We start from the raw sequence: 70,991 nt of genomic DNA on the forward strand, positions 1-70,991 counted from the left end.
ATGCGAATTGCCCACAGCTAGTAAGGCAGAGCCAGGTCTCATACTCAGACCATCTCCCGACTCCTGAATTGAAGGGGCTGACTGAGAAAATACTTTTCAAAACCACAGGAAGTACGTTTTACGTCAGGTCTGGGAGGGTGGGGGTCATTTGTGAGATGTGGGGTGTTGCAAACAAGTGCCTATGACAGCAGGGCAAGGAGAAATGCTAATATCTATGGAGCACTTCCACGTGCTGAACTTTGGGTCCCATCAAACAGTCCCTGCAGCTCTGCAAGGGGAGTGCACTTAGCCCCATCTGCAGATGGGAAACTGAGGCATGGAGGTCACGTAACAGGCCCAAGGTCACATAGCTGGTAGGTGTCAGGCCTGGTCTCTGAGCCCCGATCCATTAAATCACAACCCAAGCCATTGTGCTTTAACACCCACCTGCAGCTTCAGTGGAGGGAGGGAGGTGAGGAGGCAGGTGGCCAGTGAGACATGGGTCCCCTATGAAAAAAGAGCACCACAGCAGAATGAGAAACAGCAGCTGACGCTGAGGGCTGGGATGCCCTGGAGACATCAGGCCCCAAAGAGCAGCTGCTACTCACATCAGCTGATTAAAGGGATGCCAGAAGTCAGATTTTTAAATGCTGGTTCCATTTTTTTTTAAACATACTACAGCAGACTAAAACAGGCGTATGGACTGTTCTGCCCTTGGCTTCCCAGCTGGTGCAGGGATGGCCCGGTTTTAGGTGGATTTGTGCTGCTATCTGGTGGTGGAGTGTGGCAGGTGGCAGTGCAGCGCCAAAGGATTTCCAGCTCAATTGGGAATGTCATGCACTGCCCTCGGCCTCCGTGCTCACTTCTTAAAGGGCTCTGGGCAGGGCACCTTCCCCAACTCTAACGCCCCCTCTCCCCGTTTTGATAAACCTACAATTTCAAGTTCCCTTTTAAACATTATTTTGCAATAATAATGCATGCGTAAGGTAAAGAATTAGAATCAAACAATACAAAAGGGTCTAGAGCAGAGGTCAGCTAACTGCAGCCAGGAGGCCAAATCAGGCCAACCCGTGTTTCCATGGTCCCATGAGCATTTTTTAAAAATGTTTGGGGGAAAAGATATTTCCTAACACATGAAGTACAAATTTTAGTCTCGATTGTAAAGCTTTATTGGCACACACCCACACCCACTCATTTGCATATTGTCTATGGCTGCTTGTTCAATACAGCAGCAGAGTAGAGGGACCAAACGGCCTGCAAAGCCTAAAATATTTACTATTTATCGTCCTTTACAGAAAAAAAAACAACTCCTGGTCTAGACTGAAGAGTAAACTGCTCCCCACTCATGTTCCCCCAAGCCCTCAGTTCCCCTCCCCAGAGGCCATCGTTTCCACAAGACCCTTGCAAGTCCCTTACACAGGCATAGAAGCATGTCTGCCATCCTTTTCACAAAACAGGGAGGATATGTGCACAGTTCTGCACCGTGCCTTTTTTCACTCAATGTATTTTGGAGACATTGTTATATCAATGCTGCTTCATTCTGTGTAGCATTCCAAGTTCAAGATGGGCCTTCCTTTTCTTAACTTATCTCTCATCGAATATTGGGTCATTTTCAGTCTTGGGCAATACAGACCGCTGCTGTGCATCAGAGAACTGAAGGAAGTCTTTGCTCATAAGGGTGAACAGACCTGAGGGGTCAATCTCAAGGAATGGTTGGGTTTGTTGCATTTTGATGGCTCCTCCCACACTGCCTTCCACCAAGGCAGTGCGCATTTAAACTCTCCCAACTTTTAAGAGTACCAGTTTCCCCACACCCTTGCCAACACGGTGAGTTATCAAGTGTTTTGCTCTTTGCCAATCTGATAGGTGGTTTTAATTTGCATTTCTCTTACTGTATTTCATTGAATCTAAGATATCATTGTAAGATGCATCCTGATTTCACAGATGCTTGAATGTGAAGATACGCATTTTAGAATCATTGAAATACAATACGTTGAATGAGATTGGGTGTTTTATCCCATTTCCTTAGTGCATTTCCTTACTCTGTACATGTCCTTTTCCTATTTTTCTTGGGAGGCAGGATAATAGTGATTAAGAGCATTGGGTTCAAAATCCCAGTCTGCCACTTACAAGCTTGTGACTTTGGGTAAATTACTTAACCTTTCTGTGTCTCAGTTTCCTAATCTGTAAGGTGGAATAATAATGGTATCTACCTCATAGGGTAACTGTGAAAATTAAATGAATATAAGTAAAATACTACGTTCCTGGAACATACTAAATACTCCATAAATGTTTGCTATTGATTATCATCTTTCTCTGTAGTTATCTTTTTTTCTTAATGAGTCGCAAGGGCTCTTTATAAATTAAGGAAACTCATTCTTTTTGTTTTCCTCCAACTCCAGACTCCAGTTTTTATTCCTTTTTCCCTGACCACAAAAGTTAACAGATAATATAAAATTCTGACGTTACTAATAGAAATAAATTGTATAGGAAGAAGCCAATGGAAACAACTCAGATGTCCATCAGTAGAAGAGTGAGTGAATGAATCGTACCAGAACCCCCCTACCCACCCACTGCCATCCCTTTCTGGTTGTATATTTTAGCAACAATACCAAACATTCAATGCTATACTTCAGACACACCTAGGGAACAGAACTCCATGTATGTGCCATGAGATGCCACTAGCAAATGTGTCACACACACCCTCAACCACAGATACCTCCCAAGGAATTATACGCTCTGTGACACTTCCTATCAACAGTTCATCAGTTTTACTTTCTGTAGTTTGTATTATAAAAGCTATAGCATGGAGGTTGGGGTTTTTCCTTAACTCTAAATGGGAAATATAAACAAAATTATATAATGTTATCCACAACCTTGCTACTCAAAGTGTAGTCTGTGGGTCAGCATTGGTATCCCTTGGAGCTCGGTAGAAATGCGGAATCTCAGCGATCCTCACCCCCATGGAACCAGAATCTGCATTTTAAAAAGATTCCTAGTGATTTGTGTCACGCAGTAGAGTTTGAGAAGTGTGTATTGCTCCAAAACATAATAGTGTAGATTTTGTAAAGTATATTGCAGTTTTTACATTTGGAATATACTATTGCAAACTATTCATGCCTTTCACATCCAGAGATTCCAACCCTGCCCAGATGTTTCCCCATCTTTTGAGAACAGTGTTTTTCAATGAACACTGTGGAACCGTCCACATCTATATATCTCTTGATTGGAGCAGTGTGCCAGCTTCCTGTATCTACTATGTATACTCTAGGCTGTAGACAACATACACTTACCTTTAAGAGCAGCTTAAGCAATAAAGACAATCATTCGATCCTGTCTTAAGAAGCCTGTAGGTAGGCAATCCCTGGATTCATCCAGCAGATCAACTACATCAGCCAGGGCCCAGCTCTTGCTGTCTTTCTGTGCTGGCCTCTTCGGTGAGTCGGTAGGCTGTTTGGTCTCAGGCTTGTGTCTCATGGTTTCATTATGATTGCCACTGCTCCATCCATCACAATCTCATCTCTAGGAAGGAGGAAAGGGGACAAAAAAAGGTTTTCTCTTCGGCTGTTATGAAGGGACAAAAACGTTCCAAACATGCCCCCTCCACAACTCATTGGCCAGAAAGAACAAGGTCACAGGCACGCCACTGGATCAATCACTGGCAAAAGGAAATGGCAGTGCCCATGACTGGCTTGGATTCACACCTAAACACTGGATCTTCTGGCGCCGAGGCCCATGGAGACTGGACGGAGAGTCAGTAGTGTCCAATGCACTTCCTCTCTGGACGCCACACCTCCAGTCTTGCGACCGCCCAATTCAATCTCCTCAAGGCAGCCAGGTTGCGTTTGTAAAAACGCTCACATTTTGTTTCAAACCTCCCAGGCTCCACCTTCCTCACCACAGAGGAAACAGCAGGTGCCCCAGGGTTACGAGAACCCAATTCCAAAACTGGATTTTACTCCTTCGTGTTGTATGACCCTGGGAAAGCCATCTAACTCCTTCGAGCCTCAGTTCCTTCATCTGACAAGAAAAGATGATAATAGCTACTTTGCTAGGGTCAATGAGGATTAAATAATAACAATAATAATAATACTGGTAGCTAATACTTATATAGCACTCGCTCTGTGCCAAACCCTTTTTTAAATTCTTTAGTTCTGTTAACCATTTTAATCGTCCCAACAATCTCATAAAACAGAGCTCTCTTATCTGCATCAGCTGAAGCTACCGGCTCAAGCAGAGAGGGGACCGGGCCCAAACACGCCAGAGAAATCCCTCACTGGAGACTGGCTGTGACCTCTGGGGAGGGGGCGGAGTTTCTCCGAGAGCGTGTGAGCAAGGGGAGGACTACAACTCCCAGAAGGCTCTGCGACACCGCTGGACTATAATAACCAGCATGCCCGGAGACTTCCTACTTAACCTATTCCTCCTGCTAGGTATTTTGTATAGGAATTTGCTTTATTGTCGATAAATATTTTTCGCTTGCCACAAATTCCCTATGAGTACCAAGGAATCTACGCAAGTAAATATTTATGATCATCGTGGATAAGAGGCTTGTGTTTCAATCCGCATTGTTAGCTGAAAAAGTCAGTTTTCTCATCTCTAAAATGGGGATATACCTAGATGCCGCATTGAGTTGTGAGGATTAGAACCTGGGTGTCTTGGTAAATGTCATTTCTTCTAGTGACCCTCCTCCCTCTGTGCCCAACGGTTTTATCAAAGCATTTTATTTCCACAACAACCCTATAGGTTGATATTATACATTTTTCAGAAGGGGAAACTAATGCCAGGAGGGGTTCAAGTCTCTTGCCTGAAGGTACACAGCAAAGTGAGTGGTGGAGGATTCAAACCCAGAAAATTTCACTCTAGAGGTGAGTCCACCTTAGGAGCCCAAATGCTTCCCACCGGCTACCTGATGCTTTACGGTGACCCAAAGATCACGGCAAACATTTTCCTTTGTCTTCAAGGTAAACTGGAATGATGCGATACATGGGATGTCAAGATGCTTGCCTGTGGCCAGTGCTGGGAAAGGGACACACTTGACACTTTGCAAATCGATGACGGCTGAATTTGATCTGGATGGCGAAATCAGGAAAAGCTTCCCTTAGAGGGCGATGCTGGAGGTGAGCACAGAAGAGCAGAAACCGTCCAGTCCAAGGCCCTGAGGAGGGAGAGGACTTGTGTTCCAGAGGCCTTGAAAAGGGCCAGTGTAACTGGAGAGGTGCAGCAAGTCGGAGGTGCAGGTAGTGCCACGGAGGGGTGAAAGTTGAGGGTATACCTTTTAGGGAGGCACAGGGTGAAAGCCTCCTTAAATTTGGTTCCTTAGACTCCTCACTGGCCCCATCCCAATCCTAGCCCTAGGTGCAGGGCCTTGTGGTAGGGTGGCCATCCGTCCTGGTTTGCCCTGGAAGAGTCCTCGTTTCTGCTTGCTGCCCCGACAAGATTATACTAGGCCCACTTTCAGTCTGACAAGTGTCCTTGTTGCATGATCATTCTATGGTCACGCAGTTTGTAGTCTGTATTCTTATCCCAAGGTAGTGGGAAGCTACTGAAAAGTTTTTCCTGGTGGGTTTCGGAGCAGACTCTGGCTGCCATGGGGAGCGTGGATCATGGGGTCAAGAATGAAGGCTGCTGGGGTCATCCAGTGGGAGGAGACAGGGGCAGCCTGTCCTAAGGAAGAACAGTGGATGGAGTTGAGAAATGCTCAGGAAGCATGGCTGTCAGAACAAGGTGATGACGTAAATGTGCTGAGGAAGGGCTTCCGGCTTTCTTGTCCCTCGGTATTGAAGTTCTGGTCCTTCCTCTGCCAGTGTTTAGCTGTGTGACCTTGAGGCAGTTCCTTTACGTCTCGCAGCCTGCTTCCACATCCATATAAGGGCTTCTCAGACCATCTGTGGTAAAGGGGGAGTTGCTTCTTGCATTGAACATGTACCTGCCAATATATGTCCCCAGGACCCGTAAACAGTTTCCTCTACCTCCTTCACATCCTTCGGGTCTCCATTAAAATGTGACCACCTTAGGAGTCCCTCCCTGACCACCCCCTGCTGCACCTTCCCTGGTTTACTCTCTATCCTATCATAAATATGTTCTTTCCTATTAGTTTACTTGCTCTCTGTCTCCGGCTAGAATGTAAGCCCGTAGGAGGAGGGACTTGCTTCTTCAGGGATGTATGTCCATCCCCAGCACCTAGTACAGCACCTGGCCCATAGTAGATGCTTAGTTAAGTGTTTGGACGAACAAATCGATCGAGGTGTAAATGAGTGAATGCTTTTCCTGCCACTCTAATGCCCCACATTATTTAGTTGCCCGGTGACAAGCCTCCCCCGGCCCAGGAGCATCAACCCTGGAAGCATGACGATCGGGCCTGGGTTCAGATTCGGCCTTAGCCACTTAACAGCTGAATTTTGATAAATGGCTTAACCCGGCTCAGCTTCGTTTTTCATATTAATCTCGACCTGGTAGGGATGTGGTGAGGATCCAACTAGACAGGAAAATGCTCGAAACGAAATAGGCGCTTTTTTACAACTGTCCTTTCTTGTGTTTCTCTCACAATCTCGCCCTCCCAAGTCTGATCACCCCTGCCCTTCTCACCAAGCATCTCAATACCTCCTTCGCACCCAAGCCCGGAGGGACTCGCAGATAGCCGGGCCCTCGCGCAAGCAAATATTTCCTCTCTTTATACAGGCAGAAAAAAACCCTTCCCAGCATCGGATCGCGTGGTCCGCGGCAGGCGTCAGCGATGACGTCTGCGCCTGCGCGCACGCTTGCGCAGAAGGGCCCAAGGACGGGTGGGGGGTGAAGAAGGGGCCGGCCTTCGAGCGACAGCGACGCAAGATGGCAGCCACCACGGGCTCGGGTGAGCGGGGGCGCCGGGCCCTGCCGGCCGAAGGAACGCGGGCTCGGGCCGGGGGTCGGGGACCCGCAAAGGCCCTTGCAGCGGGACTAGGGCCTCTGCGCTGCCTCTGTCCGCCGGGCTCCGCGGCGGCTACCCGGCGGGCCCGAGTGGGAGGAGGAGCAGGCGGCGGCCGGAAGCACGGGCGGGGGCCTGAGGGGCCTGTGGGCGGCGCGGCGAGGCCCAGAAGCTCCCCCGGGCGGCGTGAGGGCCCCGCAGGGAGGAAGGGACGGGCCCCGCGGCGCTGCTGAGCGGCGGGAGCGGGCGAGGGGAGCGCCCAGAGGCACTCGTGAGGAGATCGGGGCTGGCGGCTCCCTGGTGGAGATCGGGGGGTTCCGTAGAGGAGGAGGAGGCGCCCTGAGGCTTCTGGAAACCCTTTCCTGGAGGCTGTTCGTCCGGGTGGCGGGGGGAAGCCTTGGGATGTGGGTTTGGCGGGGACTTCGGGGAGGCCCGTCAGGATGGGTGGGAGGAGGAAACGGCCTCCTGCGGAATGACTGAGAGCATCCCCCGTTGGCCGAGGGCACGGCTGCTGCCTTCGTTTCGGGGGAATCGCTGTGTTGATTAGAAAAGGGGAGCCTTGCGTGGCGACGTTCGCGGGGAGCGGGGCATCTCCACACGATAAGTGAGACGGGTGCAAGGCGCTCTCAGGTTCCCGAGGGTGCAGGTGGGGGCAGCCGGTGGCGAAGTGCTGCCATCGTTACCGGCCCCGGTTTGAGGACCCAGATGTTCGGCTTTGGGAGGCCGGCCCCGGTGGTGCAGTGGGTGGGAACTTGCGATGTTGGGTGAAGAACAGGTGCATGGGGAGCCCTGGAGGTGTTCGGTGGGGGAGAGGGGAGCCAGCTGGGGGAAGCCCCACGCATGGATGAGCGTGGGGAAAGGCCGGGTTTCAGAGCGGTTTCCTTTAAAGAAGAAAAACCTCCTTCAGTGGGTGAGGGGAGCAGCCCCTGGAAGCGTCTGTGTCATGGAAACTGGCACTGCCGTCCCGTCCTGTGGGTATTGTTAATACGACATGTGGCTTCAGCTCAGAAGTTGCCCGTGGGCCGGATGGGCGCGGGGCGAGGAGCGAGTGCAGTGGGAATTCTTGGGTGACTGCTCGGGGCAGGAGAGCTGAGGAAAGCCCCACTCCTCCAGGACGGGCAAGAGGGAATGGAGGAGCTGCAGGGCGTCCGTCCAGTCCCTGGTAGGTGAAGGGAAGCAGCCCTTCTTTGAGACTGGATTCCCTGCTCTGTACGCGTAAGATGGGCCTGAGGATCAAATCCTGAAAGGTCTGTTTCAGACTTGTCCTGCAGCTGCACGTGGGGGGACAGGCTCGGGTGGCCTTCTTGAGGAGCAGGGGGAGGTGGTCTGGGGAAGGTCCTCCAGAGGGGCTGAAGAGGCGGGAGAGGCAGATTCTGGACGTGCAGCATGTGGGGGTGACACTCGCCCCTTTGGTGACGAACCTTTACCCTGAGGCCTTTGGCAGTAAAGTTGGCCAGAAAGGTCCTCCCAGATGGGGTGGTAATGGGTGAGCGCTGGTGGAGGAAGCACAGGGCTACTAGCCTGGGTACTGAAGTCCAAGGCTGCTGACGTAAAGTGAACGGGGTGAGAAAATCCGTATCTTTCCAGGATGTGGCTCCTCCAGTATCCCAGGGAGCCCTTCTTGCCTGATAATTGGGTGGGAATAGAAGGAAATGGACGTAGGGGATCTGACGGAAGTGACCTGCCACTACCTGCCACCACCGCTGCCTTTTACACTGAAAGCAGCAGGATCTTCCTGCAGGATAGAGGAGACCACACATGCTTTTCCTAGACTTTGGTTTCGGTTGGAACAGTGCCGAGTCGATTCTTTTACCAAGATACTGGCCGTAGACGCTCAGAAGAGAGAGGCTGAGTCAGGCCGGACTGCTGTGGGAAATTTCTCACCGCAGTAACACCTCTGCCAGGTTGCTGGGGGCTGGGGGGACCCCAGTGTACCCAGAGCAGCCAGCGTTAAGGTGGTATTGCAACTGAGCCCTGCTGTCAGTCACTTGAGATTGGCTACCTACCATCCGGTTTAACTGCTACTGAATTCTAACTTCCTGAGGCCCTGCCAACTGAAGAGTGCTCCGTAAATGCCATGGTGGTCAGATAAAGCAACGTCAGCTCCTGGCCGTGGGCTACAAGAGCACTTGGCATGGTTTAGATAACATGGGACAGGCTTTGAGGTGCCCTAAAATGGGCTTCCCCAAGCTGCTTTGTTTATTCAACAGATATTTGTTGAGAGCCTGCTAGGTCCCACGGTGACTAGCGAGCAAGATGGACAAAGCCCTGTCCTTGAGCTTCTAGTTAGGGAGAAGCCCGTGAAAGGAGTAAATAAGAGAATTTCAGGTAGCAGTAAATGCTATGAAGGAAACTGTGATGTGATAAGTGATCTGGAGAGGTGGTCAGGGAAGCCTTCTCTGACATGGGGCTTTGAACTGACGGAAGGAGCCGAGCCTGTGTCACAGGCAGGACAGGGGGAGACAGTGAATGCAAAGGCACTGGCAGGGCCAAGCTTAGCATATTGAATGAACAAAATAAAGGCCTTAGTGTGCAAGGGAGGCCGCTAAGGATGATGAGTTGGAGAAAGGGCTTTGGATTTTATTCAATGGAAGGGGAAACCATTAAGCAAATGTCTGGCGTGAAGTAAGCATTCAGTAAATATTTGTTGAATGAATGAATGAATGAATGGTCTTAAAAAGAGGGGAATGACAAGATCTGGCCTGTACCCCCAGGCAGTGCAAAGAGTGTAGAGTGCTAAGAGTGGAAGCAGAAAGATCTTAATTGGGTTCAACTGAAATGAGTGTACAGGCCCCTGCTTTCTACCCCCGAGAAGTCTGAGATGTGGTCAGGGGCCCCAAGGCCTTTCTTAGTCAGGTTTAGAACAAGCCTCTCGATTAATCTGCCCCTGGTTGCCAGGAAACAGCTGTGAAGCCTTGGATTTCCTATAAAGGCTGAACTTAGTTTTTTATGGTCACTGCTTTCACACTTGGCTTCAGCACCTTTCTACCTCTCTTGGTTCTGCAAGGTGTGATTTCTGCATAGATCCGAGAGGGTTGAAATGGGAAGAGCCCACTAGAATCCCCCCAGATGCCCGTGCTGTGACAGTTGCCTTTCTTTCTCCTGCCTTGTCCAGGATTGTAGGACCTCACACGATTGCTCTTGGCTGCCAGGTCCTTCTTCTCACCCAGCATCCCACAGATTTCCCTAACAGATAACCAGAAACCGAGTGCCAGCAGGGTAAGCCCTTGTTGGGCATGATTTTAAATTTGCATGCATTGGAGTGGCCTTAGACACACACTCAGCTTAGGAAAATTTAACCATACGGGCAGTGCAGGTTACGTAGTCTTCCATTCCACTCGAGGGTGTTCCCCAGAGAGAGGTGGAGATGGGAGATGAGAACCTGTAGTCTCGTACTTGGTCTTATTCCCGCGTGTGTCACTGTGTGGGTATCTTGTTGTGCCGGTTGTAGCTGAGTGCCTTTTGTACGACATGAGCCTTGCATTCGGGAGTACTGCTCCAGACAGTGCTCAGCTGACGAAATAGCCACCTGCCCAGTGATGGAGGCGAAGTGCTGTGTGGGGCCCCTACAGCCTATTGCTCTCTGTAGGGATTCCAGGGTTAATTTTGGTGATCATGATTTGCCCCTTCACGATAATTTTAAAACCACCGTCTTCCCCCCACCACATTCTCTTTCTTCCTCCCTCTCTCTTTCACCTGAAATGTAGCTCTACGGGAATTCGATAAAAGTGGAATACAGAATGGAATCCTGTTTAATTCTGAAAGACCCCAGTGCAGTACGTTGGTGAAGTAAATATTTTAACACTATTACTTTATTATATATAGTGCTTTATACCATATCATTGACTTACCTGTTAACGTCATCTCATCCACCTTTCCACAACCCAGTGAGCTAACCACAGGAAGGATTGGCCCCACGGGATGACTGTGGCTGGCTGAGAAGTGGGGGCACTCAGACTAGAGCCCGGGGGTTTGGACTCCAGTTCCCTCCCCAACCTGCACTAGTACCTTAGGTACCTTAGGAAGCGAATGGAAAGGCATGGCTTTTGGCATATGCTCGTCCTAGGCCTTGGAGCAGTTTTTCTTTCTTCTTTTTTTAAGTTTGTAATTTCGCTTTTTTTAAAAAATTTTATTGGGGAATATTGGGGAACAGTATGTTTCTCCAGGGCCCATCAGCTCCAAGTCCAGTCGCCGTTTTTTCAATCTTTAGTTGCGGGGGGCGGGGGGGGGGGGTGCAGCCAGCCATCCCATGTGGGAATTGAACCGGCAACCTTGTTGTTGAGAGCTCGCGCTCTAACCAGCTGAGCCATCCAGCCGCCCAAGAAGCAGTTTATTCTTGATGAGAGAAAGGGCTTTAATGAGAAACATCTGCCTCCTCTGGCAGGAACCCTGTTTCTAGTGTCCCTGGCCCCTTTGTATCCCCTTCCGAGTGATGTGAAGTCCATTTTTAAGAAAGCTCTTGCTTGTTTCTACCTTACACTCAGTAACTCATACTCATTGGGCTTGGGACCCCCTCATATCATGTACAGAGTAGGTCCTTGTCTTCATTTACACACAAGCCCTTTAGACTTCTTTTTAAGCTGCACTTCCTATGGCTTACTATGTGCTAGCCGCTGTAGTAAATGCATTATCTCATTTCTCAGAGCAACCCTTTGAAGCAAGCAGGTACCTATTATGAAGGTGAGGAAACTGAGGCCCGAGAGAAGAAATGACTCGCCTGAGGCCCAGAGCCAGGACTCAGAACCGGGACCCTTCTGCTCCGGGACGCACGCGCTTGGCCGTACTATCATTCTTCCAGCCCCCGCTGCCTGATCTTCAGCTCGGCAGCTGAGGTTCCTTCAGCCACTGGCAGGTCTTGTCTGCCTCGGCTGATTAGTTCTTTCATGGTGAGGATTCTCTCCTCATCCTCACATTCACCCCATCCCGAGTCCAGTAGGTGTAACTGCAAAACAGGCAAAAGCTCCCCTTCTCCATCTCCATTATGTCAATCTGGTCCAACCAGAGCCATCTTTCTCTCGTCTAGAAGACTGCAAAAGCCTCCTCCTTCCAGTCTTGCCCTTTTCCAATCCCTTCTCCATAGAGAAGGCAGAATGGTCTTTCACAGACATAACACAGACACCGCCACGCCCGGGAAAGCCCTTCCCATTGTACTTAGAATAAAATCAGTCTCTTTTCCGTGGCCCCCTGGGCCTTCTGTTGTCTTGGTCTGGCCTGTTCCCTGCCCTCAAGTGACATCACACACAACCTCTGCTCTGGCTCCCCTTTTCTGGGAAGTGAGTGCTCTGCCCCCGTATCTTCACATGACTTTCTGCTTCTTGTGCTTCAGGTCTCAGTTCTCCAGGAAGGCCTAGCCTGACCCACCATTCAATTGTCCTTCTCAGTCATTATCACAACTGTTCTGTTCTCCTCTAAAGCGCTCAACCTCATCTGAAGTGTTGTTTGTTTTCTTGCATGTTTCCTGTGCCTTTCCTCTGGGGCAGGGTTCGGCCTTGTTCTCTGCTGTGTCCCTGACCCCCAGCATCGCCCCCAACATGTAGTAGGTGCTCAATAAATAATTGAAGTTGCAGTGAATGACTCCATGTCTCACCTTGATGTAGCCAAATATATAAATTTGACATATTTCGGAGAATAAAAGTGGCTGTTCAGCCTTTCAAAAAAGGAAAGCTGTTGTCCTGATGAGTAGGTATTTATAAAGGGACATTGGCATAGAATGAACTCTGGGCTTTCCGTCCCTGACTATCCTGACACACTTCCCACATGTTGTTCTTTGTCTCCACCCGTCAGAGAAAAATCTGTCCTTTGGCCCTGATCTCCCTAGCAGCAGAGAAACACAGTCTTGCATTTTGTCACCAGCTGTTTGTTGTCACGTTGTCTGCACTGTACAGAATGATAGATCACCACTGTTTCTTCTCCTAGGTCAGGGGTTCTCAAACTAGTGCGTCTCAGAGTCACCTGGAAAGTGTCAGCTTGCTGGGCCCCACCCTCAGAGGTGCAGATTCAGTAGTTCCTTGGTGCGTGAACTGAGAATTTGCATTTCTAGCAATTCCCCAGGTGCTGTGTAGACTGCAGGTCTGGGGACCGTCCTTGGAGAACCGTGCTTTTCAAGAAGGAGAGAAAAAATGTGCTCCTGGGTGGGCATTAACTAGGCCGCCAGACTGCACTTGCCAGTTGCTCAGAAATAAGCTGCCTTCTCCTGACTTTATATCCACTCTTCAGAAACACTGAATCCAGGTACATCACCTTCCAGGCCTCCTTACTTTCCAACCAGACCATCCTAGCTCAATTCACTTTCTTCCCTGAATGGGCAACCAGACCAGTTTTAAGTAGCGGCTTTTCAGGAGAAACATGTGAGGCTCTGCCATTTTCAGTCAAAACCCAGGCCAGGCTAGGGTTTTCCAAAGATGGACATACTGTAATAGTTGCTGCTTTGTGGTCATGATTGTCCCAAAAGATGTTTTAAAGGGCTTCAGAATTCTTTTTGTACCACAAATATCTTAATATGTTGCTGTGTTTAAGATGACTGCATTAAATGTTTTACTATGACCTGGTATAAAACCCTATCAAATATTTGTACTTTTTCAGCCTACTTGTCATATTTTCTTTGTAATATCCTGCAGCTGCTGGCTTTTCAGTTTATATTTAGCTAAGAGAATAACTGGTTGACTTTTGATACTGACATAGATCCAGGAAAAATCTTTCTGGAAAGAATTCTAAAGTAACAGGAACAAATGTTTTCTTTTGGGGAAAAAAAAATCTTGGATTATGGTGATATTTTAACACCTTGGTGAAGTTATCTTAATATTTTCATAGTTAACTTTTTAGTAGTTTTAGTCTATTAAGATCAATCAGAGTCCATTTTTAGAGCCTCAGTATTGTCACTTGAAGCTGTTTCTCCAGCTGCCTTTTAGGAGTCAGATTCGCACAGGAATATTAGGAACCTTAAAACTTAGGTTGATTCAGTGGATCAAAGCGATGTAGGAAGAAAAATATGTTAGAGTATTCTTGAGTGGTTTCTTGTTTTATTTCATCTGCTATGCTTCTGTATTTGGAGCATATATGCATTTAATTTTTTAATATATTCACTGACATCTTTTGTTAAGCTAATATATCATAACTAAGCTTATATTCTCTATTTGGGATGGGATGAAGTCCTCAGTTTTGACATAACACTCAAGGTCTACAGGATCTCTGAACTCCACCAATATTTGGATTTCTGTCCCTTGGAGTAGCCCCTAAAGTTCTAGAACTAGAACGTGGTTGGGTGTTTAGAAAATATTGAGGTATTCACTGTGTATGCAGTTTCTAAATGGTTTGGAATATCAGTAGCATGCTTTCGTATGTATTTTATGAAACTAAGTTCCTTTTGTAGTGAAAATCGTTTGACTTGTATGGTTTGGGTGAAAACCCATTTTTCCCTCATTAAAAAAAAAAAAAACTTACCCTAAAAGTCTCAGTCACACTTCATTTAAAAATAAAAATAAACCAGCTATCAAATTGTAGTTATCTCAAAATAGAAAGCCTTCGGTATCTCGATTACATGATATCAGTGTCCAACCTTTTGGCCACAGTAGACCGTATTAGAGTTTACAGTAGGAACGGAAGAGATTCTGTTCAATCAGGAAACAGTAATTGAGTATTGAGTACCATTATATGCCAGGCAACATACCAGATTCTGGGCTTACAGGATTGAATGAGTCATAGCTCGAACTTGAGAAGCTCAGAGAGTGAGTCAAACAATGAAAAGGGAAGAAAATAAAATTTAAAGAAAAAAGTGCAGTACAGACATTGTGTGAGGGGAAAGGTATATGGGGGCGGGAGGGCTCTGAGAGAACTTCTGCAGACTGCCTGGCTTCTAGTTTAAGATTTCTGCTGTTTCTTAGGATCATTATATTCAAAATTTCATGTATAGCTTTTCTTGGGCTATGTAAAGCCTATTCTAAGCCCCTTTGATGATCTTTATAATATCAGACTTCATTTTAATAGTACTATGAATGGTTCCCTGCTATATTTTCAGAAATAAACGAGAGTTTAGAATTTTATGACATTGCGCAATATTCATTCTGAAATAATATCCCCAGCTAACACCCAGCCACCCATTCATTCATTCAGCAAGCATTTGAATGCTTGCTCTGGCAGTGCACTCTTTGAGATGCTAAAAATTCAGCAGTGAACGAAAGAAAAGTTTTACCCTTATGGAGTTTATGGTCAGATGGGAGAGACAGAAGAGGAAAAACTAATGAAGTGAAAATAAATATATTTAAAATGTCAAGTGGTGATGAGTATTGTGAAGAAAAGTAAATCAAGATAAGGGAGCCAGCCAGCTATTTGCAGCTCTGGGACAGAATTCTGGTGTGAGGGAACCGCAAGCACGAAGGCCAAAAGTCAGGTTACCTACTCAGAAACTTAAAGAAGGATGCTATGAAAGAGGGTGAGGGAGCAAGGGAAAGGGTGGCAGGAAATGTTCCAGAAGCAGGTGTGTCTCTGTAGGCAAGGGAAAAGGTTTGGATATACGCTCATTGCCAGGGGAGGCCAGTGGTGAGGCTTTAAACAGGAGTGATGGATCTAACTGATCTCTAAAAGGCTCACTGTGGAGAACAGACTGTAGATAGAGACCGGGTAGGCCAAGAAACTAGGTAGGACGCTGGGGTGGCATAGACTACAGTGATCACAGTGGAGATGGTGAAAAGGACCATATTTGGGCTGTATTTGGAAATGGTTTGGATATGGGATGGAGGGGAAAGATTTCTTATTATGACTCCAAGATGTTTGACCAGAGCAATCTGGTAAATGTGCCCTATACCGAGATTGAGGAGGGAGTGGGTGAATGTCAGCTGGAGAGTCATCAGCTTCCTGGGTCTGGGTAAAAGCACTTGGGGAATAGAGTAGACAGAGAACATCAGAGGCCGCTGGGCTGTGCCCTTAGGAGCAGCAGCCAGTGTCGGGAGGCCAGGGAGGTGAGGCCCAGAAGAGAACCTGAGGCCGAGGGAAGAAAGAGTTAAAGGAGGGAGTAAAGCAGGTGCTGCTGAGAGTTCCAGGCACTTGGGGTGAGGGCTGATAATTGACCCCAGGATTTGGCTAGAGGGTGCTGCTTGGTGCCCTGACAACAGTTTTGTTGAGTGACTAGGTGGAAACTGCTCATTGGAGTAGGGGCAGGTAAGGTGAATTGCAGACAGGGAGTCTAGACAGCCCTTTTGAGGTTTTTTGCTAAGAAGGAACAAAGAAACGAGGTGGTAGCTAGAGAGGACGTGGGTCAAGTGAGGGTGTGTTTGTTCTTATTCTGTGATGGATAATATTATACAATGTGCTGATGAAGGCGATTCAGTACTCTGGGCCAGGCAATTACACAAGGCGCTTGACGGGTTTTACCTCATTCATTCTTCCCGCCACCTGCAGAGGCAGGGAGTCAAGGGACCCCTGCTTTGCTGAGGCTCAAGGTAACTTGCACAGCCCACAACTAGATTGCTAGAAAGTTGTGGAGCTGGGACTTGATGCCAAGTCTGCTCTTAACCCTGTGCTGAGAGAGTAAAGAATTTCCTCTAAAGTATACTATACTCTGATTCTTATTTGTGGACGATAACTTAGCCATTACCCTGACCAGCCTTTTTAAAATGGAGTGGTAGACCAGCTATCTTCTTCGTGATCATATCATAAAAGGTATCTAAATATCATTTATGTGAGCATACACATACACAGAAGCATGGGTTGACTTTGTATAAAAGATTCCATCTTTTATAAAATAGAGTGTGCATACCTTTTTATCCTTTGCTCAGTTTTGTTTTATTTTTCAGCAAATATTTATCTGAAGCCTGCCTTGTGAAAGCCAGGTATTTTTATGTCACATTGTAAAAATGGCAGCTGCCACCACAGTCATTCAAATTAATACATGCTGCCTTAAATCCCTTAACATTCCTTCTGTTTCCTACCTGTCCAGGCCTATAAGAAGTTTGGTCACCTGTTCTGTCACAGTATTTGCTCTAAGCAAATGCCTCTGGCTTTGTAGCCTGCGGTGTTACCGTGTTTCCCCGAAAATAAGACCTAGCTGGACAATCAGCTCTAATGCGTCTTTTGTAGCAAAACTTAATATAAGATCCGGTCTTAGAGTCTATTATATAAGACCCGGTCTTATATTCTAGTAAAATAAGACCGGATCTTATATTAATGTTTGCTCCAAAAGACGCATTAGAGCCAATTGTCCGGCTAGGTCTTATTTTCGGGGAAACACGGTAGTAGTGGCCCTCTCATTGTTCTCACCTGGTCATTACTCCATGCAAGTGTGCGTCCCTGTTGTCTCTGGGCGTATAAACTTCCACTTCTTGTGAAAACATCAGTCAAATTGGATAGGGGCCCATCCTAACGGCCTCCCTAACTTAATCACCCCTCTAAAGGAACTGTTTCCATATACTGGGGTCCTGGGAGTTAGGGCTTCAACAGGAATTTGAGGGGACACTGCAGCCCATTATACCATCTATGAACAAGTACCCCAGATATTTATCATTCTTCCTATCAGTATGATTCGGTGCTCTTCATTTTTATTAGTTTAGGTTTATAAATTAACCAATAGTAATAGCAATAGAAATGCAGTGATATTTTCCCCCCTAAGCCAAGTTCATTCAGATTATTAAAGATTTAGATTTAACTTTTTCTGAACAAAAGATGTATTGTCTGGCCTTTTGCTTATAATGTCACAGACATCCTTCACTTTTGTGTTTGCTGGAGGAGGCTTAATCCAGGATAGGTGAATACTCCAGTTGGCTGTTCTATGGATGAAAAATGTCAGTGTTTCCCGAACAAGCCATTCAAGTACGCTTTCTGGTTTTTCACTGTGCTGTTTGATGTTTTTCTTCAATCAACTGACTCTCTTGCTTACTATTTATTTTAAAAGGAAAATTTTAACATCATCATAACTGGGAAGTTAGTACCTTTACTTCCCTTAAATAAGTTATTCCTAAAAGTAAATATGTGACTGTAAAATCAGCATTCACTCATGGACCAGCTAAAATCACCTAACGCATCACTAGCAACTCCGTCCTTCTGGCTGCTTAAACCAAAAGCCTGGGAGCCATAATTGACTCTTCTTTCTCTCACGCTTCTTAGGCAACCTGACAGCAAATCTTACTAGGTCAGATCTCTAAATATCTGGAATTGTGCTACTTCTCACCACCCTCACTGCCATCACCCTGGTCGAAGCCAGTATTGTCTTTTGCTAGGATTATTGCAGTAGCCTCCTAACTATTTCTGCCCTGGCATCCCTCCACTGCAGGCAGAGGGATCCTGTTAAAGGCAAGTTAGATCCTGTCGGTCCTCTGTTTAGGACTCCAGTGCCTTTTTGTGTCGCTCAATAACAGTTGGCGGCCTTTATTTCCTACTCAGCTAAATGGACATCTCTGCTGTTCTTTGACACTGTGGAGCGAGGTCCTACTTCAGGGCTTTTGCACTTGCTGTTTCCTCTGCCTGGAAGCCTTTCCCCTCAGCTATCCATAAGCCATGCCCCCCCATCTTTGGGTCTTGAGTCATGACACCTGATGGCAATAAGGCTTTCCTTGATCACCCTGTTTAAAATGTGAACTCCTCCCCGCATTACTCCCTGCTCCAGCACACCACCATCTGTCGTCCTACATACTTTGCGTATATATGTGGTCAATTATTAATATATGTGCTCCACTAGAATGTAAACTCCACGAGGGCAGGCATTTTTGTTTTGTTTACTGCTTATTCCCCAGTGCCTAGAAAAGTGCCTGTATATAGTAGATACTCAGATATTTATTTAAATTGAATAGTAGCGTGTGTCCCACACTTTGGGAAATACTAAGTTATACTGGGAACACCTTCTGCAGTCTTGAGCCCCTCCAATGGGTCTTTCTTCGCAGTCATGTGTTAAGAGCTACTTGCCTCTGAGAATCTAGCCAGTGGGGGGCTCAGCATTTAAGGCACAGAAAGCTCCTAACTTGCCTGAATCCTGAGTTTTATCCAGAGGAAATAATCCAAATGCCAGGGGGTGTGGGGAGGCGGGAGAGGTAAGCAAGACTGGTTGGGAGAGCCGCCCGGGGGCATCACTCCGCATCCTCCCACAGCCTCTTCCCTGTCTGGCCTCAGTACCTGGGCTCTGTTCTGGAAGACACCCAGGAACGGCTCAAGCCTCAGCCTGAACTCTGCTGAGGGGATAATGGCTGGAACCTGTGACATGTGTTCGTGTACTTGCTTCCGAGAGCTGTTTGTCAGGCTTTGGGAGTTTGGGGAACAAGTAAACCAGAGAATTGGCTCCCGCCCCCTTTTTCACAGGTTAACAGAGAGACTATGGCTTAAATAATTGAAAACGTTATCCTTGGCACCTTCAGTTGACTCTTTGTTGATCAGAGGACATTGTTGTCATTTGATGTGCCAGGGTGACTCTTCCTCCTGAGGTAGTTTGAGAGTCATTCCAACAAATGAGCACACTCTTCACCTCAGAAATGTGTACTGAGACCAAAACAAAAGAAATACCTTCTTCCCTTTTGTCAGCACTCCATATCGATGGCTTTCACCTCACACTAGTGGACCCAAATCAATCAACATTTCTCTGTGCAAACCCTTTTTGAAGTTTGTCAAAGCTGCGGGGAGGGGGTGGGGAGTCTTTCTAGGTTTGGTCTGGTCATCTAGCTCTGGTTCAGTCGTCACGTCACCTGTAACCAAACCGCGTGCCCCTTCCTTCTGGTTGTGCTGGTCCGTACTGATACCTTGGAAAGCCGCGAGGTGGAGGTACAACAACCTGCAGCCCTTCCCTGCATGTTGGCACCTTTGTGCCCAGGTACTGATGATGGGCAGCTCGCTCTAGGCTTACGACTTCCCCTGCAGTTGCTAGTATCTTGAATTTCTTTCCATTTATTTTAGGAGTAAAAGTCCCTCGCAATTTCCGACTGTTGGAAGAACTCGAAGAAGGCCAAAAAGGAGTAGGAGATGGCACAGTTAGCTGGGGTCTAGAAGATGACGAAGACATGACACTTACAAGATGGACAGGGATGATAATTGGGCCTCCAAGAGTAAGCGTCGAGCTACGGCTATAAATGTCACTGTCTTAAATTCACTGCGCCTCCTTTTTACAAAATAGTAGCCTTATCCCGGAAAGGCTCACCAATGGTATAGTTTCTGAAATGTGGCTATTCTTTTTTGACCAGTTTCAGTTTATATATTTGAGCCTCCTCTGATGCTGTTTAATCCCTCTAAATGGTAAGCAAAAACCTGTTTAGACTCATAGTGTGAATTTACATGACAATGTAGACAGGTTTGAGGTAATTGGACCATCAGATGCAGTTAAGAACAAACTCTCGGGCTTATCAAATAACAAGGCTCCAGATATGTCCAATGTTCCTGAAGACGGTGTCCAAATGAACTTCAGAAAACCTTCCTGGTTGTGGTTTTTATTCACGGGTTCCCACTTCTGCCGTGTATCTGTATCCTAATTCATTGGGCCATTCAATAAACGGTGATCGCCGGCCTGGTCTGCTCCAGGCACTGAGGCCCAGAAGCCTTTGCAGTGAACACCAGGACAGTGGAGATGGGGAAAGTGATCTCTCTTTGAGAGCTTCGTGATTTGGGAGAGTTCCCAGTCTTCACAGTGCCAGCTAACCTTTTTTTATGGCACATAGTAAACTCCCAGAAATGTCATTTGATTCTCACAAGAACCTTCTGTTAGGTGCTACTATTGTATAGTTGCAGTCCATTTTACAGATGAGGAAACAGACTCAGAGCAGTAAAGTTACTTGCCCAAAGTCACGTGGCTGGTAATTCCCAAACCAGGTCTGACTCTAGAGCCTGTGCTCTTAACCACTATGCTCTAGGGAGGCTGTAGTCTCCCTCCTGTTTATACCTGGAGTTTTCCTCTGTTCTCATTATAGAATTATCCAGAGTATTAAGTAGTCATTTGATGTAGGAATGAAGAAATAGATTCCTATTATGTGACACTCTGTCCAGACAAGCAGTAAGAGAGTTTGCCTGAATGTAGCTGGACCTTTCCTGTGTCTGCTTGTGCGTAAGGATGCTGATATTCATTCTTTTTACTGCACGCAAGGCTCTGCTCCAGCTCTGGGAGATGGAAAGTCACGTGGAGTGTGGCCCCTGCTGAAACAAGGAAGAGTGTTGTGCTCATTGAAAGTGTTAGGACAGTCTGCTGTTCATCTTAGACTGTCATAAACACTTAGGGTAAATGATTGGCTTCGCCATTTGATGTTACTTTTGGAGTCATTTTTGTGACCCTATAGTTTTGTTTTTTGGGTTCTTAAAAAATATTCAATCCGTTTTTACTCATTTCTTGATTTTTTTTTTCTTTCTTTTTTTTTTAAATCTATGAAAACCAGGATTTTCTGAAACTGTTAAATACTGGGGAAAACCTGATCTAGAAAGCTCATTTCTTCATGGAGATTATTTTTCTTGCTGTCTCCGAAAGTCCACTGTGTGGTGATGGCTTCCTTCACTGCATTTCATCTCTTTCTAAGAGTGGTGTAGGTTTCTGGAGGATGGGAACTATTCTTCCCTCCTCCTTACTCTCCAGAACACCTGGAAATGCTGCAGTATGAGGTAGTTCTTGTTCAGTGGATTTGCTAATCAACAGACTGGTTTTCGGGTTCTAACAAATTAACAGTGTACAACGTTGGAAATACACAAAATACCACTGAATTAAACACTTCAACACACAAATGAACCAATAGAAGGAACCACTAAATTCTGTTGAAAACATTCTATTCTACCTAAAACACATTAGATCACTCTGAGTTTCAGTTTCTCTTTTTCCAAAAGGGGCTGAGTTTTAATGAGTAACTTCAGTATGCGAGGTGCTTTCCATACATATTTTTTAAAATCACATCTTTATTGAGATATAATTCACTTACTGTAGAATGTACTTTTAAAATGTACAGTTCAGTGGTTTTATTATACTCAGAACTATACAACTATCACTGATTTCAAAACAGAAAGAAACCGCAGAAAGAAAGCCCGTCCCCTTTGGCGGTCACTCCCAATCTGGCCCCCACTCCTCACCCCTGACTCTCACTAATTCACTTTCCATCTCTATGAATTTGCCCGTTCTGTACATTTCATATAAATAGAACCATTCAATATGTGGTCTTTTGTGATTGGCTTTTAATTAACATGTTTTCAAGGTTTTTCCATGTTATAGCACTTACATTTTTATGACTGACTAATATTCCATTATATGGATATACCATTTTTGTTTATCCATTAATTGGTTGATGGACATTTGGATTTTTTTCCACTTTTTGCCTATTATGAAGAATGCTGCTATGAATGCTATGCTGTGTACAGGTTTTTGTGTGGACATAAGTTTTCAGTTCTCTTAGGTACATACCCAGGAGTAGAATTGTTGGATCATAGGGTAACTCTATGTTTAGCATTTTAAAGAACTACCCAAACTACTTTCCAAAGTGGCTGCACTGTTTTACATTCCCACCAGCAGCAACGCATCAGACCAGGGTTGTGATTTTTCTGCACCATCACCAATACTTGTTGATGTTTGCCTTTTTACCCCGATGGTTTTGATTGCCTTGGCTCCCCAAGGTTAAAAGCAAAGTCATGAAAAGAACTTTGTGCTTCAAGGGGCTTCCTGTGACAGTCTGTTTTAAGATGAGCATACAAGGCGTATGCCGTGCCTTTGGAATAGCAACGTAATTATAATATTAAGCATCTAAATAGAGCACTTGAGTAACTCATCTCCCTATTAGATTTTTGTTATTGTATTATTCAAAAGAAAATTCATCAAAATTTAAAAGGTATAATACCATATGATCTAGCAGTTCTGCTCCAATTTACTTAGCTTTTCTTGACTATATTGCCCAAAAGCCTATATGTACAAAAGTACTTCATGCAGAGTTTTTAATAGTAGCAAAATATTGGAAACAACCTCAGTGTCTTTCAATCAACCATGTTATATGTCCTGTCAAGCTGTTGAAACGAATGAGACAAATTTATTTGTGCTGAAATGGAATGATCTCTATGATATCTAAGTGACAAAAGAGAGGTGCAAAGCAGTATACAGAATATTCTGCCACACGGGATGGAAGGAAGGGGAAGAGGAAGAAGTCATATGTGTACTGTGCTTTTGTGTGCTCAGAACATAAAAGAAATTGGCGACGGTGATTGCCTTCTTCAAAAGGGATCTGGCTAGCTGGGGCCAGGGTGGAAAGGAGACCATGTATCTTTTTGTACTCTTTGAGTATGCTTTAATTATATATGAATTATGTGTGTGTGTGTGTGTGTGTGTGTGTGTGTGTGTGTGTGTGTTAGCTATTTGAGTGTTTATTTTATTTTTTATTTTTATTTTATTTTACTTTACTTTACAAAAGTCCTCCAAACCTAAAAGCAAAGCTTCTCACCCAAATGGGCCTTGCAAAATTCTGGCAAGTGTCAGACTGTCCACAGCATTAGATGTGGAGTATTTCTACTCTAACCGCAGAGGTGCTGACAGTAGCCAAGAGATAGAGCTGGGTTTCTCAGCCTCAGCACTACTGACATTGGACTGGATCATTCTTTGTTGTGGAGTTGTCCTGTGCATTGAGGGATGTTTAGCAGTATCCCTAGTCTCTGCTTGCCTTCCCCAGTTGTGACAACCATAAATGTCTCCAGATGTTGCCTGATTCCTGTCACGCCCCGGGAAGCGGGTGGCAGAAATCGTCCTGGTTGAGAAGCACTGTTATGCCTCTGGGGTTCTCCAAGAGTGTTTTCTGTGTGGGTGAGAGCCTGGGTGTGTGTTTATACACATACTTGTCTAAAAGGACTGTGTACATGCATAAGAACAAAAGGTAATTATAAGAGTGTATGAAGTAAAAGGAAAATGATCCTTTCCCTATTTCATTGTACCCCCCCACAGAAGGAAAACTGGTCAGGTGGAGTGTGGTGTGTTTCTGCTGGCTTTTGCCGTGGGTAACCAAACATAAATCCATATCCTTCTTAATACAGATGAGACCTTGCTCTGCATAACATGGTGCGGCTTTATTTCTTCACTGAAATGATGGACATCGTTCCATGTCAGTGCATATTGACCTCTCTTTTTAAAAAGCTTCAGGTTACATGTCTGATGTATGAATATATTCTCAAAATTTTTCAAACAATGCAAAGTGTGGAGATTAAGACGTTCAGTTTGTTCCCTTTAACTCTTTGCATCATTCAGGAAAAAAAGAAACCATACTAGGTATTTCAACAGAGATAATTTAATATAGGAAGTTGATCAGGTACGCGTTGGACTGAAAAAATAAAAAAGGTACACTACAGAAAACAGTAGCCCCCGCCCCGGGGCTGGGAGGACCGGAGGTGGCTAGGGATAGCGGAACCTAGCACTGGAGGAGAAGCACCCTCAGTGGCTGGTCCCTGCAGAGGCTGGAGGGACTGGTTGGATGAGCGCTGAGACCAGAAACGAGACCGGAGGCAGCTCTTGCTGCCAAGATGTGGGGCTCCTACTGGGGACACTGACAGAAACAGAAAGCAAATGGGAAGGAGCAAGTGCCTCCTTTCTCCTTATTTTATGTTAGGATTGTGTGGTTAACTTGATAGATTAGTCTTTAGATTGTAGAATATTCCGGAGGCCCTAGCATTGAATTAGGGAAATGAATAATTAATATGGCCTCGAGATGGGTCCCGTGGCTCACTCAGAAGGATACCCTGAGCGGTGGTGTCTTGTCACTGTCTAAAGGGGTGTGCAGGTGCTGGCTAGTAAGCCCCAGCCCGCCTTGCTCTGCCCTTTGGGTACTGGGGCTGGCCTTCTGCAAACTACATTCCGTTTCTCCTTTGTACGCCGGCTTCCTGTTAGGTTCCTCCATTCAGGACACGGGAGAGAGCCTGAAAGGCAGGGCGAAGGGCCTCGCTCCTTCCTGTTTGCTTATTGTTCTGGTTAGGAACCCTTCATTCTGGCATCGCCTGTGGGTTCCAGCCTCCAACTTTTGGGCGGCACTCCCAGCACCAGCCTCGCAGCCCCCCCACTCCAAGGTCTTTGTTCAGCTCCAAAGGCCTCTCCTCTGAGCCTCTAGCTCTGATAAACTGTGGCCTGTTCCCTTGGTTCCCCCAGCCTTAAGTGGCACCACCTGTTGTTCCCTCTGTTACTACCTCCATGTTAGCTCAGTCTAGTGACACTGATGTAACCGATTCCCCGTATTCAGGTCTCTGTTAAAATGCCTAGTATGGGGCCCTTTTTCCTGGCTTATCCCTCTGCCGCATCCCCGCTTTCCCCCCGTCACGTGGGTAGCAGTTCAGTATGTCCTGCTCACACTTCTTTCTCTGCATCGACCTACCTGTCAACATCCTGAGTCAGGAAGGTGTCAGGCGCTACAGTCTCACTGTAGCCCGCCCACCCTCCATACTGACACCCTGTGCCCACAGATACATTCAACGTAAGTTTTCTGTAACTGCGGAAGATTTGAATGGAGTAGCAGTTGGCTAGTTAACCTAATGTCACCGTTTTCTACAATAATTTAGATTTTGTAATTTTCTTTGCATATTTTTGCAGCCAATAGCTCTTTCCTTTTCTCATATCTCATACATTTTAAAAAGAGATTTTAATTTATAAAACTTGTAGTTTTACAGAAAAGTTGCAACAGTAGTATAGAAAGTTGCCCTATGTACCCCCGCTTCCCCTTCCTGGTAACATCTTCTATTAGTTTAGGACATTTGTAAAAACCAGTGAAGCAATATTGGTATATTATTATTAACTAAACTAAAGTCCGTAACTTCCTCAGGTGTTCTTAGTTTTTACCTTATGTCTATTTTCTGTTCCAGAATCCTACCCAAGATACTACATTATATTTTGTCGTCATATCCTGGGCTCCTTGTGGCTGTGACAATTTCAGGTTTTTCTTGTTTTTTTTTGCCCTTGACAGTTTTGAGGAGTACTGGTCAGGTATTTTGTAGAATGTCTGTCTGTTGGAATTGGCCCGATGTTTTCCCTCAGGGTTAGGCTGGGATTGTCTCCTGTATATATATTTTTAGGTCCAGGAAAAGTTTCGAATCTCTAGGCTCTGAGCCTACGGTGTCTCCTGGAGACCCAGCCTGTGTGCACTTAAATACACCCAGAAATGGAGGGAGGCCTCTGTCTGCTTTTGTAGGTTGTACATATTTTGCAACTTGCTGGCTATACCACCAGCTATGTCTTAGTTGTGTCTGTCTGTGTGTACATCTGGGCCTCAGCCTTTGAAAAGGCTGCAAAGTATCTGGTTATATGAATATGCCCTATTTGTTGAATCAGTCCCTTGCAGATAGACATTTAGATTGTTTACAGTTATTTTTGCTGTTGCAGACAATGCTTCACCTTTTTGTGCACAAGTGTGAGTCTGTCTGTAGGAGATTCCTCGAAATGGTCTTGCTGGTCTGAGCATGCCTGCCTCGTGTTTTGATAGGCACTGCCAATCAAATTGCCATATCAACAGTGTGGAAAGTGTTTGTTTCGTGATCAAATGATGAATCTTAAGAGCAATGTTGCTTACAGAGACAGAATGTTCTAGCAATTCTCCTTCAGGCACATTTCCTTTCTTCCAAGAAACCTTTTTAGCAGGTCCCTGCCGCACTTGGAAACAAAAGACGAAACCAGAACCCTGTTTTCCACAGAAGTCTTGCTTTGGGCTTTTTCACGACCCTTCAGGGGTCTCTGTGTTCACTTGACTTGAAGCCTTTTTTACTGTGTTCCAGTGAATTGCCAGTTCAACATCAGTGGCCAGAATTCAGTATTTCTTTTTTTCTTTTTTTTCATTTTGGGAAATTCGTCCTAGCACGGATGTTTTTAAATTAGACTTTATAGTGTCAAGAGCAATGTTAAGGCTTAATCTCTGTTACGGTCAGAATCCTATTAATAAGCTGACCACTTTCTTAACCATTTTGACACTATTGTTAACAGACTTCAGTGAAACTTACCAATACTGAGAAGCCACAAAACATGGATGGATTTATTAGTGCATCAGAGCCTCCAAAATGTGGTATCAAGTATTTTAAAAGACTGTGATTTTAGCAGTTACCTTGAGCCCATCTCCCCAAGGGCTTTTTATGTAAGACATTCTGTCTGAATTGTGACCAAACGATTGAGCATGAATGCAGAACACACCCAGAGATGAACTTGGGCTCCATGCCGTTAACAGATGCGTAGTGCGTAGCTGCTGATGGAGAGAGACTGCCAGGCGCTAAGGATAGAACTTTGATAATATTTTCCATAAATCTGGATGGAAATCACGTCCCCGTTTGCTTCCTGCTTGTTACGCTTAGTGAGTGATTTTTTTTTTCTCTCTGAGGAATCACCCAAATGGCAGTAAGGTATTCGTTTTATAGAAGCATGAAGGGCAGCATTCATTCATTCAACAAACAGTTGAGGACCAGTTCTCTTGAGGCCCCTGCCCTCCTTGTTCTGTTTGGTGAGGAAGGCCCTGACAAGAGACTGGGTGTCAGTGTTGAGGTGAGGGTGGGGGAATCAGGGGGACTTGTGAATGGAAAGTTCACTTGAGCCAAAGAGCTGCAGGGTGCAGCGCAACCAGCTGGTGAAGGGGCGGGCCCCCAAGATGGAGAGAGTAGTAAGGAAGCCAGAGGGCTGGGGTGGGGAGGGAGAAGAATAAAGGAAGAGGAAGGCAGAGGTGCACAGGGTCCAATCCAGGAACTTGGACTTCTTTCTCAGGTCACGAGGAGGCCATTGGAGGGGTTAAGCCACCAGGGACAGTTTCCTCATTTAAAACATCAGTTAGGCTGCTGTGTGGAGAACTGGTTGTAGGGGAGCAAGAGAGAAAGCAGACTTGGGTGAGTCAGATGGGGTGCAGTGGTGGAGGAAAGTAGATGGGTGTGGGATCTCCCTTGGAGGTAGAAGCTGAGATTTTTTTTGATGATTGGAAGATAGGGGGTAAGGGAATCGTTGCTGGCTGCTAGGTTTTTGCTTTTTAACTGCTAGTTATGGTGCCATATTTACAAGGGAAGCAAAAAGGAGGAGGAGCAGGTTGAGGGTAGGTGGAAATCCAGAGCTGAGTTTTGGTTTTGTTATATAGTTTGGGGTCTCTGTTAAATGGATGTGGAAGGTTTCTCTGGGTATATTATGGATGCCTTCTGAATCTTAAGATACGTTCCCGTTTTTTTTATTAGGGACAGGCCACTATTCAGACACAGTGTTTTCAAGTGTTTCAATCTCATTCTCTGTAATTTATTGTCCCCAAACACCGCTAGATGTCGCTGTTCATATGGAGCAGTTACTTGCGCAGCATGCACTGAGGAAGGGGCACGGTGCCTAAGAGGGGAGCCCAGAGGAGGGTGGCCCCTGCATTCGAGGGTGCCAGTCTTACAAGGAGACTTCACCACGGTGTGGTCTTCAGACGCAAATGATAACAATGTGATTTCATAACAGCCCAGAAAGCTGTGGATTAGCCTTCTGCCCTGTGTGGTATTGAACTGGGGGGCGTTTGACTAGGTGATGTCTCAATGGGGTCTTAAAGGTTGTACAGTAGTAGTTCAAGTGGGGAAGGGCGCTCTAGGCAGAAGGAACAGCCTGCCAAGGGTAGCACATTTTGCTGTTCGTTGGGTAGAAGTTGCAGTGAGAAGTTCTTTGGCCTGGACGATGGGACTTTTCCAGTGTTTCCTGACATAGGCACAGTTGGTGTTTGAAGAAGACCATTTTTATGCAGGCCTGGCTTCCTGGGAAGCCTGCTTCACACGCTAAGCGGCTAAGTGCCAGTAATTTCTCAGGTCATCCTGAAGACAGTCGAGGGGGTTGGTACCTGCCCCTTGAGATCTCCTGTACGGCCCAAAAGTGATGATGACGTAGGAAAGCAGCTGTGTGTCTGCGCCCCACCCTTACCTTCGGCTTAATTTTGAAGTTCTCTAAAGAGTTGCCTGTCCTGTGCTTTGGATGTAGTGGCATTTAATACATCGGCCAATGATGCTGGCATGAATAGACATTTAGTGTGGCTTCCCAGAATAGAGAAGGCATTCTCTTATACACTATTCCCCAGAGCATAGGACAGGGCTGCAAAGCAGAGCAATTAACATAAACTAAGTCCATCTGTTTGGACTTACTAACTTAAGACTTCACTGATTCTAAATTGTCTGTCTTCTTTTCATTCCCCCCAAGGCCAGAATTCACAGACATTAGTGTAGGCATTGGTTACGGCTGACTTGCCAAATAACAGGTAGATTTGTGTAATGGAAGCAGATGGACCAGTTCTGCAGTCAGGGGTAATGGGGTTTCGGAAGGTCTGCCGATTTTAACTCTTTGTTTGTAATTGCCTGTCATCTCTGTACCTTTTTTTTCCAGACAATTTATGAAAACCGAATATACAGCCTTAAAATAGAATGTGGACCTAAATACCCAGAAGCACCCCCCTTTGTAAGATTTGTAACAAAAATTAATATGAATGGAGTTAATAGTTCTAATGGAGTGGTAAGTTGTTTTCTCTGCCCTTGTTCCTTGGGGTTCAGAAACGCTTTGTACTTTAACATTAGGGTCACTTTGGGCCTAATTCCATCTGTTCCTTGGTTATTGGATGGTAAAACATTTTGCAGTACGAACATGTGCAGACTGGGGGGAAGGGCTGTTTCCCAGTCGTACTTACCCATCACACATTCGGCACTTACTTACCCATCACACATTCGGCACTTATTCTGGGCCAGCGCTGCGCTGGTCCCTTTGAGTTGTGAGTTCACTAGAAACATCCCCCCTGGAGGTAGAAATGGGGACACTGAGGCACAGAGGTAAAAGGTATCGCCAGACTCACGCTTTTATCTCATGGCCCTTATTTGTGGACCGGTGGTTCATGATGTTTGTTTCCTTTACTGGCCTTGCTTTTTTACCTTATTTTCACTACCATAAACAGCAACCAGTCTCCCTTGTCATTAGAAGGCAGTGATGGCAACAATACATACTATGAAAGTAAAGCAAAGGGAATCGAGCCTGCCCCCACGTGTTGCTTGCCAAAGGCTTTAGCTTTGAGGCGTGCTCTCGTGTTCCAAAGGAGATCAGCAAATGTACAGGGATGTTACACATCAGCATCACGGGAGCTAAGCCTTTATTTTGAGAGATTCAGAAGACTCAGGGAAAAAATTGAAAAGAAGTGACTCTCGTGACTGTGCGTTCAGTGTTGAATGTTATGTCCGAGTCCCAGCTCAAGCCCTGAACCCAGAACTCAGCCCACGCTTTGGGAAATGTCTTCTAGGGAACACTGCGCTCACTGGGGAGAGTATGACTCTGAGACAGGTCCTTGTCACTGGAGCTTGCTCTTCCCACTGCCCTTTATCATCCACCACCTGGTGTAGAGTCGAGAAAGGACAGGCAGTGAGCAGCGGCAGCCCCCGGCCCAGGAGCACGTCATTATTTTAGAGCCCGTTGGGTTGATTCTCACCAAGTGTCAGGGCCATTTCTCTAAACGTGCCTTTATTTATCGAAAATATCCTTCTCCCAAACAGTGAGGGTTTGGAACACAAAAAGGGAAAAACTGGTGGGAGGGAATCTTGCGGGTATTCTGCACGTCAGATATTGTGTGATCAGCGTGTTCAACTTGAAAAATGCAATTTACTCAAGTGTGTAGTGTAGCTTAACTCCAGCGTACAGCTATTCTTTTGTTTGAGAGCCTGACAGTAACTGGTTTTCTGTTGCCTTTTTATAGGTGGACCCAAGAGCCATATCAGTGCTAGCAAAATGGCAGAATTCATATAGCATCAAAGTTGTCCTGCAAGAGCTTCGGCGCCTAATGATGTCTAAAGAAAATATGAAACTCCCTCAGCCACCCGAAGGACAGTGTTACAGCAATTAATCAAAAAGAAAAACCACAGGCCCTCCCCCTATCCCCATTCAATTTAAGCAGTCTTCATTTTCCACAGTAGTAAATTTTCTAGCTACGTCTTGTAGACCTCAAAGTACTGGAAAGGAAGCTCCCATTGAAAGGCAGTTGTTTATCTTAAGATACTGTAAATGATACTAATTTTTGTTCATTTGAAATATATAAGTTGTGCTATAACAAATCATCCTGTCAAGTGTAACCACTGTCCACATAGTTGAACTTCTGGGATCAAGAAAGTATATTTAAATTGATTCCCATCGTAACCGGTGGGGCACGTCTAACTCAACTGTGAAAAGACACATCACACAATCACCTTGCTGCTCATGACATGGCCTAGGGTCTCTGCCTTCTCCGCCTTCCCCTCCCCCTGCCTCCCTCCCTGCCTGCAACAGCCCTCCAGCTTGGGGTGGCTTGTTAGAGTAGATGTGAAGGTTTCAGGTAACAGCCTGTGGGACTACTGCTGGGTGTGTGTGGGTGCTTCGTGTGCACCCTTGGTTTCTTTTTTTAAGTCTTAAATGATGCCCTCCCCTCCAAGCCATCGTCTTTTCCCCAATCTCTACCACCACCCTTGGCCGAAGCATAGATTGTAACCCCTTCTGCTCCCCTCCGAAATTGGCCTTTGGTGAGGAATTCAGGGCTTTCCCTATATCTTCTCCCCACCCCCCGACCTTTATATTGAGGGGTGCTGCTTTCTCCTTCCTCTGCCTCCTCAAGTCCCTTTTTGCACCGTCACCACCCGACACTTCCTATGACACTCCCTTGCTTTGGCCAGAAGCCATCACCATCAGGTAAGGTTGGAAAGAGTCTCTGACCTCTCTGGTTTAGTTTTGGAACCACATTCATTTGCTCTCCGCCAGCCTAGGAAATGAATACTGGGTCCTCAGCCCTGCCATCCTCTGCTGTCATCATCAGCTGAGGCGTTTTTTTAGCTCAGGTTTTGATAAGGTGAAAACAGTCAGCAGGGTTACTCAGACCTGCCAGCTCTCAAAGTCCTTGGTAGTTAAGCTCGGAGAAAGGCCACAGAAGACACTTGTAAGCACACATGATCCCTCTGAATGAGTTGTTTTCTTTTCCTGTAATTGCTTTTGCTTTTAAAAATTGAAGTTTTAAACAGGGCTCTCATTTGGTCACCTTTGCAATCCATTTGGGTCTAGTTTGGAATCTGACAACTGGAACAAAAAGAACCTTGAATTCGGTGCACACTTTGGTTTTGGTGCTGCTGCTCCTCACGGTTCTCAGCAGGGATTAAGAAAGAGCTCGGTGTGCACGGCAGATCCCCGAAGGTGGCGGGCTTTGACTTCCTGGCAAATGGCTGCGTTTTTCCACTCTTTCTGTTCAGGACCACTAAATGCTGAGACGTGGATGCGTACCGAAATAAAAGCAATTCATTGTGTTCCAAAAGGGTTTTTTTTTTTTTTTTTTTTTTTTGGTTTTTGGTTTTGTTTTGTTCTAATTTAGTGTTTGTGTAAAACCACCTTTGGAAGCAGCAACTATCAAGTCTGAAAAGCTATTGATGTTTCCATTAATCTTTTTCTGGGGAAAACCTTAGTTCTAAGGATTTAACATCCTGTAAGTAAAATTTAACATGACAGTATTCCATAAGCAGCCTTTTTATTGTCAGACCATTGCCTGATTTTAATATAATAAAAAGTGTGCGTTAATATTTAAGAAGCTGTGCTCTTCTTCCTCTTGGCATGTAACTTAGGAATAGGATTTAATGTTTTAGATGCTTTGGGATTCCAGTTGACAATCCGCATGCCGGGCTTGGCAAACTTTTTCCACGAAGGGTCTAACTTAGTAAATATTTAAGCTCTGCAGGCCAAGAGGCAAAATTGAAGATGCTATGTAAGTATTATATAACGAGAAAACAAATTTCCACAAATTTTTTTACTGATGAAATTCAAAATATAATAATTGAGTACAATTTTTTTGTAATGTTACAGGTCTACTAATGAGAAGATAGAATTATTTTAGGGGAGAACATTTTGCTTAATTGGGATACAAAGTTAGTATTCCCTATTAAATCCATCACAAATGTTCATCTGTAAATTATATTTCATCCGAGGGGTCATACAGAAATGGGCAGTAGGGCAGACTTGGCCCATGGCCCATAGTTTGCCAATTCCTGTCCTAAAAGATTGTAGTGGAGGGGGTGGGGGTGGGCATCCTTCAATTTAAGTAGCTTTTTGGGACTCTTGCTATTAAGTCTCCACTAAAAGCTATTGGCTGGATTTAGTATAGGGGGTGGGGGATTTTCACATGTATTTCTCATCTCTGAAAAGGACTTGATCTGATGGTTGACAAATTGTCTACCATCCACTGTGTGAGGGGTGGAAATGTCTGGTTGTTTTTCACCAGGATTTGAACTTCCTGCTGTGGTCCCAACCGCCAACAGGAACGCCCTTGGTGTCCTGTGGCAGGAGCCAGGCCATTCCCTTGTGGCTGTTGGGGCCAGCTCAGATGTCAGAACCTGGCTGTCTGGAAAGGGCCAGGTTGTTCCTAACAGGCCACCCTCCAGAAAGCACTGCCCGAAATTTGCCCAACGGTCCTCTCTCTGTGTCCTCTGGACTGAATCGCAGCCTTTCAGCTCCCCTGAAAGGTGATTGGGCCAGGAATTTGTGGGTTCTTCACCCTCAGTGAACTCTCCCAAGGGAGAATGGACAGGGAGGCTCAAAGTATTTCAAAATTCTGCTGGAAAACCCCAAAGCAAATTCAGGGCTAAATCTAAACATGGCAGCTCTTTGCTGAGTGACCTGCAGAGAGGAAAGGAGTTATGTCTAAAATCCTAGAGTGGACCTTTTACATTCTTAGCGGACGACATGGAACTGGGTTTAGAGCTTCGGAAACAGCCAGAGCTTTCGTGACAACTGTTCGAATCTGTGATCTGGTCGTGTCCCACAGTTGTGTGCTTTGCCCTTCATTGTTGCTGGACTTGACGGCTGGACTGAGGCATAAGCAGCAGAGAAGCAGCACTGTGAGGAGCTGCTTTTGCCGGCTGGCCTGCCTGGCTCCCACTCCAGTCCCCAGCTCCTGCCAGGTATTCTGCTCCTGACAAAATACTTCCACCGTTATCTTTCACTGTGTAGACCTTTGGGGTGCAGGGATACAGGGAGGTCTCCATAGTGACCTGACAAAGTTGGGGAAAGCACCCCTTCTGACCAACAGCAAACCAGTGATGGGTCTCTGCTACCCCATGATCTCTGACCATGATCTTGGGGTGAGGGCAGGTCCCTTGAGCTGTTGTGTCTGCTGAGAAAGTTCCTGGGCCCTTTAGGTGGGGGGAGGGCACCCCTGATGCACTGTCGCCCATAGTTGTGATGTAGCAACATAGTGGGTCAAACCACAGACCCTGCTGAGTGTAGGCTGCCAGCAGCGCCCTGCTTGGCTCCTTGACCTTTGGCCCTCCCTCTGGGGAGCAAGTGGACAGTCCCATCATGTCCCCTTTGATTGATGTGCCTGCTCCACGTTACTACATCATCAAGAACCCTGTGAAGGACGCAGGACATGGCATTGGGGGTTTCCCCCTCATTCAGCAGAGCAGGAAATTCTGAGAAAGGGCAGCCATTCCCCACACATAGCCAAAGGGAAGCTCACCCCGCACTGTCCTTGGCCTAGAATGCTCTTCCCTCCCCTCTGCGTGGCTGGCTCCCCATGACCCACCGGAGAGCAGCTCGCGTTATCCTCCCAGGAAGCCTTCCTGGCCCCATCACCTGGTTGTCATTTGTTCATGGCAGTTACTAATATGTAACTGCTGTATTGGTTTAGTTATTACTTTTTCTCTCACTGAATTGGGCCTCAGGCAGGTGGGTGCCTCACCTGGCATTTTCACTGCTGTGCCTCTAGTGCCAACGCCGAAAGCCCTGTCTGGCACAAAGTCAGAATGCGTTAAATGAGCGAATGAATTATTCCCCTGATCTGGTTCTGGGCCTGCCTCCCCAGGTCGCAGGGGCCTGTCGGGCCATCAGCAGTGACAAGAGGAGCGTCCAATGGCCTGTGAGGCCTGCTGCCTCCACCATGTACCCCCTAAACGATGAGTGGACATTAGGGCCATTGGTTGGTTGGTGGAGGGACAAACAGATGGACAGGCTAAGCAGTGAGGCGATTCTAGGTGACGTTTGTGAATGGGTGAGGGGATGGAAAGACAAACACACACGAGTGAGTGAGGACAAGTAACATCTTGAGGTAATCTCTCAACTTCACAGGTTCCCAGCGCCGCTGGTTGCGCACGTCTTTAACTCCTCTGTGCCTTTCAGTATCTACTTCACAGGATTGTAAGGATAACGTGAGGTTTTACGTGTAGTGGGATTCTCACCGTCCTCGGTACATGCAGACCCTCAGTAAACGTTAGGGAGCTACTTTTATTACCCCATTCCAGGAAGAGAAAAGTGCAACTCCCCGGGTCTCCCAGCGTTGGGGTTCCCGGTTCTGGCCAGGGCCTGCGCGTCCGCTAGGGGCCAGCGGGGGGCGCCCGCGCGCTGCGCGCCGGTGCACGACTGCTCTGGCCCGGGTAGGCTCCCAGGGCTGGGTGTGGATGAAGGAACAGATGTGGCCTCGGGGCTGGGAGGCACCACCTCTGAGCTGGGCTCTCAGGCATCTGGGTGTGTGCATTTGGTGCAGGGGGACCCTGCTGGAGACCTTGGGAGGGGGAAGGGCAACCCCACACACGCCCCTGAAGGAGCTCTACCCCGAGTGTACCCGCACTACCAGCCCTCTCCACGGAGGCTGGTGGAGCTGGGGCTCAGAAAGGGCGTGGCCAAGGTTGCCCAGCTCAGGTGAGTGGGGGGTGGGGGCCTGCAGCGACTCCGTGGGGCCTCTGCCTGCAAGGGGGGAAACCTCAACGTCTTAAGGGCCTGATGGGGGCTGCTGTGGACTGGAGAACTCACCATATCTGCCTCTGAAATGCCAGCTAGGGATGGCCAGATCTTGTTTTAAGATTTTTCTTTTTTTTACTTACAGGATGACATACAATATTATATGAGATTCAGGTGTACAACATAGTGATCAGACATTTACATACCTTACGAAGTGTATTATAGTAGCACCTGACACCATCCATCGTTATTACAATATTACTGTGGACTATATTTCCTATGCCGTACTTTACGTGTCCGCGTCCATTTTTCCATTTTATAAGAGAGAAGCCAGACATCGGGATTTAGTAAAATATCTCAGTTTTCACAATGGCAATGGAGTACAGGCTTTTTAAAAATCACCAGTTGCCAGCCCTGATCTACTTTTAATGCTCACTTGAGAAAGGCATTTGGAGACGAAACCATGCCCCCCACACCCTTTCTTCACCTGCCCACCCAGTCTCCCTCCATCAGGTCTCAGTTTACAGGTCACCTCTAGGTGGGTTAGGAGCCAAACCCCATCCTTGAGTTTTCCCAGTGGAGTTTCCATCCATGGGTTTGTCATTCACTCATTCAACAAGCATTTACTGAGTGCTGCATGCTAACCCCTGTGCTAGGAACAAAACAAACAAAAAACCCTGCCTTCGTGGAAGTAACCTTTGAATGAGGAAGATGGGCAACAGTCAAGGTGAATAGACTAGTCATGTTTGAAGAATTAAGCACATACCCAAGTAAGGGAACAGGAGGGGAGGGCAGTGCTGGGCAGGGGAGCGTCTCTCTGAGGAGGTGACTTCAAGTGTGTGGAGGACCTGCCCTGCCCAGAATCTGGCACAGTAGACAGTTCCAGGTGAAGGGCATGGCAAGAGCAAAGGCCCTGGGGTAGGAAGACACATGTCACATTGTCATAAGCCCACAGTGCATGACGCATAGTAGGCGTTCTGTGACCAGATGGATAAATGAACAGGGATGTGCTATGCCAGGCCCTGGGCTGGGTACAAGGGAGGGAGGGCAACACCTGATGACTGAATGAATGAATGAATGAATAAATGAACCCAGGATTTGTTCGAGTGCAGCTGCTGCTGTCCTGATTTCATCAACTTGATCCCAGGCCTCTCCCACACATTCTGGCCTCATCCCCAGCCCAGCTGGGAATGGCTTTCCAGACCCACCTGTGGCTGGCAAGGCCCCTGCACAGCCCCAGACATCCCCCGCAATCTGGCCTGAGCCCCCTGGTCTGTGGCCTAGAAACTAAACTGGCTGAGGGTCCAAGTGGCTTGTGCAGGGGTGTGGGGTGAGGAAGGGAAGCTGAGCTGATGCTGCCTGATTTCCCTGGGCCATGTTGGGCAGGAGGTTCCAGGGACATCAGGCTTGTCCTCAGAGGAAAGCAGTGAGCCGGGGGCTACAGAAGCCCCCACCCCACTGTTGTCCTGGGCTGGAGTCCAGTCTGGAGGAAATGAATCTCCTGAAAGGTGGCCTAGTCGGCACATCTAGTCAGAAGTGGCCCAGAGAGGACACACCCTTAGAGGGGCCATCCTAGCTCTTTCTGGTTCCATCTATGGCTTGTAGCACCAGCAGCCCCCTCGGCTGGCTGGTTGCCCCCACCAGGGTCTGGGGGATGGCAATGGACACTGCCTGTCGTGAGGTGGAAAGGCAGCCAGCTCCGGGGGTCCCTGAGCTGCACCCCAGCCTAGAGCAGTGGTCCTCCCTCCTCAGGAGCTGTGCCCTGGCTGCCCCAGCCATCACAATTTGGGAGCGCCTGGTGGGTGATGAACCTCAGGTGGGGCCACCACCTGCCTGGGCCAGCCCTCCGCCTGCCCCCTGCCCGTTGACCTCCCTCCCCCACACGGTGGCTCTGGCGCCCAAGCTGTGGGTTCCTTGGAATGCGATTATTTTTCTTCCCAGATAATTCAGGCCAGAAGACTGGGCCGGCCACTTCCGGCCTTGCTGTCCTCACTGCCTTCTTGACCTTTTGCTCCACAAACTTGACACTGTGGTCAGAGGCCTAAAGCCAGACCCAAAAGCCCCCTTGCCCTGGCCCCTGATCAGCACTCAGCTCTGGGAATCTATCTGTAAACACCCAGAAGCCTCGCTGCCCCTTTCCCACAAACTCCAACTGAGAACACGCTGACCCAGCTATGGCATCCAGCGAAAACTGCACTCTACAGTTTACAGGGTGAGCTCTCGAGTTCCCCGGTAACCCCAGGTTCACAGCGGCATCCACACTTCCAGAGTCTTTCATCTCACAGGTATGTAATGAGTGTCCGGAGGAAAAATAATAGTACCAGTGTCAGTGGCTGAGCACCAGCCATGCCCAGGGGCTGGGCAACATGTCACATGAAGTCACGCTGGCCACCTCTGCAACACTTTGAGGGAGAAATTGTTATCATCCCTTTGGCAGATGAGGAAATCGAGGCACAGAGAGGTTGAACAACTTGCCCAACGTCACACAGTAAGTAAATGGCAGAGCAGGGATTGCTACCCTCGCTCGAGGGCCCAAGTCCCCACCCTCCCATCACTGGGTCCCTCACTGCCTCTAACATCAGGTAAAGGGGGTTTTCAGTTGAGTTTCCCCAACTGTCTTCTCTAACACTTGACATAATTCTTTGGTGGGATTCAGATCATCGCTAAAAAGACAGGTGCCCTGTACCTGGCCATTGCCCTCCTGCCTGGGCCGCAGACACCTTGCTTTATGGTGCTTCCCAGAGAAAGGCCAAGACCACTGGGAATTTCACGCCCCCTCCTGTCCTGACCAACTTCAAAACCCTCTGTGTCGCAAGCCTGCTTTGATTTCAGGCATTTTATGGGCATGAAATCCAAGCGTTGGTCCTTCTGAAGATATCGAGCTCCTTGGGGGTGGGGTGGCATTATGAGGCCAGTGGACAGGCCACCACGGGACAGGGTTGGGGCTTAGACAGGATCTGAGGCCCTGAAAGTCTAATCCCCACTTTAGGGTCCGGGGCTGTGTCCCATGAGAGCAGGGCCCTGGGCCCACTCTTCTTAGTGAACACCTACGGGCCACGGGCTCCACCAGCCTGGGACCGACTTCATCTCATCCCCTTTCCACAACAGCTTTTGTGAAGCCAGGTGACTTTCCTCTAATTACAGATGGGGAAACTGAGGCTCCAAGAGGAGCAGCCACTCACCTGTCACTCAGCACAGAGACAGGTTTCTGGCCTCCTGATCTCTAGATGTCCCGCCACCTCCTGATCTCTAGAGGCCACAGTGAGAAGGCTAAGGGCAGACAGGTGGTGGACTTCGCTCCCATCAGCCCCGGCTCTGGGCTCTAACTGAAGAGAGTGAGAATCACTTGGGTGGACATTCTGAGGAGCACCAGGATTTGGGGACAAGCACTGGCTCCAGGATATCTGAAAGGCATCAGTGTCAGGGAGGGTGAGGTCCCCAGAACCTCAGCCCTGGATGTGGACATGGGCTTCTGGGGACAGGAAGGGGTGCCGTCTCCAGAACTCGATTTCCTTGTCACCTCAGCCGAAAGACCTCAACAGCTCCTCCTACCCACACACTCCCTGGCTGGACCACCTCCAGCTCCCCCGACCCCACAGGTGCCCCAAAATGCAAACCTAGTCGTAAGGGATGAAAGGAGTCACCTCGCCACAGACAACTGGCCCTGCATGGCCACTGAAGCTGAGCTGCTCTCGGCTTATTCCTTCGCTCACTTCTTCATCCATATGAGCGAAATCTGTAGGAGATTCCTGTGGCGGCTGTAACTAATTGCCACACACTTGGTGGCTTAAAACAAGAGAAATGTAGTCTCCCACAGTTCTGGAGAATTCCAAAAGCAAGGTGTCAGCAGGGCCTTATCCCTCTGAACACTCTAGGAAAGAAAGAACCTTCCTGCCTGTTCCAGCTCCTGGGTTTCCGGTGTCCCTTGGCTTGTACATGCATCTCAGCCTCTCCCACCGTCTTCACATGGCCCTCTGTGTCTCTGTGTCCTCTCCTTATAAGGAGACCAATCATCCCAATCCAGTATGATCTCATCTCAAGATCCTTAACGAGTGACATCTGCAGAGACCCTATTGCCAAATACGGACACATTCTGAGCTTCCAGGTGAATAAGAATGTTGGGGAACACTATTCCACTTCCTACAAGTGCCTACTGTGTGCTCCAGGCTGCGGGGACAGAGTGGGGAACAAGACTGGGGTGCTCTGGAAAGACAGAAAAGGGTCACTACAGAAACGATGCTACAATAAGTGCCATCGAGAAACACCAGACTCGGGGACACACACCACAAGAGACGTGGCCCACGGCTGGGCTAGGGGCCAGAGCATCAGCGTCTCACCCACCTGGCCACCTTCCCAGGTCTGCTCGGTGGCTGCCATGGGCCCTTCCTCCCTCCCTTGAGTGCCCTCCCATGCCTCCTGGGGCCTCAGCTCAGAACGCAGCTCCACCTAGAAGCCTCCCTGAGCCCAGAGTTACCCACTCTGGGTTCCCAGGCACCCCGAGCTTCCTCCCAGCATCAGGAGGTGGTAGGGTTGTATTTTTTCATGCTTGGGAATTCTTTATATCTATTTATTTACACAAAGAATACTTTCTGTAGAAAAAAATTAACTAAAAGCATTGATAGAAAAGTGCACTGACTTTCTCCTCTCCCACAACTCCTTGTCTGGAAATTCCCTCTCTCGGCAGGTAGATGCACTCAGTAGAGTCACTGGTACACAGTAGGTACTCCATAAATGTTTGAACACATGCCTGGCTGGTGCTAGGCCCTGGGGCAGGGAATGGATTAAGTCACTACCCCTGGCCCCCGGGAATTGACTGAGGTACAATTTCTATGCTGCCCAGTTCAGAGTGGGGCATACAATCGGTGCTCCATAAATGGTTGTAGTGGTTGGGAAGTTGCCCGTGGGGTCCCTCAGTCTTTGCTACTGTCCCTGGTGAGTGGAACACTTGTGTAGTCAGGGCGGGACTTGGGTGAGGTGGGCCCAAAAGGGTGTTGGGATAGCCACCGGGAGAGGTCCGGGCAGACTGCCTGATGTGGGAAATGCCAGCCCATGGGCTTGTGTCTTCTGTCCCTGGCCGCTGCCCAGACATCAGAATCTTGGGGTGGGGATGGGGTGATGGGACACTGGTCAATCCATTAGCATTAATTGAGCATGTACTGTGTGCCATGGCCTGTGTTATATGCACAGCATGAATAACACCAGCCCTGTCCCTCCCTCATGGAGCTTCTGTTCTGGGTGGGTCGGCTGACAGGCAGATCAGTAAGATGTCAGGGAGAAAGAAGGCAGCAGTGCTTGGGGAGTGGTGGATATTCAATAGGGGGAGGTCAGGGAGGCCTCCCGGAGGAGGTAATGTTTGACAAAGGGTCAGGACAGGAGGAGGGAGTGTTAGATGTTCGGGAAAAGCAGAGGAAAGGCCTGAGGTGGGAGGTTGCCTTCACGTCCAAGAAAGGGAGGAGCTGGCGTAGCTGGAGCTGGAGGCAGGGGGAGGGCAGGCAATGGAGCCCACCCTGCAGGGCCTTGTGGCCATGTGAGGACTTTGGCTGTTCTCTGGATGCGGTGGGAGCTGTGGAAAGTCTGAGCACAGGAATGGCTGTGACACGGCTCAAGTCTAACCTCAGGTTCTCCTCAGATTTTTTTTTCTTTGTTTTTTTTTTCTTTAAGGAGGGCGCAGCTCACAGTGGCCCATTCGGGAATCGAACTGGCAACCTTGGTGCTACCAGCGCCTCGCTCTAACCAACGGAGCTAACTGGCCATCTAACATCAGGTTCTCAGCCTCAGCAATATTGATGTTGGGGCCATCCTGGGCACAGCAGCACCCCACCCACCAGATGGCAGGAGCACACCCCTCTGCCAGTTGTGACAACCTAAAATGTCCCCAGACATTGCCACATGTCCCCAGGAGTGGGGTTGGGGGGCAAAATTGCCCTGTGAGCTGATAAGAAGAGGAATGAGTCTGGAAGTGGGGAGACCAGTGAGAAGGGGGCTGTGATAGTCCAGCCAGAGAGGCTGGTGGGGGGGCAGTGAACAGAGGGGAGGCTTTATTCTCTAAATCTGCAATTTCTCTCAAGTGACTGCAATGAATATGGTTCTCTTTTGCAATCAGAAAGAAGAGAGTTTGGGGGCTTGATTTTTTAGGAGACTCATGTGAAGCTGTTCTCACTCACCCGTAAGTACAGCCGACTCTGTGCCTTACTTTCCCTGTGCATGTATCAGGGAGGGTGTCAGGCAGGGTCTCTGGTCCCCCACATAAGAACACAGGATATGGTGAGGCCAAAAAGGAACACCCACGGAGCCATGGATAGGAGAATCATACCACTATAGTCTTGCTGGAGGCTGGATTCACACGATGTGTGACCTGCTGTCCGCTTTTCTGCCAACCGACCGACTCCCCTCGCTAGCTGCAATCCGTCGTGCTAACTGCAATCCGCGCTTGCCAGCCCAGCCACCATCTTCTTGCTAGCCCCCATTATTCTGCTAGCGTAGCCACAGCAGTTATATTAGTGGCCAATGGCTCACTGGTTACAGCTGACGGCCAACTAGCCACAGCTGATGGCCATCCAATCACAGTTGATGGCCATTTACTACCTGAGCCAGCACCTTTCCACGTGAGGCCAAGAGTCTGGAAACTGCACTCTTGGCTCTGTCCCCACAGTATGGCTGCCTTGCGGTTGGGACAGTACGGGACACAAAATTCGGGGAGAACAGATCAGCAATAGCTCTCAGAAAAGCAGATGTGCCTACCATGTGGTTCTACTTCTAAGAGTTGATCGTCTAGAAAACACTTGCTTGAGTCCCCGAAGACATACAAAGGGGGTTCACCTCAGTGTGGTCTGTGGGAGTGAACACAGGCAGCAACCTAAACGTCCACCAACGGGAGCCTGGATAAAAAACCACGGTGGCTTCAGGCCGTGGAATACTATACAGCTGTGAAAAAGAAGGAGGCCACATTGTTAAGTGAAAACAGCCAAGTGCTGAAAAGTGTATTATTTTGATACTATTTTGTAAAACAAAACAAAATAGGAAAGAGAATGATGTGGATTTGAGTTTGGCTGCTCAGACAGTCCCTAGAAAGTATCGGAGGACACTCTTTAACAGGCAGGGCTGAGTCAGGGGCAGGAGGAAGTCTTAGATTTTTTAAAAAATTTTCTCCAGTTATTATTCCTTATTGACACAAAATAGTTCAGACCAACAAAGAAAATATAAAGAATAACACCCCCACCTTCCAACCCAACAAAGAAAATCGTTATGGAGAGAAGTGAACCCCTTTGAACCCTTCCAGTTAACTTTCTACCCTGCTCAAAGGAACTGCCATTCTGAATCTGCAACTTACCCTTCGCACAAGTGTCTTCACTTTGGCTACTCAGCACCCATGGAATTTTATTGCGTTTTGTACTTTTTTTCCTGTGTGGGTTACCTTTCTCAATCAGGGATGTAGAAAAATAAATTAAAAAGACGTTTTCTTGCACTGTCACCCCCCCAGATTGCTCCTGGAGCTTCGGTTTCCTGGAAAGGGGGCTGTACCCCTTGCCTGGGCCCCCAAAGGACCTGAGGAGAACAGAGGAGCTGGGCTGTGGAGCAGATGAAGACCTGGGCACAAAAGCCCGAGTGCGGCTCACTGGCTTCTGCAGGCCCAGGGCTCGGAGCCAGCAGGCTGGAGCCAGGCGGCCTCCCGGGCCTCTTCACAGCCGCTTTTGATAAAGCCCCTCTGTGCACGGGGTGGGGGGGCCCGGCCGGCTGGAGCCAGCTCACATCTGGAGGCCAGCACAAGCCCGGGGCAGCCGGCGCGGCTGACAGCGGCGCCACCCCGAGCCACACGCCCGGCCCTGGGTAAACACGCCCGCGCCCACCCAGCGGCTCACCTTTCGCCCACAAGGCTGCCTTTCTTCTCGGACCCAGGCCGAGGCCACCACGAACATTCCTCTCAGCACAGGGCAGAACGGGCCGCTGACCTCGAGGCTGGGCCTAAATCTGAATCCAGGCGCTGGGCGATGTGGAGGGGGGCTGTGGAAAAGCACTTACTATGTACCAGTTGCCAAATTCATTTCAGGCTCACTGCTGCCCTGGTAGTGGGTACATGTGGTTAAGAGTGTGAGCTCTGGAGCTAGAAGACCTGGGTTCAAATTCCAGCTCCAGCTGTGTGACCTTGAGCAAGGTAATCAACCTCTGTGAGCCTCTATTTCCTCATCTGTAAAATTGGAAAAATAATAGTTGCTCCCCAGCAGGTTATGTGAATATTAAAGATGTTACCATAAATTAATTGTTCAGAAGAGGGCCTGGCCCATAAGGGCTTGATACTATGACTACTCAGTCCCTCATTCAACAAAGCTGTGCTGTGAGTGTCCTGTGCTGGGCATGGAGGTTAAGATGGTGAAAAATCGGGCTCAGCCATTGAGAATCTGCATCCTTGCTCTGCTGAACAGGAAGAGACGATCAGCCCGGGAACCCCTTAGAGCAGGTGAGGGCCAGCCTGGACGAGAGCAGGTGGTCAGGCCAAGGCCCTACATCCCTTTCCCCGGGGACCATGACCCAGGCCCAGCCTGGGAGCAGCAGGCCTGGATCTTCACCTGCTGTTCCACGATGTGGGCTCTCGGGTTGGTGGGTGGGGGCTGGAGAAGCAGCCAGGTCTCCTGCCTTCTGACCAGGTGCTGTGTGACCAGGAGCCACAGCTCTGGAGTGTACACCAGCTCTGCCTTTTCCTGGTGGTGAGACCTCAGCACATTCTGCTGCCTCCGTGACCCCCCCACCGTCTCTTCATTTGCAAGGGTGAGGGGGTGGGGGCAATGGCACAGGTACCTCCTAACCCTCCATTTCCTCATTGGCCGGAAGGGCAATAGCACAGGTATCAGTTGTGCCGTGGTGTTGGGGAGACTCCATGAGAGAGGCCACAGGAAGGGCGCAGTGCCTGACACAAGGGAGAGGTCCGAGCCAAAGTCAGGGCAGCTTCCTGGAGGAGGTCACTGTGCTCTAATGTGGGAGGACAAGAAGAAACCAAAGGAGTAGCAGGGACAGAGAGAACTTAGCACCTGCAGCGTACGCAGCCTGCCACCCAAGCAGTTCACTGGGACCATATCGCTGACTCTTCCAGCAAGCTATGGGGTCTGTACTCCGGCCATCCCCATTTCACAGCTGAAGAAACTGAGGCTCAGGGGTGAAAATAATTGATTCCCTCCAGGAGTAAAAGCCGAGCTGAAATTTGAACTCCAGAAGCAATAATGCCTCCCTTCCTCCCTCCCTTAGGTCTTTATTGTGCCCCATTGTGTGCTGGACTTACAGAGTTGAAGCAAACCCAGTGTCAACACTCAGGAGCCCCCTCTTCACATCTCTGTCTACCACCAACCTTGAACCATCCCTTGCCCCTTCTGGGCCTCAGTTTCTCTCCTCTGAGCAATGGGTTCAACCTCTACAACCCCTTCAGGCCTAGTATCCCTGACAGAGAGGCATGGATGAGCGGCAGCAGGGGCCTCCCTGCCCGAATGAGGCAGGGTGGGGGTCCTCCACCTGCTGCCATCCCCCCCAGTCCCCCGTGAACCTGCTCGCCAGGCTGGAGCCAGCCGCCATCTGGAGCGACGGGCTGTTTATGGAGCCAGGCGGCGGCGGCCCTGGCCCTGACCCGGCCAATCTGGAAGCGATTAGCAGCCCAGGCTGGGGAGCATTTGGAGTTCTCATCAGTCGGTTGGGACCCCCCCAGCCCCCACACCCCGCGCCACCCGGAGCCGAGGCCGCTCTGGGGGTCTCCAAGGAGCCCCCTTTCTTGCAGGGCACTCCAGCTCGGACCTGCTCCAAGGCCTAGAGCTCCAAAAACCAGCAGCAGCGGCGGCGAGACTGGGCCACACACAGGCCAGGATGCGGGGGTGGAGGGGATGGCGGAGGCGGAGATCAGGGGCCTTCCCGAAGGAAACTTCTTGCCGAGTTGCTTTCTGGCAGGTTTGGTTTTGAATAGACATACAAGTGCACAGGGGAAACACGTCCCACCACACAACTGAGACAGCGCACGGGTGGAAAGGGTCTAGAGTGAAAGTTAGTGTCCCTCCACATGTCCCCGGGGTGCCTGCTCCCCCCACCAGGGGAACCCCATTTCGCCAGCTTCCTGGATCTCCTTCTGAGATGGTATGAGCCTACACGCACAGGATCTACTGATTCTCCTCGCCTCTTTCTACTGGTGGCTGCCACTTTACCTTCTGTCCTGCCCCTTCCTTTTTCCTCCGTTGATTAATCTGTATTTCTGCCACTACTACTGCTAATAATCATCATAATAATAATAATAATAGTAACAGCAGCAGCAGCAAAGTTTTCTCTAGGTCTTACTATGTGCTGAGCACAGTTCCAGGTGCTTTACATGGATTAATTCATTAATCATGCAGTGAAGTGATTCTATTAGGGGGTTCTATTAGTCTCATCATCCCCATTTTGTAGATGGGAAAACTGAGGATCGGGGCAATGAGGCACTTGCCTAGCACCACACAGCAGTGACTGGCAGAGCCAAGATTCAGGCCCAGGCCACCAGGCTCCCAGGTCTCTGCTCTGAACCTCTGTACCTCCTGCCTCTCCCAGGCTCCAGAATATGCTGCTGTCTGGATGGACCCAGACAAGGCCTCGGAGATGCACCATTGGGTTGTTTCCATCTTGGGCTTGTGCCAGTTGTGCCATGAACACCCTGATGGGACGGAACACCACATAGGATTGAGGCGGTAGAGGGGTGTCCATTCCCGGCAGGACCTGGCCATTCACAGGGGTGAGCAATCCAAGGGCTAAGGGCCACTACACCACTGTCCTGTGGCACAGGTGCTGCTGACGCCTGATCCAGTCCCCTGGGAGGAGGGAGGAAGCCTCCTCAGCAACCACACCCTGGGCCTTTTTCCAGGGAAACCCAGGCCCAGCCCACACATCCAGTTTTCAGCTCTTTGGTCTGCACTCACCTGTCCGCCATTCTCCTCTGATGGGTGGACAGAACTCCAAATGTCCCTCTGGTCTCCCCACCTCCAGCCTTACCCCTTCAGTTCAGGCTCCTTGTGGCAGCCGGAACAAACTTTGTAAAATTTAAATCAAGCCAGGCCTCTCCCAGCTTACCCCCATCGCCCTCAGGACCAGGTTTTACCCCTCCCCACCACTGCCCTCCATCCAGGACAAGCCACAGATAGGTCCCCAAATTGCCATGCTCACCTCACCCCCAGGCCTTTGCACAGGCCGGTTCCTCCCTCTGGGACACCCTACCCAGCCTTCATCTGTCTAACTTCTCATCCTTCCCGTCTGAGCTCACAGTCACCCCCAATCCCCAGACTGGGTTAGACAGATGCCTTCCTGGTTCCCCCTGCCCAGGCCCCAGTGAACCTTAGCTTGGATCACACTGTTGTCAGACGGCTGTCTCCCCTGATAGAATGTCAGTTCCAGGAAGATAGAGATTTTTCCTGTTTTATTCATTTCGGGATCTCTGGAGCCTAGAGCCGACTGTGAAGCACAGAAGGTGCTCAAGAAAATGTGTTGAATGCATGCATGTAGGAATGAATGCATGAATGTATGTAGGAATGAATGAATGGATGAATGAGTCAGTGGGGAGCCACTCAGGGCAGTGGGGTCCAGGCCTAGCCCAGCAGGGAGAAGGGGAAGGAGGTAGAGCTGAAAGAGGAGGAAACAAAAAAGAGTCTGTAAAGTACCTAGTGTGTGTCAGGCCTTTCTCATTTCTCTGGCTTGCATGTCCCATCACACAGATGAGAAAACTGAGCCCCCTTAATTCACTCCACAAACCCATCCTGAGTCTCTAGGCCCTGGGCTGGGAACTGGGGTGACAGCAGAAAACAAACCAGGCTGGACCCTGGTTTTTCGGAGCAGACAGGAGAAGTAAACCCAACAGGAAGTGGAATGGAATGAACCAGAATTAGCACCTTGGCATGTCAGTGACACCACTCCCAGCTGGTGTGAATCTTGGCACCACCATGACAGCTTGTTTAAAAAGTTGTATTCTTGACACAAGTGATGTCTGTCTGCCCCCTGTTCTGGGTCTTCAGTGACAGTAATAACCTCACTATGCACCAGCCCCTCATCTAAGCACTTTAACAAATGAGCTCGTTTAATTCTCATCAGTCCTCTAGGGGTGGGAGGCTGTTTTCATCCCCAACTTACAGATGAGGAAACTGAGGCCCAGAGAGGGGAAATGACTTGCCGAGGGACACACTAAGGTAGACCCAGGAAAGTAACATGAAATTACACATACAGTCATGGATGCTGGGCCTGCCCCGTGGCTCAGGTGGTTGGAGCGCCGTGTTCCTAACACCAAGGTCTCTGGTTCGATTCCCACATGGGCCAGTGAGCTGCGCCCTCTACAGCTAAGATGGTGAACAATGGCTCTCCCTGGAGCTGGGCTGCCATGAGCAGCCGGAGGTCGGTGTGGACTGCCATGTGCCACCATGAGCACCGGATGAGCTGCTGTGAGCCACCGACCGACAACTGGTGACCGACTGCCTTAGCCCAGGGGAAGCACAAGGCTCATAATACCAGCATGGGCCAGGGAGCTGTGTCCTACACAACTAGACTGAGAAACAACGGCTTGAACCGGAGTGGGGGGTTGGGAGGCAGGAGAAGGGGGGAGAAAAAAAGAGTCATGGATGCCAAATTGCGGATGAAGTCATCTTTAGAGGGAGGGGGCGTGCACAGGGGTCTCTGCCATGTTTTATTTCTCTTTTAGAGCTGGGAGCATGGACACTCAGGCACCAGTTCTCAACTGTTTTTGCAAGTAAGAAATAGTCTATCACAGCAAATAGCCATGTGGCCACATTACATAAAGTGACTAACAGTGGGCAGGCCTTTGAGCCAGCTCTCTCTGACTCGGGGCTCCTCCCCATCCCCCCACACCGCTACCGCCACCCCAGCCTCCCAGCCCTCCTGGCTCTCAGTGACGCAGCTGTGGTGGCGTTTGGCAACCCGGGCTGCCCACAGTTACGACAGCCCCTGCCTCTGCCAGCTGGAGGTGGGGGGAGGCAGCGATCCCAGGGCCTGCCCCTGCTTCTGCTAGTTGACCCCTCCTTCTGGCAGCCCAGCTGAGATGTCCAGCTGTCCTTTCTCCAGCCCTCCAGTTATACCTTTCCTTATAGTACTTTGCATGGCCTGATGTCACAATTGTTTGCAGTGACCAGAGAGTCAGCACCTTGAGGGCAAGAACCATGTCTGAGTTCATCATTACTCTATCCCAGGAACTAGCATACAGTTGGCACTCAATAAGCATTTGCTGAATGAACAAATGAAAAACTAGATAAATGAATGGCAATCCCTCCCATTCTTCTTTCCAGAGATATGTAGTTATTAGGCAGCTACTGTTGTGCCAGGTACTGAACTAGGCGCGGGGAATGACACAGGATCCCTGTTCTCACAGAACTGATGTTCTAGAAAGGATGCTGGTCAACAAAACAGTCATCACACACAATGCAAAGCTCCGGAAGAAAGGGTGGGCAGAGTGGTTCCTGGGCTATGTGCACCTACAGCAGGGGACTGACCTCCAGGGAGGTGGGGGTGTTTCCCCCAGGAGGTGACTCGGGAGCAGCTCCTTCACACTGCCCAGCAGTTTCATTGACTGGGCACCTCCTGCATGCCAGGTAAGGTGGCAAAGCCTGCATCAACTCGGGAAACTTGGAGAGCAATGGGAGTGAGAGGACACACATTATAAAGAGGAAGCCCTCGGTCACTGAGCGAGAGTGTCAGGGCCTGACTTTGCCCTCTAGCCCGGAAGCGTCCCTGAGGAAGTGACGCCCATGCATTGCCTGGAACACAGCGCAAGAACTGAGTGGCCGAGGAAGAATATTCCAGGCAAGGACAGCAGCCGAAGCAAAGGCAGGAAGGCTGCCACACCCCTCGGAAGCTTCTGGCTCCCCACAGGAAGCCACGGCTCTGGCCTTGGTTTCTCCTTTGTGACAAGGGAGCTATTCCCCCTTCCCCCTCCCCTTACCACCTCTCCCGCCATGCATGGATGCTAGAAGGTTCTCTGGGAGTCCCTGGGAGCCTTTTAGGGAGGCTTGTTTTTTACCATCTCCCCCGCTAGGCTGTAGGCCCTGTGGGAGAGGGCCCAGCACAGCCTTCACACAGGAAGTGCTCAGGGATGAAATAGTCAGTGGGTCTCAGTTTCTTCATCTGTGTGGTGGGAATAAGGCCGCTGTGGCCACGGGGAAGGAATGAAATGCTCCTTACATTTTTGTGTTGTCTCCTCTCTCCACCTCTTAGTGGTAGGTCGAGCTTCTCTGACTTCTGAGTCCTCCATAATGAGCCATCCTGGAGGCTGGGGAGCAGGGAGAGACAGATAAGAGGGGGGATTGAACAGCTCCAGACTTTAAGGTAGCATCCTGGGGTACCTCGAAGGAAATGACAGGCAGCCTCATTTACAATAGAAGGAAACTGAGATACAACAACAATAATAAAAATCTAATGCTTACTGAGCACTTACTCCGAGCCAGGCAACGTGCTACGCCCTTCGACCCAAGTTGTTTCATTTAATCTTTTCAACAATCACTGCTGTAGGAAGCTAATACTCTGACCCCCGTTTTACAAGTGAGGAAATAAAGGTAAGGAGGTAAGTCAAAGCCACGCCACCTGTTAACACAAGAGCTGGGTGGGAATGCAGGTCTGGCTTCAGAACCAGAATCTTAAAACTGGCCTTCCTGTGGGGAGGTGGAGGTGGGAAGGAAGGGATGAAAATCACCTGAGAAAAACTGGAGATAAATCCTCACTTGGCAGACCAAGGTCTGTGGAACAAAGAATTGTAGGAGTGAGGGGTCGGGGGTCAGTTTCATGTTCTTTCTACTTTGGGTGGCTCAGAGCAGCTTGGAAAAGCCCCTAGAATTTACTATGCTTCATTCATTCATTCATTCATTCATTCATTCATTCATTCATTCTGTCAGTCACTCAGTCAATCAACAGGAAACAGCATACAGGATGACCGGAGATCAAACATATCCATATAAACAATAAATGTAAATGGGGTGATGTTTCTATTAAAAAACAAAGATATTAGATCAAAAATCAAAACCCATTCATGTATTCATGGGACAGATATTTATTAAATGCCTAAGATATTCTAGGTCCCATTTTAGATTCTAATGATAGAAACTAACTATCTGTTCAAGAAGGAAAAATATGAGGAAACGGTGATCTGGGGAAGAGACCTGTAGGTGCAAAGGCTGCGAGCCTGGAATGAGCTTGGAGAATAGAGGAGCAGAAAGGGGGCTGGCATGGCTCGAAAACAGCCCTAGTGAGTGAGCATGGTGGGGGGAGGCAGGAAAGGCCTCAGGACTAGGTACCTGAGATCATACACAGGGCAAAGCTGAGGGTAGCACGCCGGCCCCAAGGAGGGTCAAGATGCAGGAGATCTGGGTCTTGTTTACGTAGACCTGTGGGTCAGCCACCACTCCTCACTCGCCCAGCAACCCCAGCTGGATATTTGACTCTTCCCAGCTGGGGGCCCTTATCCCCTGAATAAGCCAAGATGGCCGAGTATAGCCTCCCCCTCTAAGAAGAAGACCTACCATGAATTGAAGGCCTACTGGGTGCCAGGGTCCACCATCAGTGATTTACATGTTTAATTCGCTCATTAAGCCCTGCCATCAATTCCGTTTTCTCCCCATTTTGCAAGAGAAAAGGGAGCCTCAGAGAGCTAGAGTGACCTGCCTGAGGCCACAAGCTGGTGACTGGCAGGGCTGGGATTTGAACACGGGTCCCAGACAATAATGTGCCTTCTTGGCCCTGCCTAGCTGCTTCCTAGGAAATGACTGTGTCCTGACCTCTACCACCTCAGTTCCCCATCTGAGAAACTGCACATCGGGTCAGTGGCAGGACTTTGAGGCCTCCCTCCCTCAGGGCAGTGGAGTTCCCCAAGTGCTGAGCTGGCATTTCTCATTTCACCTTCACAATGAACTGAGACTCAGAGGGGGGATTGATTGTCCAAGGTCTTGGCTTCAGGCTCTCTTGAGGGCCTAGGACTTCCACTGAGTCCGTTCGCTGGATGGTAAGAATAGGGACACCGCAGGATGCAGAGACTTTAGGATAGGGTGGGGGGACAAGAGCAAGGATGCAGACAAAAGGGAGACCAGGTCTGGACCCTCGGATGCTGACTCCCAGCCTGGGGTGGGGGGGGGTGGGGGTGCCGGTCCTTGGTCTGGGTTATTTCCTGAGAGCAGGGAGGGGCCGTGAGAAGGGTCCCCTCATCTCTCAACTGAGGTCATGCCCTGGGTCCTGCCCAAATAAACAGGAAATGCCAGCCAGTGTCCCCACTCCCCACCCCAGAGCATGGGAAGGCTCCCCCTGGGATTCTAGTGATTCCAGCACTAGTCCAGCCTAGGTGGGCATCTGGGCCCTAACAGGGCCCACGTGACCTTGGGCAAAGCCCTTCCACTCTTGGGGCTCAGGCTTCCCTTCTGTAGGCACAGGCTCTGGGTCCAGCAGAGCTCTTCCCCCTCCTGGCTGTGTGACCTCAGGCAGGAGGCTCTCCCCCTCTGAAGCCCAGCTCTGCCTTCTGTAAAATAGGGGACAGTGCACACTGTGTGTGTTCCATCAACTGGGCCATTATTACTACAAGCAAGGGCGTGATGGGCAAGGCTGGTCTTTACAAAGATCCTTGTGGCCCTCTGGGAAGGATGTCCTGGCTTCCTTGGACTCAGGACCACTCCAGTGGTCCTCAGTACTGTAAGTGTCCCAGTCTGTAAAAGAGGCAGAGTTATGACGCAGGCTAAATTGCAGGACTGAGTGACAGGAGAAGAGCTCACATGGCAGGGGGCAGCAGAAGAAGGTGAAATGAAGTGGGACCTGAAGAATGTGGCCTCCTGGTCATTCATGTCTCTTTCCTAGTGAGAAAGGCCGGCCAGAATAGGCTCGGGTGGGACAGGTGCACTGGACCCCATCTCTTGCACAATGCTGATGGGCGGCAGGGTGGGAAGGAGAAACAGACCTGGGGCATGGGTGAAGATGGCTTTGTTCCCTCCTTCTGGTCCTTCCAGGCAGGAAGCAGGTGCTCCCAGGTGCCAGGCCTTCCATGCGTAGTCCGCACTCCTCCCCAGACCCCAGCTGCAGATCCCAGCCCAGAGCCTCTCAGCAGAATGACTTCATGGAGTCCTTTGTGCCTGGCAGCTCAGAGAGGCATAGCATCTTGCCCAAGGTCACACAGCAGAGTTGCCACCAGTTCTCCGGGCCCTCCCTAGAGACAGCAGGATTCCAAGTATGAATGGGAAGGAAGCCACCTGCCACTTCAATGCTGCGGGGCAGCATGGGCCCCAGACCCTAAAGAGACTTGAGGAAACTAAGCACCAGGGAGAGCCGTCTGGCTTTGAGCCACCAAGTGTGCAATGGGCTTCTGTATGAGCCTGTCCACCTCCCTGTGCTAGGCATGTCCTGGGGTAGAAAGACCTGGGAAATGAGCTCACCCTCCCTTATTCCACCTTACAACAGGCGCTAAGTTGCTGTGACGTGTAATAAAAGGAGTGGTACGGATGCCCAGAGCACAGCTCAGGCAACTGAGGCTGTTGCTATTGCTGTTATTGTTAGAGACCTGTTCCTTAATCCCTCCAAGCCTGTGTCCTCATCTCTAAAATGGATGTGACAGTCCCCTCTACAGAGAGTCCCACTGAGGATTCTGAGTTATCCCATGCAAAGCACTTATTATGTATCTGGCTTTTTTCTTCTTCTTCTATTTCAACACCCAGCACAGAGCCTGGCACATAGTAGGAGCTGAATATGTCTTAGCTATTTATTATTATTATTATTCCCTAGCTGTCTGAGATCTTGGGCAACTTATCAACTTTCCACCTTGTTCAACTTCACTTTCCTCCTTCATAAAATCAAAATAACAATAGTGCATGCCTCTGGAGCTGGTTGAGGATCCTTTTATGCAGTCCACAAATACTTATTAAGCACCTACTGTTTTAGGAACTGGGGCTGCAGCTGGGAACAAAATAGAAGAAAAAAAACTCTGCCCTCATGGAACTGACACAGTCGGGGGAGACAGACAAGATGAATTGGTGTTTCATACAGTATGTTGGAAGGTGATAGAGCCGGGAAAGGCAGTCGAGCACAGGCTGTACTAGTTTTATGTGATGAGGCCGGATGTGAGAGTGATGGGGAGGGTGGAGATGGGGGGAGGCCATGTTGGGCCAGTGGGTGGGGGTGGGGTGAGGGGTCTTTCTGTGTGAGGTGGGAATCCCGGAGGGTTCTACGCAAAAGGGACATGTTCTGACTTAAGTTCTCTGGCTGAACGTGGACTGTAGGGGAATGAGACGAAAAGCAGGGAGCAGGGGAGGAAGGTGCTGCCATGGTCCAAGTGAGAGAAGATGGAGATGGACCAGGAGGGCAGCAAGGGAAGTGGGGAGACATGATGCGATCCTGGGTCTGTTTCCATCCTCACATCTTCCTCAGTTGGATTTTTATCCCTGCCGGCAGCTGAAGAAATGGAGCCTGAGAAAGCCGATGGGGCCCTCAGGGTCCTGGAGCCAGGCAGGGCCCTAGGAGGTCCCCAAGCCTGGGAAGTAATGCTTTACTGGGGACTTGGGCTGTGGCCCAGGTAAGCCTCCACATGGCCTGGAAATCCTCACCTCTGGGGCCTCTCCTTGCCCAGACCCGCGCAGAAGGAGCAGGTGAGGGCGCCCAGACCCTCTCCCCAGTTCTGGCCTTTGGCCCCACAAACCTCTGCCAATCCTGCTGCCTGGGACATGGCTTCTTACCAGGATGCCTGAGGGCCATTACTGTTATTATTAGATAAGTAATAAGCTATAAGTTATAGAAATAAACTCCATGGTCTAAGGATGTTGAAGGAGATGATATCATTAGCCCCATTTTAGAGCTCAGGACAGAGTCTGGGGGTGGTCACTGCTTAAGGTCTCACAGGAGCAGCACTGGGATTTGAACCCCCAGACCTGAGGTTCCAGGGGCCACGCTTTTCTCAGTGACATAGAATGAAACAGGCTGTCCAGAGGTTCCAGTCAGCCTCCCCTTTCAAGACAAATGGGGAAACTGAGCCCTGGACAAGCTCAGGCATCTGCCCCCGAGCCACATTGAGACCCCAAAGCAAGTCCAAGAGGCTTAGAGGCCCCTTCCCACAGCCTGGGGGGCTCTGGGCCCTGCAGGAAGTGGCCAGCGCTAGGACAGGCCTTCAGCTTTGATCAGCTTTACGAGCCATGGCTGTTTATGGAGTCCGGGGCCCCACCCCCTGCTACCAGGACTGTGTCTCGTCACCGGCACTCGGGATATTAGCAGTCCCAGGAGAGTCTGCTGGCCGGGGTCCTGGCCCCATTTCCTCCAGCCGGGCCCATGCCCTGGCCCTCGGCTTCCACCCCTGGGAACAGGGTGAGAGGGTCCTCTCGTGCCAGATCCCCTCATGGAGGGGCCTCCTTGCTGCTTGTCGGCAAATGCCGAGCACGTTGGTCCCACCTGGCTGCCTGGCGCCCACTGCCCCAGCTCCTACCATGCTGCTGCTGCTGCTTCTCCAGGTCACTCCATGTCACCTCCTCAGAGAGGGTTCTCTGACCTCCCTGTCTGAAACAGCCCCCACCTCGTCACCCTCCAGCACAGCCTTAATTGAATTCTTCATTGCCCGTATCACTGTCTGGAATTGTCTTGTTCATTCTGTCTCCTGTGGCTTTTCTGCCTCTTCCCACATCTGTCCCACTGACTCCTGCGTCCCCAGCGCCTAGCATGGTTTTCGCACACGATAAGAGCCAAAAAAATGTTTCTTGAGTGAAAGAATGATAAACTGTTTTGGGGAGTGAGCTGGGAGCAGCCTGAGGCCCCAAAGCATTTCTCAGAGCCCTCCCCCCATCCTCCACCCCTCAAATGTGTCTGAAAAATTCACAGGCACAGACACTACATGCATAGGGGTATTTCAGCCCCGTTTTATGGATGAGGAAACTGCGGCTCAGAGAAGTGAAGTGACTTGCTCAGTGTCCCCAGCCTGAAGGAGCAGGGCTGAGATTCAATCCCAGGTTCTACTGCACCAGTCCCCACGTTTTCTGCCCCACTTCCCGTCTCCCCCTTAGACCCCTCCCACCTTCCACCTCCCCACCCTCCCAGCCCCCTCTATCCCTCTCACCCCAGGCCTGGCTCATGCCTGTGATGGCTCCTGACAAGAAGCAGCGAGGGACAGGTGTCCGACCAGCCAGGCCAGTTCTGGGGCATGTGTGGGGGGCACTCCCTCCACCCTGGGGCAATGCTGAAGGATGACAGTGGACACCTGCTCCCACACCTGCCCCTGCCTCCTCACCCTCATTCAGGGCTTGAAAGTCCCCCAGCACCCACAAGGCCACAATGGATGGTTTGTTCTCAGAGACCCCAGGATGCCCGCTCCCCACTCCTTGGGCTCCGCCTGTGCTGTGACCTGGGGCAGGTGCACCCTGCTCTGGCCTGAGCAGCAGGCGGCAGTTTTCCATCCATCTGCACAGACACCATTGGCAGCCTCTCCACCCACCCCCACCAGCTGCTGGGGAGCCTCAGGTCTCAGGGGCAGGGGGCATGCTAGCACCTGCTGGAGGCGGGCTGGTTCCCGTCTTCACAGAATTTGCTAGGCTTCCCAACAAACCTGGAGGCACTCCGTGGTCTTATTTTAGCTGAGGCTATGGAGGCCCAGACACAGAGAGGGCAGGGCACTTGCCCAAGGTCACACAGCAAGCAGGACTGGAACCCGAGTTTGTGTGTTTTTCCTATGCCTCTAACTTGTCCCTCCTTGGGCCATCAGTGTCACTGTAGCTAAAAACATACTACGCATCAGGTATTTAACCAGGTCTCAATTCATTCAAAACACGTCATCAACAGATAGGGATTTGCCATCCCTGGGTCTGGGCATAGAGCAGAATGAGACAGATGCCCCGGCCCTCTGGGGTGGGGTGGGGGGCTGACCTTCCAATGGGGAGACAGAAAATAAACAAGCAAAAGGAACTCAGTGTGATAAGGGTGATGAGACAGAGGGAAATTTAGAGAGTGAGTTTGGGCTGCGGGCAGGGTGCTCTGAAGAGGGGAGGCAGAGCTGCCATGAAGTGGGGGAAGGGCCTCGGAGGGAGCAAAGACTCTGTGGTGTGAGACTGTCTGGTGTTTGTGAGGCATGGCAGGCACTCCTGTTTTACAAAAATTTATTGAGTACTGGTACACAGAGCCTACTGTGTACCAGGCTCTGATCTAGGAGCTCGGGGCACAGAGTGACCAAGATGACATAGTCCCTGCCCTTGGGGTCGTCTCGATTGAGCCCAAGTGTCCTGACTCCCAGGCCAACAGCTACAGAGCTGCTTCCAGCTCCATCCCAACCTGCCTCCAGGAAGCCTTCCATAAGGACCCTGGCCTGCTAGAACCTGCCTCACTCTGGGACTCCATAGGCCGACTCTGACACCGGCCCTTCCACCCACGTGTGCCCAGGGCCACTCCTCTGGAGCTGGCACCCGTCTCAGGATGGAGGGGAGGGCTTAGGCACTGGCAGGATGTTTTATCCATTAAGGTCCTGGCAGACGCCAGGAGATGGGTGGGGTTGAGGTGGGAGTGAGACACGACTTCTGCAGGCGGGACAGTGGCCCCCCCACTGTCCGGGCTCTCCCCAGGGCTGTCCCAGCTCTTTACCCTGGCTGTCCTCCGCCAGGCCTGGCCATGGGGAAACTGAATGCACAGAGGCCTGGGACTTCTCTAAGGCACACAGCAAACTCCCAGCCCCTGGCCTCAGCTGTCAGGCAGAGACCACAAATGGGGGGCCTTCGGACCAAGCCACATCCAGAGGGACAGAGTCATTTTGGCCTCCACAGAGTTTGAAACAACTGGAATCCCGTACCCACAGATTTCCATCCACATCCAGACTTCCCGTTTTCTCATGGCAATGGACCTATTTCCTGCACAACAACGAATACCATCCACCACAGTCCCCAGCAAGTCTTATTGCCCCACACTCTGCTCATTTAAGTACCTACCTAGCATCTGTAGGCACTGGGGGCATTGGACCTTTGCTTAAACCTAGGGAAAGAAGAACAAATGGTGGAACTGCAGACAGGAGTGAGGGGAGGAAGGATTTTGGGGCTCCCAAAACCAGCCCAAGGAGACACTAGAATTTGTAACCCCTGGCTGGGAGGGGACATCCTTTCTGACTTTTCCAGGCTCTGCTGACCCCTGAGCTGTTCTCCAACCAGGGCCCTGCCTGTGAGTGCGTGCATAGCACTGCGCTTCTCCCAGGTGGATTTGTGAGCCCAGCACATACATTTTGCAGACATACATGGGTGTGTTTGTGGGCACAGAGGACTTTCGGGGGACTCAAATCTTGGCTCTGCCATTTGCTGGCTGCGTGGTCCCGGGCAAGGGCCTCACCCTCTCTGGGTCCAGTTTTCTCATCTGTAAAATGAGCCTAGGGATGGCACCAGAAAGGGAGAGGAGTGACTTTTACTATTTGATGCAAAGCCAAGGGCTTGGTATCTGTTAACACCTTCGGTCCTCAGCCAGGGATAGGAGACCGAGGCACAGAGAAGTGAAGCACCTGGCCCAGGTGACGATGTACCAATTAAAAATTGTTCACACCTAACAATAGGATGAATTGGACAATCTCTCCACTCCTGATGACCAGCCCCAGTTCCATGGGTCCAGAGGGCAGGGCCAGAACCAGCCCCCCTGGAGCAAAGCCTGTTCTGCCCTTTACCTCCCTGTGCTTCCATTTCCCCATCTGTGAAATGGGTTCAATAACAGTGGTTGAGGATGAATGACATAATTCCTGGAAAGGCTCAGAAAAGGAATGGACCCTCGGTACATGCTACTGTGTTGGAACGGGTGTCAACTCCCTCCCCAGGGGCAGTCAGTGTTCCCAGCAACGGTGCCGTCCTTTCTGGGCTTCTCCATCTGGGTTTCCCTTGTTAACTTCTGTGCTCCCTGTGGGCAGAGACTGTGTCTGTCTTGCTCCTCACTATTCCAAATGAGTAAATGCTGGTGGAATGAATGAATGCACAAATGAAAGAATGAATGAACTAGTCCCAGGTCCCGTTACAGCTGGCTCAGTTCAAGAAGACAGCGGGAAGACCGTTTGGAAATATCAGGCCCTACCCAGTGAAGGTATGGACCAGAATGCCACAAACATACGTATCTCACGTGGTGGGCTTTGCTGCTAAATCTGATGGAAAAGACAAAAATATTCTCAGAAATCCTTAAATTGCTCAAAATGCATAGAGGATTTGTCCTGCCGCCCCCTCTTTCCTGCTATCCCCCTTGGCTACCTGCCTTAGCCACACTGCCCTCCTGGTTGTTCCTTAAACACACCAGGCACATTCCAGCCTCAGAGCCTTTGCACGTGCTGTTCCCTGTGCCTGGACTGCTCTTCCTGATACTCACAGAGCTGCGTGGCTCCCTCCCTGACCTCCTTCAGGTCTCAGTTCAAATGTCACCTTCCCAGCGAGGCCATTCCTGACCCCAGTCCATCCCACTGCTGAAAATAGCCCGCCCCCTCCTGGTTCAGCTCTAATCTGTGATGTTTTCTGCTGCCACTGTTCTCACAGCTCTCACCACTACCCGGTGTTGTGCTGTTGCTTCTTGCTAGTCTTCCACTGAACTCCTGGGGCAGAGATCTCGCTTTATTCAAGGTTGTAACTCCAGCACCCAGAACACTGTCTAGCACATAGTAGGTGCTCAATAAATATCTGTCGAATGACTAAACACAACAGAATAGAAAGGAATGGAAGGCCCTAGGACAGAGTGGAACACACAACATAATGGAAACAATACAATGGAATGGACATAATACACCATGACAACCAACTCCCAGCCAAGTCAGGCTGACCCTTACGCCGTCAACAGCACTGGACAGGACAGCCAAGAACGCCCTCCTAAAATTATGATCCAGGCCTCCGCAGGCACCGTCAGGGGCAGGTGACTGACAGATGCATTTGCACTAGGGGTCCTCCCATCCCGCCTCCGCCCGGCTCTCCTGGTCAGAGGGCTCTTCCTCCCACTTAGTGCCTGTTCCTGTGCAGGCCAACAGGTCAGGGGTGTTTTCTGGTCTGGGCACCGGGGTACTGGCTCCTGTCTGGGACGATTCCTGCTGAGTCACTGGTCATGGCTCTGGAGAGGATCCCATGGGCCTGATCATGTTGGTGGTGGTGGGGGGTGGACCATGCCAAAAGGATGAGACAGTAAGTCTACACGGAGGGGGAGATGCTGGGCTGGCCACAGGCTGCTTCTTCTACTCACTAGTGGTTTCTACTTCACCTCTCCACTGCCCCCAGCGTGGCTCTGAAAGGGCCCAGCCCCCTCCCCAACAGCTACCTCCCAGACCTGACTGAGGCCCTGGCTAGCCTGCTGGTCATGCAGGAGGAGAAGACCTAAGGTGTCCTCCCCACCAAGGGGCCCTCCAGAGAAGGCGGACCCGTGAGAAGCTGTCCCCTGCCGAACACAGATTCCAGCCTGACTTGGGGAGCCCCAATTCACTTGTGGCCTCATGTTAAGGTGGTGGCAAGGTAGGGGGACCCTGCTTGTCTGCTTCGAGGGTTGGGAGGTCCTGATTCCAATCCAATCATTACCCTGTGTGATGACAGAGTCCCAGAGAGCAGTTTCCAGGCTCTCAGCCTCGCATGGGTTGGTGCTGGCTCCATAGTGAATGACCATCAACTGTGGTTGGCTGGCCATCAGCTGTAACCGGTTAGCCAATTGGCTACTGATGGAACTGTGGGGCTGCGTTGATTGGTTGGTTGGTTGGCAGGCAGAGAAGTGAATGGCGGACTGCGAATTGTGTGGCTACTACTGCGTGTGTCTCGCCCTGCCTCCAGTGAGACTATAGTGGTGTGACTCCCCTATCTATGGCTCCATGGGTGTTCCGTTTGGGCCTCACCATGTCCTGCGTTCTTGTGTGGGGAGCGGGACCAGAGACCCCACAGGCCGCCTCGCACGACAAATGGTGCAGCGAGCAGGGTCTCCCACACGACAAATGGCGCAGCAAGCAGGGTCTCCCACACGACAAATGGCGCAGCGAGCAGGGTCTCCCGCATGAAACCCTGGCACCTCCCTCTCCCCAGCCCTCACCCCAATCCATTGCTTAGATGGGTCGGTTCTCCCCCTAAATTTACCTGGAATCTGACCACGTCTCACCACCTCTGTTACCCCTCTGCTCAGGATCCTACCGGAGCTCCGACCTCACTAGAGCAAAAGCTAAAGCCTCATCCTCACTATGGCCTGCTTGATCTGCTTACCCCCGTCCCTCGCTGAGCTCTTCCCACTTCACTTACTCTGTTCCAGCCGCACTGGCCTCCTTGCTGCTCCTTGATTAGGCCACCCGTATTCCTGCCCCAGGACCTTTACACTTACTCTTCCCTCTGCCTGAACCTCTTTCCCCAGATACTCACATGGCCCCCTCCCCTGCTGCCTTCAAGTGATGCCTGGCATCACTTCCTGAAAGACACCTTCCTTCAGCCCCCATCTATCATGGAGACCACCCCCTCTAGCATCTTGACTCCTTCAGCTGTGCTCAATTCATTATCACAACACACTGTACTACATACTCATTGGTGCTTGTCTGTTTCCCTTGGTAGAATGACAGCTCCATGCGGGCAGGAAGGTTGTCTGCATTGTCACTGTTTTATCCCCCATGCCCAGAGCAAGGCCTGGCACACAGTAGGTTCTCAGTATATTTTGGGCAGATAAATGGATGAATGGATGAGCTATAGGAATCGGGAGGGGAGTAGGAAGAGGATACTTTCAAAGCTCAGGTGGTCAGGGAGAGCCTCTCTGAGGAGGTGACATTTAAGCTGAAGCCTGAGGTTGAAGAAAGAGCTAGTCCCTTGAAATGTTTGAGGCGGAAGAAACAGCAAGTGCAAAGGCCCTGAGGCTGGAACCTGATCCACAACTCAAGAAACAGAAAGAAGGTCATGAAACTGAGTGTAGTATGTGTGAATGCGAGGGGCAGGCAGGAAGGGATTAGGAAACTGGGGGGATTGAGCTTGTTGCCTGTAACTCAGGAGGTACAAGGACCCTACTCTGATACCCTAGGACCCCCTCTGTATCTGACAGATGGTTTTCTGTCTGTCCCAACCAACAGCAGCCACAACTGGGATCTCAGCTCCCCACCCACTCCGCCCGCCAGGCTCCCTCCCCTCCCCCGCCTCCACCCACGTCCCCTTTTCCCGCCTGGTGTTGGCAGCAACGGGAAACTGTGACTCAGGAGTCTGGCTGGCTATGGGCCTCCCTCCCACCACATCCGGGCGGCCAGGCAGGAGCCAGCCTTGGCGGACACCAAGGGCCCTCCCACCTGACGTCCAAGGGGCTTGGGCCAGGGGTGTCCTCCCCTCAGCAGGGCAGACACTCCACGTGGATGCTTATTGGCAGCAGCAGCAGGAATAAGAGCAGCCGCTTCAAACATGTAACGCTCCCAATCGTGTGTGGCGGTTCTCCTCACTTTCCAGAGGAGGAAACTGAGGCACAGAGAGGCTGTTACACTTGCTCAGGTCAACAGAGCAGCACTGGAACCCTGGGGATGCAGTGTCAGCACTGTAGTGCTGGCAGTGGCTGTGCCCCGTTGGCAAGCCCAGGACAGCAGGCTGGGTGGAGCCGAGGCTTCACCAGTGTAGACAGACCACATGCTTTCCCAGGCACCTCCTAGGTAGGAGGGAGGGACACTGGGCTGCTGACCTGGCCTCAGATCCCAACACCCCCCGCGGCTCCAGAGCTAACTAACCCTGCAAGCCACATATACTCACCAAGAAACAGGAGTCCAGGAAGGAACATACCCAGTAAACGGGACACAGGGTGCTTCCTGGGGTGCCATTACCTCCTCCCATTTCCTCCATCAGCAACCTCCCCCAGCCAGTGACCTCAGCCGGACACCATCACCTCATTTTGCAGAACATGAAAGGACATTTTGCCCGCCCTTCCCTGAGGAAGGCTCATGGTGGCTCAGAGCATGGGCTCCATCCAGATCCTGACTGCCTGGGTTCAAACCCCAGCTCAGCCACTTCTTAGCTGTTCAACCCTGGGCTAGAGTCTTCGCAGCTCTGAGACTCAGTCTCCCCATCTGTACAGCGCGGCTTGTAAGAGTGCTGCCTTCCAGGTTTTTTCTGCGTGTTGACTAAGTCAGTGCATATAGCACGTGCTCAGGAAATGTTCCTGTGCTTCTCCTACTTTGCCAGCCTGAGTTTGTGCTGAGTTCAGCAAAGAAGCTTGGGGCCCCCCACCCCTGTGCACGCACCGAAAGCTCATCTGTGAAAGTCCCCAGTCCCCCGCGTTCCTCCCGGTAGAGTTACATGACCAGGTTAGATTTTATTCTCTGGAGCCAGCCCACTTCACAAGCCATAGTTATTATTACGTCTGGCCTAAAATGCAGTGTGGTTCTGGGGAATTAATGGACCCAGGCTACTTACATTTTTGATGAGGTGGTGTCCAGGCATTTCTGGAAAACTCTGTGCTGTTTTCCCGACTGAAACATTCAGTGTCAGCATGGACATGGGACTTCAAGGCGGGTGCCACTTCCACCGCTGGGCTGTCCACCCCTTCCAGCCTTGGGCTCTGTTGCCCCCCACGAACTTCTGGAGAGGAGATACTGGGAGTCCCTGACTCCCTTCTGCCCCCAGCCCCATCCAAACCTAGAGCATGGGATCTCATGGAATTCTCTCCTTAGCATCATTTCATGGGGAACTAGAGGCACAGAGAGGTGAACCAGTTTGCCCAAAGTCACACAGCCAGGAAGGAGCAAGGGAGATTAGACTCCAAGCAAGTCTAATAGAGAAACACTGGCTTTTACCTCTTTCCTCGGCTTCCTCTATAGATGGCAAGTCGAGAGGCTAAGAATGGACTGAAGACAGCCTAGTGTTCGCTGCCCCCTCTCTCCCATTTCAGCTTAGGTTCAAGGAGGTTTGGAATCCAATGGACCCAATTTCATCACTTCTTACCAGTGTGACGTCGTCTCACTTTCTGAGCCTCAGTTTCCTCAACTGTCAAATGGGGGCAATGCAGAGCCTCCCTCATTAGCTTGTTGGGAGAATTCCCCAAGATCATGGACACTTTAAAAAGTGCTGGCAGTTCCTCAAAAAATTAAACATAGAATTACCATATGACCTAGCAACTCCACTCTGAGGTATATACTCAAAAGAATTGAAAACAGATGTTCGAACAAAAACTTGTACACAAATGTTCATAGTAGCACTATTCATAATAGACAAAATGTGGAAACAAATGTCCATCCACTGATGAATGAATGAACAAAATGTGGTACATCCATACAATAGACTATTATTCGGCAATAAAAAGCAGTGAAGTCCTGACACATGCTATGACATGGAAGAACGTGTGAAAGAAGCCAGACACAAAAGGCTGCATATTGTATGATTCCATTAGTATGAAATGTCCAGAGAAGGCAAATCCATAGAGACAGAAAGTAGGTTAGTGGTTTCCAGAGGCTAGAGGGAAGGGGGGATGGGGAGTGACTGTTCAATGAGTGCAGAGTTTCCTTTTGGCGTGATGGAAATGTTCTGGAAGCAGATAGTAGTGGTGATGGTTGCGCAACATTGTGAATGCACCAAATGCCACTGAATTGCACACTTTAAAATGGTTAAAATGTTAAATTCTATGTGTAATTTACCACAGGAAAAAAAAGTGCTTAGCACAGTGTCTGGTGTACAGCAAGGATCCAGTGAAAGTTAGCCCTGATTATCATCATTACTTCTGGAGACTCTCATCGTACTCAGCGCTTGGTTTCCAGACTTGGCTTGTGTAGCTTAAATGGAGTCAAAACTACAGTCCACAAAACACAGGACCTATTTCCCCTGCCATCCATCAGTGGCACCCATGTTCGGCTCCTTGTGGCCCCATTTTCTGTGGCACATAACAGCCAACAGGTACCTTTAGGTAACTCTGCCTGGCTGACATTGTAATAGTGGGGAAAGAAAAACGGTACATCCCCATATACCCAATAAACAGAGATTATGATCCCATGTAACGAGTGTTTTGAGGAAGAATGAAACGTGCTAATTTAACCGGAGTCACCAGAGAAGGCTGTTCAGAGGCGGTGAGTCAGGGAGCAGAAGTCTGAATGAAGCAAGGGTGGAGCCAAGAGGATCTCTCACTGTGATCTGCACAGACTTGTATAATCCACTCTCCCCACCTCAGCCCCCCCAAGGTTCCCCTTCCTTAACTGAGTTCCAGCACACTTCCTGTCACAGTCACCTAGCTTGCTCTGTCCCCGGGGTCTTTGCACTTGCTGTTCACTTTGCAAGGAGCACTTTTCCTAGATCTGTCCTGGAGCAGCTGCTTCTCACCATTTGGGTCTTTTCTCATACATCACCTCCTCAGGGAGGCCCTCCTAGACTGCCCTATCTCCAGGGGCCTCCACAGTTACTTTCCATCACTACCCCTGCTTTATTTCCATCCTAGTACTTTTCCCACTTGAAATCTTCTTTATGTGTCTATCATCTGTCTCCCCATTAGACCACTAGCTTGAGAGCAGGGCTTTTTGTCTGTCTTGTGTACTGGTGTATTGCCCCTGTGCTCCATGCCTCAAACAGGGCCTGGCATATAGTAGATGTTCAAGAAAAATCTGTGGCAGTAAAGCACAAATAAGTAAATGAGTGAATGAATGACTGTCTCTCTGTAGAGAGGAGAGCCAAAACTCCCCCAAGGACACGCAAGAGGGAGAGGGGTGACTCCAGGGGCCCCTCTCCTCCCAGGCCTCACCCGGGCTGTCAGTTAGGCCTTGCTTGATGACGAAGGACTGTGGGGCAGGCAGGGAAGCCATGTGGCCAAGGGAGCTCTGGGGACCACAGCCCCACAGGACCCGACGAGGAATTACTCAGCCCGGGTTTAACTTCATGAAGGAAATTCCTCCTCCTGACTCTCTCTCTCGATGCCCACTCTGCCCACCCAGCTTCCCAGCCCACGTCCTGGCTGAGCCAGCGTCCAGCCCTGGGTGACCCACACCTACTTCCCCCAACAGGTTAGAGCTGGGCCAGCGGGGCAAGTGCTAGGCAGCTGCCAATCTAGCCCTGTGTTCCTAAAATTGCCATCCAGGAAGTGAACACAGGCTGAGACTGCCCACATTACTGGCCCCACCTGGCACTTGAGGCTCTGGGCAGGTGGACGCACTTCTCTGAGTCTCCGTTTCCTCCCGGGTAAACAAGGATGATAATTCTCACCTCACAGGGCTGTGTGAGAAAGGAATGGGGCAGTGTGAGCAAAGGGACCTGCCATGGGGTTGCATGTGATATACTTCCTCTAATATATATTGCACAGGACATACTTATATTACAAAATTATTTCTTGTTTATCTGGAAATCAGTTTAACTGATTTTGTTAAACTGGGGTTTGATGGGGGTTTTGTTTTTGCTAACGCTGGCAACCTTAGCCTGGCATGAAATCAGTGTTCAGTAATGTTCGCTGAATGAGTTACTGGAGCTAAAATATATCAGCTGAAGGAACAAATGAATGAGTGATCGAAAGCCCCTTTGTAAAGGTATTATCATCATCATCATCGTTTTCTCACTGTGGTTCAAAAGTTCCTGCCCCTGAGAACTTCCTTACTCCTATCTCAGGCTCCGGCCATTGGGGGAAAGCTGGGGATTGCAGAGGGAAGTGACTCACCGGAGGCCCTCTGGGCCTGTCGCCTCTGAGGCCAGCCAGCCAGCTGCACCCCCGGGCAGCTTCTGTCCTCCACACGATAAAACCTGCCCCGGCTTGGCATACATGACCCCTCTGAATCTCAAAACAGCCCCACCAGGCTGGGACAGCTGCCAATGAAGTGCCAATGAGGAAACTGAGTCTCAGAAGGGCGATATGACTTGCCCAAGCTGATGGTCGCGTCTCCTGGACACTGCCCGCATCCCGGGGCAGAGTCTGGGGCCTAAGAGCCACAAGCTGGCAGAGCGCCAGACTCAGCTAAAATTGGTGAGTCCCACGGCCCCACGCCTGCCCTCCCAGCCACTGCTGGACAAGGACCCGACGAGGAATTACTCAGCCCGGGTTTAACTTCATGAAGGAAATTCCTCCTCCTGGCAGCCTTCCCACAAGTCCCCAGCTCGACAGCCGGGAACTGCCTCCCCCAAGGCCCGATTACCTCCGGCCAGTGCCAGCAGATGTGGAAACCCAGGCTTGGCTCAGAGCTGGCAGACAGTGGGTGGCAGGCACGGCATGTGCCAGACACACCCCGCCAGTGCAGCCAGTTCTGTATTTCATTCAGTCATTCAACAAACATCTATGGAGGGTCTGATTAGGGCCAATCACTAGGCCCCTTCTGTGTGTTGGCTGTAAGGGAAAGTGGGTCAGATGATGTGTGTTTAAACAGACCCCACACAGGAGGCATTCATGTAGCTATCCCTCTCCTCTGAGCACCAATTGTGCGCTTGGCACCAGGCATCACCCTGTCTGGCCTGTGAGGGAGACAGGACCACGCCAGAAAACCAGAGTGAAGCAGAGACTAGGAAGTTATCAAACCGGCTAATGCCCGTGGGGTGTGTACTGCGGGGCTAGGTGCTGTCCCCGCGTTATCTCACTGAGACTGTTACTATTCCTGCTACACAAAGCGGGGAGAGAGGACCAAGACTCCCGTCTGCCACAGGATATCTCCCACATTTCAGGAGAAGAAGCAATTCCAGAGCACCTACTATTTGAGTCAACTCCCTTGAATGAGAGATCGACCCATTTATTCATTCAACTAGTATTTATTGAGATAGACCATGGACCCGGCACTGGATACAGAGCAGTGGATGAAAGAACCAAAGCTGAAACTCTATACAGGGCCTGGAGCCACATGCCTGGGTTCAAGTCCCAGCTCTGACACCCACCAGCTGTTTGACCTTGGGCAAGTAACTTGACCACTCTGAGCCTCAGTTTTAGCTTCTGAAAAATTAATCATAAGAGTACCCACTGCTTGAGGTTGTGAGGATTTAATACATTTCTCCATGTCAAGTGCTAAGCACAGAGCCTGGTATACACTAACAGCTCAACATATATTGAGGAGTTTTCTTTTGAATCTCCATTTCTCAGATGAGTAAACTGAGTCTCGGAAAAGTTATGGCACCTGCTCAGTGTAACAAGCTAGTTGATTTGGAACTTGAATCTAAATGTCCAAAGGACTGAGAGGGCCCCATCCTCAGTCCATTCCAGCTTAGAGGGGTCTAGCTCCCAGCCTCTGCCTCCCTTCCCAGAACAACTTTTAACCTTGGTCTTTAAGATCCTACAAGGACACCTTCATGCAGTGTCCCATGTCCAACTCTCCATGGGTGTTCATTCCACCAGCCCCGCCTCAGATGGGCAAATACGCCTCTGTCTACTCAGGGCCTTGGGGTCTGCACTTTAATAAGTGTCCCTGGTGGTTGCTGCACTGGGGCCTAATGCAGAGATAGAGTCACCCAGGCAGAGGAGAGCACAACCCGGCCTGAGGTGAGCTGGAGCGATGTTTTATTCAGACAGGAGGGAGGGAGAAGAAAGGAAGGAAGGAAGGAAAAAAAGAAGGAAGGAAGGAAGGGAAGAGAGGAAGGAAAAGGAAGGTAGGAAGAAGGGAGGGAAGGAGGGGGGAGGGGTGGAGGAAGAAAGGATCGGAGGGAGGGAAGAAGAAAGAAAGAAAAAGATAAAATATAAAAAGAACTAAATAAGCTTATTTTAAAACTAAAAGAAAAAGAAAGAAAAAATTCCCATCTGTCTCAAGCTTGCCCAAACTAAGTTCAGGGCCAAACCACAGGGCTCTCATTTCTCCCCTGATTTTTCTGCCAAAGGCAGGAAACATTCTCCCTTGGGACGCTCAGAAATAGCTGAGTTCAAAAACCAGGCTGGGTGAGAGGATTCCAGGCTAGAAGGAGGGATTTACACCAAAGCATGCTGTGGAGTCTAGAGGTTCAGGGCACAGCCACTGGCGCCAGTCGGCCTGGGTTCAAATCCCCACTCTGCCCCTTCCTAGCTGTGTGACCATGGATTTGGCCTCAGTTTCTCACCCACAGAGTAGGAACTATAATGGTACCAGGCATTACTGCACATAGGTATTCAAATTTCATCATCAGGAATCACTTTCTCTCTATTTTTGCTAGCTCCACTCCCATTTAAGTTCTCCTCCTCATTAAGGCAAGATGAACCCCAACATCCAGGCTTCCACTCAACCAGCAACCGCAACAGAAAGAAAGTGCCTCATTTCTCCCTGGTCCAGCCAAAATCCCGGGCCTGCCTCTGACTGGCTGAGAGGATGTAGTGCTCCCATTGGTCAGTCCTGGGTCACATGCTCCACCCCAGCGACGGAGTTGGCTGCACCCAAACCCCTGGGACTGAGGATCAGAGGAGAGGAGTGGGTAATGGGTAGGAACCAGCAAATGTCTTCTATAGGGGCCTAAAGGGATGCAATTTGAAGAGAGAGTGGACTTAACACATGTGAAACACCTAGCATGGGCAGCTTTATTTACGTGATCCTATTAAGCTTCCTGACACTCCCCTTTGGAAAATATCTCTTTGTGAAGGTTTAGAGGGGGGGAACCAACCCAGTCAAGGCCACCCAGAGCCCGCCTCAGCTGCTGAGCCCCTCCCTCCACCCCTGACCCGTTTCCAGAAGAAAAAACGTAATAGGGACCGTTTATTGGATAATTGCCCTGAGAAGAACAGTTACATCCATTTCCTCATCTCAAACCCTATTTCCACTATCCCTCCCCACACCGCTTGAAGCTTTGAGAGGTCCAGGCACTTGCCTAAGGTCACAGAGCAGGGAGAGGGGACCCAGGGTCTGGATCTGGCGCTGCCTGAGTCTACTTGGGGCTGGGAGGCAGGGCTGGCTCTCACCAGTGGGGCCAGGACAAGGGGGCAAGGGTCTGGGTAGCCAGGCCCTCTGAAACAGGGTCAGGAGAGTGGGCTTTAGGGACAGGAGGCTTGAGTTTGAACCTGGCTCTGTCCCTGAAGCCTGTTGACCGCAGGTGGGGCTGAATGCTTTGGCTATCTGGGTCTCACTTGCAAAATGGCCCTAAGCCCAGGAGCTGCCCCCTGGGTTTGTTGAGAAGTTCCCGTTGAGCTAATGCTCACAACTAACACTTACTGAACAGCTGTGGCACACAACTCTGGGGCCCCAAGCTGGGCCTGCAGTCTGGGACTGGCTGTGTAGTGAGCCCTTACCATGTTAACTCAATCTTTGTGACCATTTGACGGGAGAGAGGTGCTGTTATCATTACCATTTTACAGAAGAAAAACTGAGGCAAAGAGAAAAGTGCCTTGCACAGCCAGGAAGGGGCAAAGCAGGAGATTTGAATCCTGGCTCCAGAGCCCACCTCTTAACCACTATCCAACGCCTTGCTCACGACCTAGGCGAGCTGCTATTACTGTTATTCTCGCTCTTGCTGTTGGTATCTGCCTGGCTTTCTGGAGTTGGAGTCCTGCACTGAGTTGGGAAATAGGGTAAGCCCAAACTTCCCAGTATCCCATCCCGAACAGCCACCCTGCTATGACCCTGCTGGGGAAACTGAGGCACAGAGTGGGTGTGTATGGTGCCCAAGATTGCACAGACCTGGGGTCAGCTATGCTTCTCAGGGCAGTATCACCGCCCAGTCAGCATCTCCTGGACCACCCCCACCACCACACACACACACTCACACACACACACACTCCCCTGTGGGGCAGGGGCTGCCTCCCCGCCTCCCCTGGCTCCACGCTGGCTGAGGGACATTTGTTACTGTGTCAGTTCCAGCTCCCACCCTGATGGGGGGCCAGCAAGCAGGGGGCTTCCTGGCGGCTCTAAGGGAGGAATGCGCCCCCGCCCCCAACCCCATATGGCCTCCATCCCGGCCCCATCTGCTTCCCATTGCCTGACGCGGGGCCGCCCAAGCCCGCCCGCAGGGGTGTGAAGTTTATGTGGCTGGGCCTGGAGCTGGCGGTGACAGGGCCACACACGCTCACACTGACACACACCGGACACCCCCACCAACACTGATGTGTGTGCACACTCATGCACACACACACAATATCCACCCTCCCATCTGCCCCCAAATGCACCCACATTCTCACACTCACACCAGAGACCCTCCTCACCCATTGACACACCCCAGAGACCTCCAACTCCCACACAAACATACACCAGAGCACCCCTCCCCACCAAACACTCACACACACACACACACACACACACACACCAACCCACTCTCAGGATGAACAACCCCAATATACCCACTCACAAATACAGATTCGCACATAATCACACTGGACTGGCCCACCCACTGACACATACACTTGTATCCTCCCAACATGTGCCCCCATAAATACACACACACCTCAGCCCCGACACCCAGATACACACAGGCTCACCCAGATGACACAAACACAAAACAGTGACCTACATATGGCCCCAGGTCCCAGAGAGACCACCAGGCACAAAATGGTTGCCCCCTCTCTCAGAATCCCATTCCCATCCCTGCATCTCCTCCATCCCCCCCACCTGGGAGCTGCTCTCCAGGTCCCAGCCCCCTTATGCCCAGAGTCTGGCACTTGCTGTCCTGCCCCATCCTCATTGCCTCCTAGGGTCTCAGAGCAGGAGGCCCAGGAGAGGCAGCCACAGCCTGAGGTCACCCAGAGCCTACTGAATTCAGACCCAGACCCAGGGGACTCTGCCTCCAAAGTTCT

The 70,991-nt window shown here is 49.9% G+C and overlaps 1 protein-coding gene across 6 annotated transcripts; it reads left to right on the forward strand.

The window, feature by feature from the left end:
- Window positions 1-6,756: 6,756 nt before the first annotated feature.
- Window positions 6,757-32,696, forward strand: UBE2V1 (ubiquitin conjugating enzyme E2 V1). 6 transcript variants are annotated; one of them, XM_081034365.1, is made up of 5 exons: window positions 6,795-6,832; window positions 10,594-10,662; window positions 19,754-19,902; window positions 29,136-29,261; window positions 30,484-32,323. In XM_081034365.1, exons 1-5 carry the CDS (start codon window positions 6,811-6,813, stop codon window positions 30,628-30,630), a joined length of 513 nt encoding a protein of 170 aa, XP_080890491.1. In that variant the 5' UTR covers window positions 6,795-6,810; the 3' UTR covers window positions 30,631-32,323. The 6 variants fall into 6 exon arrangements, with proteins under 6 accessions (XP_080890492.1, XP_080890491.1, XP_080890495.1 ...); XM_081034366.1 differs by lacking the exon at window positions 10,594-10,662 and having other exon boundaries at window positions 6,757-6,832; window positions 30,484-32,696; XM_081034369.1 differs by lacking the exons at window positions 6,795-6,832; window positions 10,594-10,662 and adding an exon at window positions 7,039-7,157.
- Window positions 32,697-70,991: the final 38,295 nt, after the last annotated feature.

The sequence above is a fragment of the Rhinolophus hipposideros genome (genome assembly GCF_964194185.1).
Source record: "Rhinolophus hipposideros genome assembly, chromosome: 22".
Classification (NCBI taxonomy): Eukaryota; Metazoa; Chordata; class Mammalia; order Chiroptera; family Rhinolophidae; genus Rhinolophus; species Rhinolophus hipposideros.

Excerpts from the sequence above, each read along its gene's own strand:
- UBE2V1 (XM_081034365.1), top strand. The coding sequence starts at position 6,811 with ATGGCAGCCACCACGGGCTCGG. Across the intron at positions 19,903-29,135 it reads TGATAATTGGGCCTCCAAGA|ACAATTTATGAAAACCGAAT; the intron begins GTAAGCGTCGAG and ends TTTTTTTTCCAG. Across the intron at positions 29,262-30,483 it reads TTAATAGTTCTAATGGAGTG|GTGGACCCAAGAGCCATATC; the intron begins GTAAGTTGTTTT and ends GCCTTTTTATAG.